Source organism: Heterodontus francisci, chromosome 41, assembly GCF_036365525.1.
Source record: "Heterodontus francisci isolate sHetFra1 chromosome 41, sHetFra1.hap1, whole genome shotgun sequence".
Classification (NCBI taxonomy): Eukaryota; Metazoa; Chordata; class Chondrichthyes; order Heterodontiformes; family Heterodontidae; genus Heterodontus; species Heterodontus francisci.
The window spans coordinates 33037195-33099856 of NC_090411.1; the positions used below are offsets into that span (position 1 = coordinate 33037195).

At 46.2% G+C, this 62662-nt stretch overlaps 2 protein-coding genes and 1 pseudogene across 2 annotated transcripts; all 3 read right to left on the minus strand.

The window, feature by feature from the left end:
- Positions 1-16616: 16616 nt before the first annotated feature.
- LOC137353696 (uncharacterized) lies at positions 16617-31931 on the minus strand. The gene is made up of 4 exons (XM_068020056.1): positions 31797-31931; positions 22768-22924; positions 18545-18708; positions 16617-18036 (listed from the first exon to the last, which is right to left on the minus strand). Exons 1-4 carry the CDS (start codon positions 31869-31871, stop codon positions 17779-17781), a joined length of 654 nt encoding a protein of 217 aa, XP_067876157.1. The 5' UTR covers positions 31872-31931; the 3' UTR covers positions 16617-17778.
- LOC137354831 (U2 spliceosomal RNA) lies at positions 29645-29753 on the minus strand (annotated as a pseudogene).
- Positions 31932-33602: 1671 nt separating the features above from the next.
- Positions 33603-56224, minus strand: LOC137353590 (insulin-2-like). The gene is made up of 7 exons (XM_068019950.1): positions 56189-56224; positions 55250-55315; positions 51395-51446; positions 51073-51152; positions 49918-49981; positions 35848-36057; positions 33603-33806 (listed from the first exon to the last, which is right to left on the minus strand). Exons 1-7 carry the CDS (start codon positions 56222-56224, stop codon positions 33655-33657), a joined length of 660 nt encoding a protein of 219 aa, XP_067876051.1. The 3' UTR covers positions 33603-33654.
- Positions 56225-62662: the final 6438 nt, after the last annotated feature.

Genomic DNA, 62662 nt, shown 5'->3' on the forward strand with positions numbered 1-62662 from the left:
GTCCGGAGCCTAGTAAAAGTCCGGCAGAAACCCAGTTTTAACCTTTCAGACTTTTGCAGCAAGTTAAAGAAGATGCAATTCAAATGTGGTTAAGTCAGGAAGATCAGAACTTGGAAGTTATTCTAAAGGACAGGGAAAATTTTCCAGGAGTCGGGGGTCATGTGATTGTTCAGGTCCTACTTGTAAAACCAGGCTTAGCATCTCATTGGCTAGTACCTTATGAAGTCTCGATGACCAGCAACACTTGTACGTGTGGATGTGGAAGGGAAAGGCCGGTGGAAACTCAGGACAAAGATCAAGGAGTATGGAAACAGAAAGAATAATAAGGATTAACAGGTGACGACCAGCGTCCACTGTGTTCCCTCTTTACAGGACCATGTAAATCGCAGTAATGCTGATATGTCTGGCAACCACGAGTGCGGAAGGAACCAAGTTGGTTGACTGGGGGAGCCAACAAGGCGTGTTCTATAAGAACTTGAGCAATGCCAATTGCAATTGGGCGAGTGGAATGTTAAATGTCACGGTTAACAAACTAGTCTGCCTAAGGAGTAGCTCGGGGCAGTTGGGAATGGGGAACAGCAGTGCCTGAAGTTGCAAAGCGGGGCAATGAAGGCTCCCTTTATACTTAAAGCAGTCATGCATAAATCTAGCGTCAGTATCATCCACTGTAGTTCTAACTTTATAACCCCTATTCTATCTGTATGCAGTTACATGTTGGAATAAGTTCTATTCAAGTTATTTGTTATTAAATTGTCTAACCAACATGAATGTTGACTGCAGGCTCCCATTTTGGGTAATCTGTTCATTATTTGTATCCTGAACGAGAGAGATTGTTCGACTCCATTAAATGTACATGAGCACATTGGCTCACTTTGTGGTTGAACTGCACAGCCAGATTCACTGCTTCAATTTAATTGAAAAAAATTGAATTGCTAGAATAATTGTGTAGAGCCAGTCGGTATTTATTAATGAATTACAGCTGTTAGCTATAATGAGCTTGCTGACTTCTAAATCATATTGAGCAAAGCAATGTTTAAATGGAATTTTACGTTAGATTTGAATTTAACCAACTTGCTAGCAAAACACTAAAGAACCAGGGGCATCCAAACCCTTCTCAGGGGCAGCGAATGCAGGGATCAGGGGAGATAGTAATTGGCCAAATCACTATCTCAAACCCAAATACGTGACCCAGAGAGATTCCCTCCTCATGGGATCTTGCTGGCTGGGTGTAGGGAACAATGTTGTCTGTCCACATCCCATAGGGATAGGCACGAGAGCCGCACATGGTTTTAATACCACCCTAAACTGTACCCTTGAAATTTCCAGCACCTGCCATGAACTGACGCAGGTGGCACATTGTGGAGAAGGGGAATACTGTGTGACCACCAGTGAACCTCAATACCAGTACGGTAACATCCACTGCCCAGTGATCAACTTGAGTTTCTGCTTCCACCCCCGGGCCCCAATGACAATTGGACATTTGGCGATAACTCACATCCAGCCTCCCCGTAGGGAATGGATGAGCATAACCGATGATCTAATGGAGGACTCACTGAGATACCTGCTTCCCAAGGGGAGGTGAATCCCTAAACTGCTGGAACATCTACTGAAGGTGAGGGAAGTGGCCCAGACAGCAATGGAGAAGTATCAGCAAATCCAACAGGAGGTCAAGGAACTGGGAGAGGATCCTAGGGTAATGGCTACCTTGGGCCAGTTGCTGGCCAATGGCCAAAAGGGGGTCTTTAGGGGACACTGGCATAGGGAACCGTGATCCCATGGTGTAAGTTACTTGCTAGACACATGAATTATATGAATACCTAATCAGAAGGTAACAAGCTCAGGAGAGAGACACCCGAATCCTATGAATAGCCTAAGACTCTTATGAATAGGGTAATCAAGAGGTTGACGAGGTGAATAATATAACCAAGGCCGGCTGAGATCCGGGAAGGGAACAGATGGGAGATGATGTAATTATGAAACAGTTTATCAAGTAAACCTGTAAAACTGGATAAAATGACTACTGGAACAATGTACTCGCAGAACCCCTACATTCATTCCAGAGACTAGGACTTCTCCTTGCATGCTCGCAAATAAAGATCGCTCGTTTGTACAAAACTCTCGAGGTGTTTTTGGGTACTGGGGCAAGCCCTCACCCTTACACCAATAAACATGTGGTTTTTGGGGAAGTTTTTCAGTTTGTAAAATTCCAGGACTGTGTCTTTGTTCCTGTTGAGGTCTGCAGGGGGGAGGGTTAGATTTAATTAGCCCTAAGTTGGAGTTCTGCTCATAGGTGTCAGCAGTGGGTGGTTCCACTCTGAACTCTCTTTCAGTGCTTTGATGAGTCATGCACGGGGTTTTCACCTTAAAGGCTGGTTGGTTCTCTTTTCTCCTGACGGTGGGGTAGGATTCTCTGTTAATCTTCCCTTTGTTCTCTGGGACACTCCTGCTTCCAGGTATTTGTCCAGATTCTACTGCACACCCCTGTGCCACTTTGACTAGATGAGGCATCACCCTCACGGTTTCTCTGCCCTCTTGAGGACTTCTTTGTCTCTGCAGGTTCCTGTAAATGCTTTTAGTAACTCTGGTGGAGTGCTTCTCATGTCTGCATTCACATAGGAGGATGTGGGGTTTAACTTTTCAAACATTTCGGGATTGGCAGACCGGACAGTAGGGGTTTCCATTTGGGATTCCTCCTGGACTTCCTTTAACCTGCCCTCTTGGTACCTTTATCCCCTTCTCTTTCTAACTTTTTGCTAGCCTTGTACTTGTATGTCCCCTTTTGTTCTTGGCAGGGGTCCCTTACAGTTTACCAGCCCTCTGCTGGAGGGCCCTCCAAACACTGATACAGGACTTAGGGGTACAGATTTCCCCTCAACCGGGCACATGTGGCAACTCCTACAGTACTCCACCATATCTTTGTGGAGTTTTGGCCAGTCAAACAGTTGTCTTATACAGGCTTTGGTTTCTCGTATAGCGACACCTACAGCAGCTGTAATCTCATGCGGCATTCTTAATATTTCTCTTCAGTACCTCTGCAGCACCACTAAGTTTAGTTTAGTTTAGTTTAGAGATACAGCACTGAAACAGGCCCTTCGGCCCACCGAGTCTGTGCTGACCATCAACCACCCATTTATACCAATCCTACACTAATTCCATATTCCTACCACATCCCCACCTGTCCCTATATTTCCCTACCACCTACCTATACTAGGGGCAATTGCTACTGGCCAATTTACCTATCAACCTGCAAGTCTTTGGCTACTAACTGGTGAACTACTGTCCACTCCTTGCTCTCAGGTCTGCAAGAAGAACTCCATTTCCTCATCAGTACCTCATTCTTTAAATAGTAGCAATTAGGGACTCCCTCTGCTTCACTTTCAGACTGGGCAGCCTGTGCTAACTCTCTCAATACTGGGTCAGCTCGCTGAGATTCGGCTAGGGAAGATTCATTTATCCATTTCCTGGGTCCTCTAACTTTCCAATGAAAGTCTCAGACAGACAGACCTCATGGTGCCTGCAGTGCCAATGCAGCCTTCTCTGAGGAAGCTGGTTTAATTGTGGCCTGATACACTACACATTCAGGGAAATTGCAGGGGACCATCCCTGTCTCTCTGACCTCCTGCGGTCTCTCTTTCACTACTGGGGAAGCTACCATCTTCACCCCCGCCAGATAATTACCTCGGAGCCGGTCAACCCCGTCCACAGGCAAACTAGGGACAATTTCTATGGTCACCGGTCCCAAAACTAGGTCACACTCCAAATGTACCCGGTGTAAAGGTACAGGCGTACACCGCCAATACCAGTTACCACCATTCTGGTATTTACTGCACTCTCTGGGGGAAAGGTGAGGCCTTTTCCCAGTAAAAGGGATCTAGTGGCCCCTGTGTCCCTGAGAATCACTATGGGCTTGCTTGCCCCACTCGAGGGGTATGGGGTTACTCTCCCTTCAGACACAAAATCCTGATAACTTTCAGGAATCCTATTAAATTTTCCTGCACTTGCAGCAGTACACTTCCTGGGTCTTACTATTACTGCAGTTAAAGCCACAGCTTGTTCTGCTATGCTTTCCATCGGGGTCTCTTCTCCTTCACTGAGCGTGTGTGCCCTGATTAACCCTACAGGGTTTCCCTTTAGTTTCCAGCAGTCAGATGCCCTGCTTTATTACAATGGAAGCACACAGGTCTCCGGGTTTCACTCCTACTTGTAGTACCTTCTTTTTTGGCTGGAGGAGGGCTCCTTGTGTCTCCTGCTTTTCTTTCCCTCCCAGGACTGCTTGGGCTCCTATTACCTTCCCACCCTTTGTCCTTTTCAAATTTGTAGGGGTGACTAGGAAAGGTTTTCGCCTGGGGAATCAACTTAAAGATTAAAGCAAACTCATCAGCCAGAACTTCTGCCTGTGAGCTCTATGAACTTTCTGTTCCTCAACATGTACCTTTATGGAGAGTGGGAGAGAGTTTTTAAATTCTTCGAGCAAAATTACCTCTCTGAGATTTTCATAGCTGGGCTGCACATTAAGAGCCCTCAGCCACTGGTTAGAAACCAGCTGCTTATTTCACTCAAACCCCAGGTACGTTTTATCAGCTTGCTTCTTGAGGGTTCGAAACTTTTGGCGATAGGCTTCCGGTACAAACTCATATGCCCCGAGGATAGCATTTTTTGTCAGTTCATAATTGGATGAACACTTGAAGTGATTTCTGACTTTAACCCCTCATAGGGACTAAACCAAATCAGGAGTACATCCCTATGAATCTCCTTTAATTCAGTTCAAACCAGACAAATTCTTATAGATACTTATTTGGGTCCAAAGAATTGAACTAGCTTTCCCTCAAAGAAAGAAAACTAAGAGAATATTACTATCTTTCAGATAGCCTATTTTGAACAGTTATGGCTAAGTCATAAATATCCCAGACATTATAAGGATCTGGGAAACTCTCTTCAATATGTATCTCTCCACCCAAAGAGACACAGAGAGGGGGTACCTGTAGTTGTATACAAAATACTACATGCGACAATTTATTAACTTTTATATATTTATTAAATAATTTAACATGCAATACACTTTTAAGTTGATAAATATATCACAATATCAAATATTACTGTGAGATGTAACACATAATCTTATTTCTAATATAGAATCCATTAACCTTGCTAATGTTACAGCAAAATATCTTAGAATATCCATCAAAATTTAAAGCAAACTTTTACCTTAAATCCCCCGAGGAAGCCATGGGGTGAGAAGTATTGTTTGAGGAATTCAATACTTCTAATTTTTTGCTTCAGAACCTCTCGTGTTCATACTGTTTCTGAGGTGTCATATGACCTCTTAGCATATAGGTGTTACCTTTCTGTGTGTGTTTTTCTTGCTTACAAGATCCATATTTGGTAGTATCATCAACTAACATCTCCACTTAATGTTTTACTGGAATGCCCCTGCTCTTGAAGTTGTGAGCATTTATCTGGTCAAAATATTTATAATTGTGTTTTATGGTAAGGTGAACAGTCTTTGTGGGTCACTCTGCCTACATTTACCAACACCATCAATTAATTAAATTTATGGCTACCTTTTACTGATGTCACATAGGATATTTCAATGTGTGTGTTTATCTTCCAAGTTCCTGGCAACAGAGACACTGAAATGGATTTCCCAACTTGTTTCTGGTTCATCACAGGGACCTTGAAAGAGCTTGAAGTTTCTAACTCTACCTTCTTAAAGGGGAATGTCAGTGAGTCTTGAAAACTGACCATTTATTCAATCTTTAATTCTAAAAGGTATAATATATTAATTATATCTAAATTCTACCTAATTAAGCCTATTATACCTATATTCCATCACACTCTCATCTGGCAACAGGGAATAAACCCCATGGGCTTTTCCTGTTATCTTGCTTTGTAGCAGCAGAGTCCAAGTCTCAGCTGGCCACTTTAACCGCCTTGCCAGTTTTTCAAAAGATACAAAAAATGCTTCCATGTCTCCCTCATTGAATTTTGGAATCAATTGGGAATGTTTTAACAATTCTGTACCCAGTCCTGAATTACAATCCTTCATATCAGCTATGCTTGCACTGGGGTTACTCTGTCGCCCCCTAGTCAACTCAAGTCGCTTCAGCTCTCTCTCTTCACATTCCTTCTGGAAGGCTCTTTCTTTCTCTCTCTCCTCTCTCTTTTTTTTCCTCCTGTCTTGCTTTCTCTCTTTCTCTTTCCTCACATTCCTTCTGGAAGGCTCTTTCTTTCTCTTTCTCCTGTCTCTCTCTTTCTCTTTCTTCAAATTCAAGTTTCCTCTGTTCCTATTGTATCTTTGCTAGCAATACCTTGTCGGAGACTATTTCTAACCCTGTTTCTGCTTCTTCAGATTCAAGGGGAAAATGGTTTGCCACTAGTCTTAGGATTTCAGACTTCCTAGCCTTGGAACAGACCATGATCCCACACTGCTCCACCATTTTCCTCAACTCCTCCATAGACAGTGCTTTTAACTTATCCCAAGTTACTTCACCCTGGCTTGGGGAGCTACTAGCTTCAGTCGCAGACTTGTTAGTATTCTAGCACACACCACAAGGAAAACCTGAATTGAAATCTTTTCTCTTTTTGATTGGGATCAATTTGACTTCCCACTTCCAATTTCCTAGATTGTCTGTGGGTCAAATCCAGTACAATAGCCCCAAAATTTCTGTTATGACCAGGTGAAGAAGGGGTCTAGGGGTTCCCTCTCAGCCTTTGCCTGGTTTAACCGTAACAGGGCTTAATTTTAAAACACAGTGTTTTTAGCTCCCCCTCAGTGAATCCTTGTTCACTGCTCCAACTGTAAGGCAAAGAAATCAACCAGGCAGGGTTTCTTAGATTTAAACAAGAAAGGTGGAAGTTTACGAACCTTAAACTCTAATTTGGTTAGCAGCTATGAATATACGACATGACCATGCTGGTATGTATAAGCGATAAACACACAGGCAAATAAAGACAGAAAAGTAGAAAGAATAAAGGGGAAAAGTTTGAGGCAATAGCTGGGATTTATTTAAAACCTTTAAAACTTGTTTCAACGTAGGAGCCTTTTCTCTCTTGAGGTTTAAGTGACTTCAGTGGATCCGGAGATTCATGAGAGGGAGAGGGAGCAAGCCAGGAGCGAGGCCCTCTTCTTCCAAGTTTAGCTGCAACCGCCCAAGCTGTCCTGTGAGCAATTCAAAACCAAAAACCTGGGCCAGCAGGTTAATCATGTGACTAGTTTGTTTTTTAACAAACTGCTGCATTTTTCTGGATTCTCCATCTTAGCAGACACCCTGGAATGCTGGCTTTCTTACACATTCAATGTCTGGTGATCAAAATCCATTTGGGTTAATTGGATCAGGGAGCCATTCTATTGTCTCCAGGCACAGTCTCTTAGTATGCAAATGTTTTCCAGCCACTGCTGATCTCTTTAAACAAGTCATTTCTTCATTCCAGCAACAGTTTAAAATTAATGTTCATATGATGAAATGAATATGCCTCATTCTTGGCAGGTGGGGTCTTCATGACGACACACACTCACTCTCACACTCACACACACTCACACTCACACAAAAACACATACGCCCCCACTCTCACACACACTCACTCACACACACAGTCACTCCCACATACACACACACTCACTCTCATACTCACACACAAGCACATACATCCTCACTCTCACACTCACGCGCACACACACACTCACATATACTCACTCATATGCACATTCACACACAGGGCTGAATTTTACAGACCCCCCCCCCCCCCCCGACATCGGGGGTCATGGTGGGAGGTGGCCAGAGAATGCCTCCGGGAGAGGGCCGCCACACACTCCGACGTTGGGAGGGCCCAGCCTGATATTGCCAGAAGCGGCGAGGCCTCGTGGTGGCCCACCCCCCAACTCAGTGACAGGGCCGCCATTTAAATAAATTTAAATTAATTATACTTACGTTCCTGCCGGCTGATCCGGTGAGATCTTCCTGCCACTGGCCGGCACTCCCGTGGATCCCTGTCCGGGGGAAAAGAGGCAGACCACTGGTGGGGAGGGGGAGGAGGTACGTTTCTCAATGCAGGAGTAGGGCGGGGGAAATGGGGTCAAAGTAACATCATTGGTGTAGGGGATGGTGGAAAGGGTTTTAGGTTAAAGTTTATGCACATGGTGGGGGGGAAGGTTAGGTGGACAAGGTAAGTGATTTGGAGGGGAGAGGGCAAGTAATTAATTTTATGGTTATGGGGGAGTGGGCGAGGGGCAAAATAAATGTATTTTTTTTTACTCACTGTTTCTTTAAATATTTAAATGTAACGGAAGGGCTCAAAGCCCTTTAGAAATGGCATTTCTAAATGATGCCATTGCCTGGGACAGCCAGCCCACCCACTCCACATGATCAGGGAGAGGGGGGTTGGGTGCAGGCTGCCCCAGCTATTTAAATGAGCCACCATGCTTAGCATTGTGTCGGCTCCGCGATGTTTTGGCAGCAGGGCTATAAATTTCAGCCCACAGGCACGAACACATAACACTCACAATCACTCACACACACATTCTCACACCTACATTCACACTATCACACACTCAACGCACACTCACACACTCACACTCTCACACACTCACACAGATATGCATGAATCCGTGCCTTGGTCGGTGGTCTCCAATAGTTGATGTGTCACATGAGGAGGGGGTGAACGCAACATGAGGATCAGGACGAGTTGGTTCTGTCTGGGTTATCTCAGAACGGTGAAGGAGATTAAACATTAACAGGTGGTATGTGTGCACAACGTGCAGACATATGGCCCCTCAAGATAAGGGAGAGCAGGTTAGCGCTGGGAACAAGCCGTTGCCAGTAAAATAACCTGAGGTGTCACTCAGTCACATTGGTAGAACCCTGTGAGCCAATGAAAAAAAATAATATCCCCATCAGTCTGTTGCTGGCAACTTATACCATATACCATGGAAGTGGGATGATTAAAATGAATAATTAGCCCTCTGCCTATATTCTAACTCACACCAGGTCCCGCCCACCATCCCACTGCGCTCGCTGTCCGATATTGGCTCCTGGTTCAGCCATACCTTGATTTTAAAAATCTCAGCCTTGTGTTCAAATTCCTCCATGGCTTTTCCCCCTCCCTATCTCTGTAACCTCCTCCAGCTCGACCTCCCTCCGAGATCTCAGCCCTCCTCCAATACTGGCCTCTTGAGCATCCCCAATTTTAATGATTCCACCATTGACACCCGTGCCTACAGCTGCCTGGGCCCTAAGATCAGTCTCCCCAGTGTCCCTCCACGACACCCTGATCCACTCCTCCATTACCCCCACCATCTCATCCCCGTCCCATGGCACCTTCCCCTGCAATCGCAGGAGGTGTAATACCTGCCCATTTACCTCCTCTCTCCTCACTATCCCAGGCCCCAAACACTCCTTTCAGGTGAAGCAGCAATTTACTTGTACTTCTTTCAATGTAGTATACTGTATTTGCTGCTCACAATGTGGTCTCCTCTCCATTGGGGAGACCAAACGCAGACTGGGTGACCGCTTTGCAGAACACCTACGCTCAGTCCGCAAGCAGGACCCTGAGCTTCTGGTTGCTTGCCATTTCAAGACTCCCCCCTGCTCTCATGCTCACATCTCTATCCTGGGATTGCTGCAGTGTTCCAGTGAATATCAACGCAAGCTCGAGGAACAGCATCTCATTTACCGATTAGGCACACTACAGTCTGCCGGACTGAACATTGAGTTCAATAATTTCAGAGCGTGACGGGCCCCCCATTTTACTTTCATTTTTAGTTATTTTTTTTATTTTTTATGTATATTTTTGTGTTTATTTTATTTTATCTTAGTTTGTGCAGTTTGCCTACCCATGGTTTTTTTTTCAGGTTTGTACTTGCTGCTGTTCAGTTTTCAGTCCGTTAACACCCTATCTGTACTAATGCTTTGTCTTTCAACACACCATTAACATATTGTTTGCCTTCGCTCCGTGACCTTCTGGTCAGTTATTCTCTGTGACCTTGTCCTATCTACACCTTCTCCTTTGTTATCTCTTGCCCCACCCCCGCTTTACTTGCTTAAAACCTTTCACATTTCTAATATCTGCTAGTTCTGAAGAAGGGTCACTGACCTGAAACGTTAACTCTGCTTCTCTCTCCACAGATGCTGCCAGACCTGCTGAGTATTTCCAACATTTCTTGTTTTTATCCCAAGAAGTAGTGTTTGAAAAGAACGTTAGAAGGAAGGGAAAGGAGTAAGGATTTGGAGGGAGCTCCAGAGAATATGGCCATGAGAGCTGAAGGCTGCGTTTGGTGGTGTAGGAGGGGCCACAATAGACTAAAGTCAGGAGAGTGGTAGTTGGGCGATAGCACTGGAGGAGATGGTATTAAGGCGGGTTTAGTGTGGGAGGACTTTGAAATCTATGTGTTGGGTTTGTTGGTGTAAGTAAGAGGAAAATGATTCCCAAACCTTTTGTTGTACAATTTTTATCTAATATAAACTAAAAGGTGGAGTTTGTTCCTCTGTGTTTATTTGGCCTAAAAGCCACTATTGCTGAGGAAAGCCAAGAGACAGCTAAAGGCCAAATCCAATCCATTTGAAACAAGTAAATAAATTGTTCTTCATTATCCTTTCTGTTGACCAGCACAGCCAGGAAGCTTCTGTCCCCAGTCTTGCTCAGAGTCTGCAGCCAGTCACCCTTGACCTTTAGCCTCCAGACACCTTTAGCAACCTGAGCAATCAAGTGACCTTTGTTGAGAGGACCATGAGTTTCCTCCCTCCGGAAACCCCTTGGTGTAGGGTCCAGGATCGTTCCAGAGCCACCAGGAATGAAAGCTTAATCTTCAGGACACTAATGTGAGCAATACCCAGGAGACAAAACATAGTAGGGAATGGGGGTAGAGTGGATTAAAATATATAGTGTATTTCATTCACTTTCTTTGAACACTTCTATTTATTTATTGCAAATATACTAGAAATGTACCCTATTGCCTTTTGGGCGTCTCGGGAGAAAATCCGGAGCGGAACCCCGTAGGCGGTCAGGTGTCCCCTTTGGCATGTTTCCGGCAGTTCCTGCAGCCATACCGGTGCCAAACGTCGTGCTCTGCACTCCTTTGGACCCCACCAGAAAGGCTGAGAGTGGGGTTTTGACACTTGGGCAACTCACAACCTCCATACATTCACCCAGGCATGCGCCATGGAGAGGTCACCCTCATCAGACCCCTTTCCTATCCTGAGTGGCGTGAAACAGGGCTGTGTTATCCCACCTACACTGTTTGGGATTTTCTTCTCCCTGTTGCTCTCACACGCGTTCAAGTCTTCAGAAGAAGGAATTTTCCACCACACAAGATCAGGTGGCAGGTTGTTCAACCTTGCCCGCCTAAGAGCGAAGACCAAAGTACGGAAAGTCCTCATCAGGGAACTCCTCTTTGCTGACAATGCTGCATTAACATCTCACACTGAAGAGTGTCTGCAGGGTCTCATCGACAGGTTTGCGGCTGCCTGCAATGAATTTGGCCTAACCATCAACCTCAAGAAAACGAACATCATGGGACAGGACGTCAGAAAGGAGTCAGTTGCCAGCGATCGCCAGAGCTGGCGGGCAGCCATAAAGGTGGGGCTAAAGTGTGGCGAGTCGAAGAGACTTAGCAGTTGGCAGGAAAAAAGACAGAAGCGCAAGGGGAGAACCAACTGTGTAACAGCTCCGACAACCAATATTTTCTGCAGCACCTGTGTAAGAGTCTGTCACTCTAGAATTGGCCTTTATAGCCACTCCAGGCGCTGCTCCACAAACCACTGACCACCTCCAGGTGCTTACCCATTGTCTCCCGAGACAAGGAGGCCAAAGACGAAGAAAAGAAGACCAGAAATGTGGGTGAGGTGGGGTGTGTGGCGAACAAAGCTGTCTGATTGGGTCGGGTGATTGGAGGCGGGAGGGCATATGACCAAATCTCCAGGAATATGTCCAGGCAGAGTTGGCAACCTTGCCTTGGCATCTTAGAGCAGTGACTACACAATAGGACAATGAGACTCCCACTTCCAAGGAAGGAATTAAAAAGGAGATTCTAATAACAACACACAGGTAAATAGTTTTTAACCATTTTATTAAACAGATAAAGCATTCCGTATAAAAAAAAACTTTAAAAAAAGAAGTAAGAAGTTTACAAAGTTGCAAAAGTTTGACCCAAATAGTTTAGAATATTTGCATCAATATCATTGGGAATCAATTTAAAAAGTGCTGCTTCCTATGATTGCACCAGGCTGGGAGATTATCCATACATAAGTAACATTTTGTTGAGGATTCCAGTGGTCAGAGATTGATGGAATAACACCACCCTCTCGGAGAAGGCAGCTAACACACTGGAGTAAAGCTGGAGTGAGACCGCGGACAGTCTCTTCTGACTGTTGTCATTAAAACAGGCTACTAACTCCGCACACGTTAAAATCAGCAAAGTGCTACACGATGTGGAACACAGGGTTGCCAACCCTCCAGGATTGGCCAGGAGATTAATCTTTGGGAAGCGATGGCAAACAACACCCAGGACAGAAAGCATTGGGGCGTTAAAAAGATTTTTTTTTTCATTTTCTATGAACACTTTTGCTTATTAGTTTTAAAAATACTGGAGATGGGAGTTGTGGGGAATGGAGTGAAATAGAGACCTGTTTGATTGAGAGTTAAAAATCATCCGATCGGGTAACGAAGAGTCTTCTTGCTGCCTGAATGGCTGCAGGAAGATGGCGGACGCTGGGAGGATGGACATATCGAGTGAGCAATGGTGGGAACATTGTGGGGTAGCGGTTGAAGGCGGGAGGTCATGTGATGGCAGGATTGTCTATGAGGAGAGATTGAGGAAACTGGGCCTGTATTATCTAGAGTTTCGAAGAATGAGAGGTGATCGCATTGAAACTTACAAAATTCTTACAGGGCGTGATAGGGTTGATGTAGATAGGATGTTTCCCCTAGCTGGTGAGTCTAGAACCAGGGGCACAATCTCAGAATAAGGTGCAGGTCATTTAGGACTGAGCTGAGGAGGAAGTTCTTCACTCAGACGGTGGTGAATCTGTAGAATTCTCTACCCCAGAGGGTTGTGGAAGCTCAATCATTGAGCATGTTCAAGACAGAAATAGTTAGATATCTGGATACTAATGACATCCAAGACATTTGGGGATAACGCGGGAAAGTGACATTGAGGTAGATGATCAGCCATGATCTAATTGAATGGTGGAGCAGACTCGATGGGCTGAATGGCCTACTCCTATGTTCCTATGATGAAACCTTCAGGCATGCATCCAATCAGAGGTGGCAATCCTATGGATTTGTTGAAATGTGGAATGTTGCCATCATTTTAGGCCTGTTGTCTTGTAGCCGTCAAAAATCAGGACGTTCTCAGGTTGCGAAACATGCAACAAAATGTAACTTTATATTGGCCCATTCCGAATTCTACTGATCAGACAAAGTGAAGGGTTTTTTTTTGTAATGGTTCAGGTCTCGAAGGAGCTGAAGCGAGCCAGTCATTTCACTTTGTGAACTCTCCCAATGGGAGCTCGGGATTCCCCTTGCTGACTCACTTTAGATCATGGCTTTCACCTGAAGTTATGAGGCGCTGAACTTCTTCTTTAGCCAGTCTCTGCTATGGCACTAGTCTGGGATGCTCTCATTAACCTCAGCATCTCTGCAATATCCTTGGATGAGAGTGGATGTGTTTGCACAGTTCCCAAGTCAGACTGAACTGGTATATTTCGCTATCAATCATTGGCCAATTGAAAACATGCCAAGTTTTGATAAAAGAAAACAAGTCAAAAGTTTAAACTAACAAGCTTGGTGAAAATGCAAAAGTAAAATTGGGAAATGCAGCATACTGGAGCTTAACTCATAGCTCTGCTGAAGACACACCTATGATCTTTATATAAAGTCCTTTTGTTAACTTTGCTTTCTAACTTGCACCAAGTCCTTTTCGCTGAGCCTCTCTACCCGTTGGTCTATATTGGCTCCTGGCCTGGCAATGACTGAAATTTAAAATTCTAATTCTTGTGTTCAAATCCCTCCATTTCCTCACCCCTCTCTATCTCTGTAAACTCCTCCTGCTGTATAACCCTCCGAGATCTTTGCTTTTCTCCCACACTGGCCTCTTGTGCATTCCCCCATTCCCTTCACCCCACCACTATCAGCTGACAAATCCCTAAGCTCTGGAATACCTTCCCTAAACCTCTCCGAGTCTCTTTCTTCGTTAAAATCTGCCTCTTTGACCAAGCTTTTCGTCACCTGTCCCAATAACTCCTTATGTGGTATCAAATTTTATTTGATAACGCTCCTGTGAAGCGCCTTGGGATGTGTTAGGTTAAAGACACTATATAAATCCAAGTTGTTGTTTTGTTGGGGGCGGGTGTTTCAATTTTCTCCCTTTATCTCTTGAAGGCACTGACTTCTGCTGGCATCCAAGTCCTTGTGCACTTGCCACCCTGAGGCACCTTGCCCTCATGGCCATTTTCATGTGAGACTAGACAGTGAGTGGTGGCTGGGTATTTGACCATAGGGGGAAATCGCAGCTTCACCCAATCCTGGATCCGGTATCCGCACATGCGCACTTCCCAACAGAGGTTACTGGACAGCGCTCAAGAATTCTTTGGTTACTCGTAGCTGGGAGGAACAGGTTACTTTGGACCAACGGTTCCCAAAGCTCTCTACTGGGGGGGTTTTTCCTCACCTCATGTCTGGCTCTGTTGTAGACTCATTGACAGAGATTGATCGCTGTGATTGGTCAACAAATCCTTTATCGTTGTATCATGTGACTACCAAGATGGCAGAGGGTGAACTAGACGGACCCTGGTCTTTTATTGGCAAGCTCTGCCCAAACTCCTTAACCCCATAAACTAATGATTGCTTGACAAGACCCAAAGGGTTGAAGTAGTGAAATTGTCTCCTCCTAATCCATGCAGTCCAAAGGAAGAACTCTTCACCAGAGCTCTCTGATACACCACTGCCTCCGTAAATTAAATAGAAAACAGCTGAGGCAGCCATCTTACTTTTTCTAAATTTCCTCCTTCTGTTTCCTGATAGAGAATTGTGTTATATACTGGGATATCTTTTCATTCATGGGATGTGAGTGTTGCTGGTAAGTCAATGTTTATTGCCCATCTCTATTTGCCCTTAAGAAGGCAGCGAAGGGCCGTCTTCTTGAGTACAACTGAGTTGCTTGCTTGGCCATTTCAGAGGGCAGTTAAGAGTCAACCGCATTGCTGTGGGTCTGCAGTCTCACGTTGGCCAGACCAGGTAAGGACGGCAGATTTCCTTCCCTAAAGCACATTCGTGAACCAGATGAGGGTTTTTACGACAATCCGATAATTTCATTACTGATACCAGTTTCTAAATTCCAGATTTTATTTAATTATGTGAACCTAAACTTCCCAGCTGCCATGGCGGGATTTGAATCATGTCTTCAAGATCATTAGTGCAAGCCTCTGGAATTTAAGACCGGTAACATAATCACTACGGGGCGTTGGTGAGATCACACCCAGAGTACAGAGTGCAGTTTTGGTCTCTTTGGGCTGAATTGTACATGTCCGCCGTTGAGGTTGGTGCTGGACGTAAACTCATTGTGGATCCACTGCAATATTGAACCTGGCGGTTCATTTACACGCCTGGGGCGGACCATTCTCCCGCCGATGACGTGGAGGGAGTGGGCGGTCCAGGCACCATTGTGCAGGCGCCGACGCCATTTTTAATGGGCATCCAGCCCTTCCATTTAGTTTAAATATTAAAAGATATAGGCATTTGAAATGTAATTAAAATAATTGAATAAATGTTCCTATCCCCTCTCCCAACCCCCCCCCCCCACAATAACCATAGTTAATTCCTTGCCCTCTCCCCACTCCCCCACAAAATACTTAACTTGTGTACCTGACCTTCCTCCCCGCAAAGTTTATAAACTTTTAACTTCAACCCCCTCCCACCATCCCCTACACGAATCAGATTAGTCTGCTTCCAACCCCCACCCCCCCCCCCCCCCCCCCCCCCCACCGCTTACCTGTTCCCCCCTCCCCACCAGTTTCCTGCATCGGATCTTTGGACAGAGATCTGAAGGCGGGGGAGTGCCCGCCACTGGCACCAGTATCGAGGCGTGACAGACGGCAGGAGCGGGAAGCAATTAATTAGTTACTTTGCATTTTTAAGAAGTGGCGGGGGGAGCCGCCACGAGGCCTCACCGCCACCGCCAATAACGGGCCAAGACTTCCCGGAGGCATTTCAAATGAGCCCCTTATTTAGGGAGGGATATACTTGCAATGGGGGCAGTTCAGAGAAGGTTACGAGGTTGACTCCTGGGATGAAGGGGTTGTCTTATGAGGAAAGGTTGAGCAGGTTTGGCCTATACTCATTGGAGTTTAGAAGAATGAGAGGTGATCTATTGAAACATTTTAGATTCTGAGGGGGCTTGACAGGGTAGATGCTGAGAGGATGTTTCCCCTTGTGGGGGAATCTAGAACTAGGGGGCACAGTTTCAAAATAAGTCTCCCATTTAAGACAGCGATGAGGAGGAATCTCTTCTCTCAGACGCTTGTTAACCTTTGGAATTCTCTACCCCAGCAAGCAATGGAGGCCGGGTCATTGAATATATTTAAGGCTGAGATGGACAGATTTTTGATAAACAAGGGAGTCGAGGGTTATGTGGAGGGTGGGGGAGGGGTTGCGGCAGACAGGAATGGCACAGCAGGTTTGAGGGGCCGAATGGCCTACTCCTGCCACTGTTTCTCATGTTCTTATGTTCACTATGCTGTTGTATCCATTCAGGGAGTTGTGTTTTGCAGAAGGGGGTGTGTTATGCAGTTAAACATTGGGTGTGATATATGGGCAGGCGTGTTACACCAGAAGGTAATTATACACATTATACACTCACTGGCACTTTACTGCCTATAATACTAATCTAATCTCTGTGGGGATTTCTCGGATGTACAGGTGAGCAGAGGGTTTTAAGGCCAAAGCAAAATCTTAGATCTCATCTGCCCCAGAAACCAAGAGTAACCTGGAAATGTATTAGTTACTACACCAGGTGTGCAACACCCTCATTTGGCACGGATACAACCGGCCTCCTTTTGTGCCATAACCATTCTCTGATTCTGTGATTCTGTTCATCTGAGCCTCAAAATAACTGTTTTGCTCATCCTTTGGTGAATGGAGGTGTCAGCTATTGCAGGACAATGGCTGGACTCATCGAAATATTTTGTGCTGCACTCTCATAGTTATTAGATGGCACTATCACACTATAGGAAAACAACTGGCGATTGACAAATTAAATTGCTGATGTCTACAAGCAGATCCTTGGTACTGCGTTCTGTGACGCTTCTGGGCCTCTCTCGTGTCTTCGCTCGGCTTTGGTTACTACCAGTTGGGCTGGATGTGGGCTTCATTTCTCCCCTGCCCTACCTTTAGACCTGCTCAACTCTACTGTCTAGGTGAGCACCTCCCCCCGTTAATAGACAAACAAGTGGCAGTTGTCTGAGAAATGGTGCTACAACTGGGGGAGGGTGGGTGAGAAGTGGGCCTCGCTCTCCTCCAAGCTCTTCTTCTACATGAGCTAAAACTTCCTGGAGCCCTGAGAGCTGAAAGATTTATTTGTCGAAGTGAGGGAGATGTTTACTAAGTTCTTGCAACAGCGGAAATCCCTGAGCGTTATGCTTCCCTTAATTCCGCACCGTCCCCTCATATTGTCTATCTGTTGCGCTTTATTGCCAGCGTGGCCTTATCGGCTAGTCGTGCGGTCGTGTCGTCCTTAAAGTTCAAAAGTCAACTTGAACAGTCAGACCCTCCTCGCGCATGAGGAATGGCTCAGCGCGTCGAAGGAGAGAGCAGGCTGGCCTGGGGAGAGTGCAGCTCCGCGCTCATCCACAACCGGTGCTGGGGAGGGTACCGCACACGCCATGTGATGTCATCAATGCGCGCTGAGGCTTCGCTCCGACCCGACCAGTCACGGATCTCAGCTTCAGGCGGGAGAGCAGGATTTGCGTTGTTCGGGTATTTCTCCAAGTGTTCTGTAGGCCAGGTGAGCTCACCCTGTTCACTTCCAAGTGACCGTTTCCCCACGATCTGTTTGAACACAGGAAGAAAACAGAAAAAAAAAGTTCCAAGTGTTTTTAACTCTTTTTGGAGATAAGAGTGCAGCTTTTGCGGAGTGCAGTACTGAGCCTTGCAGACTCAAAAAGCCCCAGGTTCCAGCCATGGTCTCTGCTGCCAGCTGACCCCAGCTAGATTGGGAGTAGGGACCTGAATTCCCCTAGAGTGAGGCAGGAAGTAGAAAAAATGAGCCAGGATCCCATCTAATCAATGAAGAAGAAAGGAAGTTCTCCCCAGTGTCCCAGCTAACATTTATCCTTGAACTGCCACCTAAAACATTATCTGGTCATTTACCTCATTGTTGTTTGTGCGGGAGCTTGCTTAGTTGTTGCGTTTCCTACATTACAACAGTGACTACACTTCAAAAGTTACAATAAAGTGACTTGGGACATCCTGAGGTTGCGAAGAGCATTACAGATATCCAAGTTCTTACTGTCAGGAGAAGGAATATTGTTGCTGGATTTTCCCATTTGAGCCTTACCCTGTGCAGCAATGTCCTCTGTGGTGCTGTGGAAGGTGTAGATCTAGCTGCCTCTGGTGGGACGGCACAGTACGTCTCCAGTTTCAGAAGGTCACAGCTACGGAAGCAGCATTGCTCCACGATTCCTCGGTTCTGCCTGCTCCGACGACCCACCACTCTGCTGACTGGGAACGAGGAGAGTGGAGGCATTAAACATACAGGAATCAAACAGCCAATTACGCAAAGGGCTCGTCTTCAATTTGCCTTCCTTGCATTTCACTCAAATGCTTGCTTTATCTTCTTATTCCAGTAATTTTCATTACTGGCAGAAAGAAATAATTTCAATACTTTCAGCAGTTTGAGTCCCCATCAAACACTCCCAGGGCAGGTACAGTCGCAGAGAATTGCAGCCAAGGTAGCAATTCAAAGGTCCAAGCAGCGGGCCGTCGGGGGCTACATCCGACCTGCTTGCCTACCCTTTTTCCAAGGTTACATTCGCGCCCGGGTGTCCCTGGAGAAGGAGGATGCGGTGTCTGCCGGTACGCTTGAGGCCTTCCGTGACCGGTGGGCACCGCAGGGGCTGCAGTGCATAATAGATACAAAGAATTGCATTTAAATTTGAGTTTTTGTTTTGTTTATATGATTTTAATAAAGTTATTTTATATAATGTATATAAAGGGGTCCTGAAGAATAAAGGCCCCCTCAACAAAAATATGTAAAAGGAGCCTGGGGTGTCAAGACCACCTAAAAAAAAACAGGTTATACAGAGTAAAGCTCCCTCTACACTATCCCCATCAAACACTCACAAAAAAAAACAGGGTTAGAGACAGAGTAAAGCTCCCTCTACACTGTCCCCATCAAACACTCCTGGGACAGGTACAGTACGGGGTTAGATACAGAGTAAAGCTCCTTCTACACTGTCCCCATTAAACACGCCCGGGACAGGTACAGTACGGGGTTAGATACAGAGTAAAGCTTCCTCTACACTGTCCCCATCAAACACAAAAAAAAAGAAAAAAGAAAAAAAAAAATGGGGGTTAGATACAGAGTAAAGCTCCCTCTACACTGTCCCCATCAAACACTCCCGGGACAGGTACAGGATGGGGTTAGATACAGAGTAAAGCTCCCTCTACACTGTCCCCATCAAACACTCCCGGGACAGGTACAGTACGGGGTTAGATACAGAGTAAAGCTCCCTCTACACTGTCCCCATCAAATACTCCCAGGACAGGTACAGCACTGGGTTAGATACAGAGTAAAGCTCCCTCTACACTGTCCCCATCAAACACTCCCGGGACAGGTACAGTACGGGATTACATATAGAGTAAAGCTCCCTCTACACTGTCCCCATCAAACACTCCCAGGACAGGTACAGGATGGGGTTAGATACAGAGTAAAGCTCCCTCTACACTGTCCCCATCAAACACTCCCAGGACAGGTACAGGATGGGGTTAGATACAGAGTAAAGCTCCCTCTACACTGTCCCCATCAAACACTCCCAGGGCAGATACAGCACGGGGTTAGATACAGAGTAAAGTTCCCTCTACACTGTCCCCATCAAACACTCCCAGGACAGGTACAGGATGGGGTTAGATACAGAGTAAAGCTCCCTCTCCACTGTCCCCATCAAACACTCCCGGGACAGGTACAGGATGGGGTTAGATACAGAGTAAAGCTCCCTCTACACTGTCCCCATCAAATACTCCCGGGACAGGTACAGGATGGGGTTAGATACAGAGTAAAGCTCCCTCTACACTGTCCCCATCAAACACTCCCAGGGAGTGCATTTTATACACTCAATGTAATGGGACAGATTTAGTTACAATAGATTTGATATTAAGAATGATAGAATAATATAGTGCATCGTGCCTGTGCTGGTTCTTTGAAAGAGCTATCCAATTAGTCCCTCTCCCCTACTCTTTCCCCATAGTTCTGCAAACTTCTATTCAAGTATTTATCCAATTCCTTTTGAAAGATATTATTGATCTGCTTCATCAGCCTTTCATCAGTACATTCCAGATTGTAACAACTCGCCATGTAATTTTTTTTCCTCAAGTCACTTCTGGCTCTTTAGCCCATTGTCTTAAATCTGTGTCCTCTAGTTACCGATCTTCCTGCCAGTGGAAACAGTTTTTCCTTATTTACTCTATCAAAAACCTCTAATGATTTTGAACACTTTTATTTAAATGAGCCCTTAACCTTCTCTGCTCTAAGCAGAACAACCCCAATTACTCCAGTATCACCACATGACTGAAGCCTTTCACCCCTAGCACTGTTCTGGTAAATCTCTTCCACACTCTCTCTAAGGCTTACGTGGTTCTCAGAATTGGTCACACAACATCAGCTGGGCTTAACCAGTGTTTTATAAAGGTTCAGCATAACTTCCTTGCTTTTGTACTCTGTGCTTGTATTTAAAAAGCCTGTTTATGTTTTTTTCTGGAATGAACAGAGATCCTATATGGGACTGTAATAGTGGAGAGTTCAATTCCTAGGGGAAACAAGCTACTAATGAAGACATTAGGAGTAACATATAAAGTCAGGGGAAAGTTTTTCACCGCAGGGCTCCCTTCCTAACAGCACTGTAGGTGTACCTACCCCACATGGACTGCAGCGGTTCAAGAATGGACAGGAAAGTGGAGTTGAGGCCAAGATGAGATCAGCCATGATTGTATTGAATGGCAGAGCAGGCTCGAGGGGCTGAATTACCTACTCTTGCTCCTAGTTCTTCTGTTCTTATGTTCTCAAGGGCAATTAGTGATGGGCAATAAATGCTGGCCTAGCCAGCGACGCCCAAATCCCATAAATGAATCCAAAAAAAAGAAACTAATTGAATTAGACAGTGTATAAATGGGTTGAAGAGAGAAGAGATCGAGTCAAAGGGTGAGTTGGTGAATGGTGATGTTAATCTTTGTTCCTCGAAGATTATTATTTTCCGATAGAGGAAGATCGGGCAAGGGGATCTGGATGATGAGATACAATGCAGAGTGTGGCCCATTGATGAGGCTTTGATTAATCTGTCAGTTAGCTTTCCATGAAATTCAGTAATCTGCCGAGCTATCGACAAAGCCATGTAAACATGCCCCATTGAACTCATAACAGGCTAAATACATCCAGTCAGCACTTCTAATCCCCATGCTAGTTACATGTCATGGACTGTAAATATAACTTAACAAGCGTAAATATAACTAAACTTAAGTGTAAATACAACTTAATGTAATGGAGAATTCTCCAATTTCCTGGCCAATATTTATCCCTCAAGCAGCATCAGCAAAACAGATGTTTTGGCTATGGTCACTTTGCTGTTTGTGGGATCTTGCTGGGCACTATTTGGCTTGAGTGTTTGCCTATATAACAACAGTGAGTGCTGTTTTTTTGGCTGCAAAGTGTTGATAATGTCGATAGAAATGCAAGCTCTTTCATTCTCTGGGAATAGTGGTCACCCGGGAAAAGTGCCGGAGAATGGGCAACACCAGTGGAACTGTACCCCAGGGAGGGAGCTAGCACTGTCTGCAATAATGGGGAAGGAAGAAATACTGAACGAAAATTAAGGTAATTCAACCTAAGACAGACTTGTTACAAGTTCAGGAGACAGTGGGGTCACCCAATCAATGGCAACTAATGGACAGAAGCTATTCAATCAATGGCAAGGAATGGATAGAAATCATCCAATCAATGGAAGTGAAAGGCTGGTGGCTTCTATTGCAGATGGCCAATCACAATACCAGGTTTATCACTGGGCAGCAAGTTGAAAATCTCCCGCTATGAGTTCTCATAATCAATATTTTTTTTGAAAATTGGGAGTGCACTGATACTGAGCATTGGAGTACTATGATTCAGAGTGCGGTAAGGGGGCAGGTGTAGTTTCAAATCTCAATCGATTGCTTCCAAAAGTGAACACCATTGAACAGGAGGTACCAAGGAGCGGCTGCAACATCTCCCAGCAAGCATGCATAGAGAAAATATAACAGGAAGGACCAAGCATTTGGGGGTTCCTGGTTACCTGGTGGTGGGTAAGATACAAAGAGCATGGACATGGCCCAGGAGTGGGCTGCACATTAACCCTCCTCACTGCAAGGCAGGCAGATCGGGGAATTGAAAAAAATATAGAACAAGTTGGGAAACGTACCAAAGGACACTCTCTATTCATTCTGAGTTGAATTGGTGCTTGCAGGAAAAGATTTCAGACCGTTATTTGTGTTGCGTCTACATTTTGTGATATTTAAGGATAGAAAATGCGTTCTCACCAAAATAAAACCCTCTCTCCGCACAGATGAACTGCAGTGCGTCCACGAGTTCCGCTCCACATAACGTCTCCTCTACTCGTGCCTCAGATGTCCCTATGTAAACAGTGAGAGCAAGCAAGACACAGAGTGGCTGCACAGGGCTCCTGGAAGCAACTACCTAGGAATGAAAAAGAGATTTGCCTCAATTTACTTTTTGTCAAACCTTATTATCCTGGGATAATCTCAGGATCCCTCAGCCCCGCTCCCCTCAATTTTCCCTTAGACTACAGGCTTTTGAAACCCAATTTGGCTCCACCCAGCCACTTGATTTATCACAACTTATCTTTTGGTCTTTCAAACCTTGAGCCTGTGGCAAAGGCCTTAATCCTTCATTTGGGCTGCCAACCCTCCAGGTTTGCCTTGGAGTCTCCAGGAATTGAAGATTAATCTCCTGGACACAGCTGTGAGCAACACCCGAGAGAAAAGTCATAGCAAAGTTAGAAATATTATGTTTTTTTAAAATTTTCTTTGAATTATTTTGTTAATTGATTTATAAAAATTTTGGCAATATGGAAGTAAAGGCTGTTTGACTAACACAGGGCTGTCGGGAGCAGGAGGCACGCTAAATGGCACCTCCAGGAATATGGCCAACCAGAGTTGGCAACCCAGCCCCTCATCTATGCTAAATTCTCAGAGAGTGAGAAAAAAATTGTCACCCATCCCCACCCTCACACATTCTGTCACTGGCACAGACATCAGACAAAAAGGAGCATGCTCAGGACAATTCAGAATTAGGGGTCATAAATATTAGATAGTCATGAATAAAAGAAAGAATAAGAAAAATTGCCATTTATTTGGCAATTTTCACAATCTCAGCATGCCCTAAAGCGCTTGACAGTCAATGAAGTACTTTTTGAAGTGTAGTCACTGTTGTAATGTAGGGAAAGGTGGCAGCCAATGTGCGCACAGCAAGATCCCACAAACAGCAATTTGATAATGACCAGGTCATCTGTTTTTTTTGTGATGTTGATTTGAGAATAAATATTGGCCCAGGACACCAATTTATTGATAAATCTCCTGCAAGGGGTTCTCAAAATCAATTTTTAAAGATATTTGTTAATAAATTTAAATCCAATAGCGAATTCAGGAGAACCTTCTTTACACAGAGTGGTGAGAATGTGGAACTCGCTACCACATGAAATAGTTGAGGTAAATAGCATAGATGCATTTAAGGGGAAACCAGATAAACACATGAGGGAGAAAGGAATAAAAAGATATGGTGATAGAGGGAGAGGAATTAGGGTGGGAGGAGGCTCATGTGGAGCATAAACACTGATAAAAGCAGTTGGGCCAAATGACCTCTTCCTGTGCTGTAAATTCAATGTAATTCTATGTAGTCAGCATACACTCGGTATTAAGGGAATAATAAGGGTACTCCACAATAGTGTGATGCAGGTTGAAGGGTACTCAGTTCCTGTATGACAAAAACTTGCAGGGACCCGGTAGCTTTTAGAGCCTAACCTCTTGAGACAGTCCTCACTGTCTACAGCACAACAATGGACCGCGCTGATACACCATTAGAACCTGTGCCAACAACACAGGGCTGTGGAATTAACCCACTGAGCACTGAGTGTCCTTAGAGGGATAGGAAGGTGTCTAAGCTCTCCACTGCCCAACCAAACAAACAGTTTTTTTTTCCAAAATATACTTTATTCATAAAAATCTGTAAAAATTACATTCCCAAACAGTTTCAAACAGCATCAAGTCAAAAAATACAAACAGTGCAAAGATGATCAGTTTCCTTCAATACAATCATGAGTTGCCTCACAACCCTTCCATTTCATTGTCATGCCATATACATTTTTACATTTACAGCACACAAAATTTTCCCGATACAGTTCGAGGGGTTTCCCATGGGTCCAGCCCCTCAGTTCAGCTTGGTGGGGGGACCTTACACTGTGGTCTTTCCCCATTGAGCCTTTGCTGCGGCTGCCCCAAGCTTTAGTGCGTCCCTCAGCACGTAGTCCTGGACCTTGGAATGTGCCAGTCTGCAACACTCGGTGGTGGACAACTCTTTGCGCTGAAAGACCAGCAAGTTTCGGGCAGACCAAAGGGCGTCTTTCACCGAATTGATAGTCCTCCAGCAGCAGTTGATGTTTGTCTCGGTGTGCGTCCCTGGGAACAGCCCGTAGAGCACTGACTCCTGTGTTACAGAGCTGCTTGGGATGAACCTCGACAAAACCCACTGCATCTCTTTCCACACCTGCTTTGCAAAGACACACTCCAGAAGGAGGTGGGCAACCGTCTCTTCCCCACCACAGCCACCGCGGGGGCATTGTGCGGAGGGGGCGAGACTTCGGGCAGGAAGGATCTGACGGGGAGGGCCCTTCTCACCACCAGCCAAGCTACATCTTGGTGCTTGTTTGAAAGTTCTGGTGATGAGGCATTCCGCCAAATGACTTTGACGGTCTGCTCGGGGAACCATCCGACAGGATCCACCGTCTCCTTTCCCCGTAGGCCCTTGAGGACATTCCGTGCAGACTACTGCCTGATGGACCGGTGGTCAAAGGTGTTTTCCCGCAGAAACTGCTCCACGAAGGATAGGTGGTACGGCACAGTCTAACTGCGTGGAGTGTTCCGCGGCAATGTGACCAGGCCCGGCCTTCGCAACACCGGGGACAGATAGAACCTCAGCACGTAGTGACACTTGGAGTTTGCGTACTGGGGATCTACACACAGCTTGATGCAGCCGCACACGAAGGTGGTCATCAGGATGAGGGCCACGTTGGGTACATTTTTCCCGCCCTTATCCAGAGATTTGAACATCGTGTCCCTCCGGACCCGGTCCATTTTACATTCCCAGATGAAGCGGAAAATGGCTCGGGTGACCGCCACAGCGCAGGAGTGGGGTATGGACCAGACATGAGCCACGTAGAGCAACAACGTGAGCGCCTCGCACCTGATGACCAGGTTCTTACCCACAATGGAGAGAGATCGCTGCCCCCACATGCCCAACTTTTGTCGTACCTTGGCTACTCGCTCCTCCCAGGTTTTGGTGCATGCCCCGGCCCTTCCGAACCATATCCCCAGCACCTTCAGGTAATCTGACCTGACGGTGAAGGGGACACAGGATTGGTGAGCTCAGTTCCCAAAGAACATGGCCTCGCTCTTGCCGTGGTTAACTTTGGCTCCCGAGGCCAGTTCGAACTGGTCGCAGATGCTCATCAGTCTGCGCACGGACAGCGGATCCGAGCAGAAGACGGCGACGTCATCCATGTACAGGGAGGTTTTAACCTGAGTGCCTCCACTGCCTGGGATTGTCACCCCTCTTATGCTCGCATCCTTCCTAATAGACTCAGCAAAGGGTTCAATACAGCAAACAAACAAGACCGGGGAGAGAGGACAGCCCTGTCTGACTCCAGATTTGATCGGGAAACTTTCCAATTCCCACCCATTGATTGAGACTGTGCTTCTAATGTTTGTGTAGAGCAGTTGGATCCAATTGCAGATTCCCTCCCCAAACCCCATTTCGGAAAGCACGTCCATCATGTAGGTGTGCGATATCCTGTCAAAAGCCTTCTCCTGGTCCAGGCTGATGAGGCAGGTGTCCACCCTCCTGTCCCGCACGTAGGCGATCGTATCCCTGAGTAGCGCGAGACGATCAGACATCTTCCTGCCGGGTACAGTACAGGTCTGATCCGGGTGGATCACCAACTCCAGAGCAGACTTGACTCGACTGGCTATGACTTTGGACAGAATTTTGGAGTCAACATTAAGCAGTGAGATGGGCCGCAAATTTCTGATTTCTGCCCTCTCCCCCTTCCGCTTGTAAATGGGGGTGGTGATGCCTTTCCTCATGGATTCTGACATGCTGCCGGCCAGGAGCATACTCTCGTATACTTCCAGCAGGTCCGGGCCGACCCAGTCCCACAGGGCCGAGTACAACTCGACCGGTAAGCCGTTACTTCCAGGAGTTTTACTCGGCTCGAAGGACTCGACGGCCTTTGTCAGCTCATCCAGAGTTAGCGGCTTGTCCAGTCTCTCCCTCCTGCTGTCGTCTAAGACCTCTGTGATAGATGACAGGAAGGACTGGGAGGCTCTGCTGTCTGTGAGCTTCGCGTCATACAGCCCAGCATAAAAGGATTTGCTGATCCTTAGTACGTCGGACTGCGAAGACGTTACCGAGCCATCTTCTTCCTTCAGGCTGCTGATAACAGAGCTCTCTCTGTGTACCTTTTGGAAGAAGTAACGCGAGCACGTCTCATCCTGCTCGATGGAGCGGACTCTGGACCGGAAGATGATCTTGGAGGCCTCCTTGGCAAAGAGCGAGGCCTGCTGGCTCTTCACCTCTTGGACATCCTCCTTGACCTCGACCCCCATTGACTGCAACCGGAGTAAATTTTGCATAATTTTCTGGAGTCGGGACATTTCCCTCTGTCTCTCTCTCGCCTTCTGAACACCTTTGTGGATGAAGAACCTCCTGATGTTCTCCTTGATCGCTTCCCACCAGTGAACTGGAGACTCAAAGAGGGGTTTCACGGTCCTCCAACCTTTGTAATCCCTTTTGAGTTCCTCAACGTTCTCTGGGGTCAGCAGTGTAGCATTGAGCTTCCACGTCCCTCTGCCAACCCGCTGGTCGTCCTGTAAGTGACATTCGGCCAGTAAGAGGCAGTGGTCGGAGAAGAACATCGGCTTGATGTCGGTGGATCCGACCGTGACAGCACGGGACACAAACAGGAAGTCAATCCTGGAACGGGCAGACACGTCCGATCTTGACCATGTGTATCTGCGCTGCGCTCCGTCTGCAGGTTTGCTGAAGACGTCGTGCAGTTTGGCATCTTTAACTGTTTCTATTAGGAATCTGGACGTAGCGTCCAGTTTGCTGTCATCACTGCCGGATCGTCCAGCCGCATCGATGATGCAGTTGAAGTCACTGCCTAGGATGACCGGCCTGGACGTCGCCAGCAGCAGTGGGAGCTGCTGGAAGACGGTCAGCCGCTCGCTGCGTTGTACCGGGGCGTACAAGTTGATCAACCGGAGCGGAGCGTTGTTGTACATCACGTCTGCTACGAGGAGGCGGCCGCCCACCACCTCCTTAACTTCGGAGATGGTGAAATTACCTCCCCGCAGCAGAATACCCAGGCCGGAGAAACGGCAATCATTACCCCCTGACCAGATCGATGGCCCGTGGGACCACCATCGCAACCACTGCCTGTAGGTGCTGAGGTGTGGTATTCCACACTCCTGTAGAAACAGTAGGTCAGCTTTGACCTTGGCAAGGTAATCCAAGGTTGAAACGCATCGCGTAGCTGACTTAATGCTACGCACATTAATGGAAGCAATCCTTACACCCATTTTTTAAAGTTAGTTGTTGCTTCCCATACCATTTGTCCTTGCTAGTCCCAGTCCTTCGGGATGTTCCTGCATACCCATCGTGTGCGCGAGCAGTTTCACGTTGGTTGGGCTCAGAAACCCCTCTTGGTTTTTCATGCAGTGTTTGTTCTGCTCGGGTGACATCAGGGGGGTGGTCTTGTAGGCAGAGAGGATTGGGTTGTCCTCAGTTGCTTCCATCTGTTCCTCCCCGAAAACATCACTGCTCCCGGCCTCCGGGAGCTGGGGTGCGCCAGATGTGTCTTTGCTCCCGGTGTCCCGGAGCTGAGACGCGTTGGCCACATCGTTACGTGTGGCGCTTTGGGGTTGGGGCACGCCGGGCCCATCACAGCTTCCAGTGCCCGGGGGCTGGGATGCTTTATCATCCATCTCGGAGTTCTGCCGCCTCTTTTGAAGGGGCTGTCGTTCCAGCATTCCCCCGTCCAGTGAAGAGGAGTTGTTGCAGTCTGATTCAGAAGATAGCCTCCTCTTGCCACTGGTTTGGGTGGTGGCCTGTTCCACTTTGGGGTGTTTTTTCTTTGTGGTTTCCCTCTGGACCACTTGCCACTGATCTGCTGCCTCCTCCTTCATTGATTCTGTCTGTGGAGGAGGGGTTTCCGGGCACTGGGTAGGTGCTGGGTCGCTGGTTTCAGCTGCCTCCCCTTCCTTCTCCTTCTCAGGTTGAAGTTCCTCACTGCGGAGAAGGTTGTTGGTCTCCTTTCGAACACCGGACGCCTTCGTCGAACCTTCTCCCAGCCTTTCCTTGGACCTTGCCGCCTGAGCATAACTGAGGCAGCGTTTGGGGCAGGTCTTGTAGAGATGGCCTGCCGCACCGCACAACTTGCAACACTTAGTCTGTTTACAGTCCTTGGTCTGATGGCCTTCCTCCTTGCAGTTCTTGCAAACAACCGTGCTGCAGTCGGCCGCCACGTGACCAGATTTGCCGCAGGTGTCGCAAACTCTGGGCTGCCCAGCGAAGACCAAGAAGCCTCGACTTCCCCCGATAGCGAAGCTGGAGGGAGGGTGGATGATGGCTCCACTGGGATCTACCTTCAAGGTCACCTTGACCTGCCGCTTGCTGGTCCAAATCCCAAAGGGGTCCTTGACATCAGTGCTGCTGCCGGCCACCTCGACGTACCTGGCGAGAAAGGTGAGTACATCCACCACCGGAACATGGGGGTTGTAGAGGTGAATCGTCACCACCCGGTCCCGTTGTGACGGAAGCGTGAAGAGCGGCTCCGCTGCGAGGATCGACAGTGGCGCCCGGTCCCCTTTCTCCTTGAACGCCTTCAGGAACTTGATGCATCCCGCCACGTTCTGGAACGTCACGTCGAAGTAGCCACTGCTGGGGAAATCCTGCAGGCAGAAGACGTCCGTCGCTTGAAATCCGCAGCAATCGAAGAGAATTTTCTTGATGAAGAAGATGCGATCGACCGGTGCATCTCCTTCCTTGTCCTTCACGACCACCCGAACGGTGTTGCGCACTCCCTGGCCTGAAGCTCAAAGATTGGTTATAGCCATTTTACTCAAAGCTTCCCCAGGATCAAAAGGCAATGATCATGGTCTCTTCTCAATCAAATAAGCACTGATAAGAACAGATACTACACTTGATCTTAGCCAAAAGGCCGAGTAGCCAACCAAACAAACATTGGGAGATCTAGTTGGTCAGTAAGTTTGATAGACACCTTAAGGATTTTGTGACACAAACCATGAACATTCAGGAGAATAATCCTTTTGATAAAACTTACTCCCCTGCCCCTATCTCTCGTCTCTCCTATTCTGAATACATGGACCCTTTCTTGGGTAGGGTTCCATGGTACCTCTAGTCAAATATATCTTGAGGGTGAATTCTCAGAATTGTCATAAAGAAGAGCTGTCAAGTGGATAATGAGATGATGAGACACTTATCGGGTAAATGGTGAGGAAAGGGTTAGTCAGACAGATAGTAAAGGGATTTCTTACATAATAACAATAACTACACTTCATTGCCTGTGCAGTGCTTTGGGATGTCCTGGGGATGTGAAAGATGCTATATAAATGCAAGTTCTTTCTTTATTTTCTATTTTTTCTCCGATTTCCAACATTTGTATTTGTTTTAATCTATCTGACACACACTGGATGCCATTATTATTCTAGTCCTGTCTTATTGAGATGTCGTATGCTGGAAATGTGCAAAAACTCAGCTTCTAAGGGGTTAATGTGACAAAGCAAATAAACAGTAAACAATCTTTTTGGCCCAAGGTGCTCTCTGTGCTTATTAACTTGATCTTTAACCTTTAAACTGGTTTGATAACTGGTTCTATTTTGAGGAGCAATTGAAAGGACTTCTGTCATTTGACAAATACAAATACCCCACACACTCCAATTTCAAAATACTGTAACCCCAATATATCTCAACCCCAAAATATCTCCAACAAGAGAGAACATAATCACCTTCCCTTGACATTCAACGGCATTACCATCACCGAATCCCCCACTATGAACACCTTGAGGACACCCAGAAACTTAACTGGACCAGCCACATAAATGTGACTACTAGAGCAGGTCAGAGGCTGGGAATTCTGCAGTGAGTGACATAGCTCCTGACTCCAGAAAGCCTGCCCAGCATCTACAAGGCACAAGTCAGGAGTGTGATGGAATACTCTTCAATTGTCTGGATGGGTGCAGCTCCAACAACACTCAAGAGGCTCGACACCATCCAGGACAAAGCAGTCCGGTTGATTGACACCCCATCCACCACCTTAAATATTCACCCCCTCCACCACCGACGCACAGTGGCTGCAGTATGTACCATCTATAAGATGTAAAGCAGAAAATCGCCAAGGATTCTTCAACAGCACCTGCAAGTCCATGACCTCTACCTCCTAGAAGGACAAGGGTAGAAGGTGCATGGAAACAGCACCATCTCAAGTTCTCCTCCAAGTCACACACCATCCTGATTTGGAAATATATCGCCGTTTCTTCACTGTCACTGGGGGGAAATCCTAGAACTCTTTCCCTAACAACACAGTTGGAGCACCTTTACCAAATGGACTGTGACAGTCCACCAGTACCTTGTCAAGGGAAGTTAGGGATGGGCAATAAATTCTAGTCTTGTCAGCGATGCCCACATCCCATGAATGAATAAAAAAAAAGGTAGGCATTAAAAAACGGTTTGCTGTATTGACTGGAGAGGAGGAATCCTCCCTGGCATCCTGTCCAATAAGCCTCTGTCAACCAACACCATCAAATTAACTGGTCAGTCCATTTCATCACTGTTTATGGGATTCTCCTGTGCACAAGGAGCTTCTGCAGTTGCCATTTTGGCAAAAGACCCAGAGGGGAGATGAGTTTATTTTTAAATGCATTGAGTTGATCTGGAACGCGCTGCCTGAAAGGGCAGTGGAAGCAGATTCAATAGTAACTTTCAAAAGGGATTATACACTTGACTTGAAAATAAAATAGCAGTGCTATGGGGAAAGAGCTGGGTGAGTGGGACTAATTGGATAGCTCTTTCAAAGGGCCAGCACAGGAATGATGGGCCAAAATGGCCTTCTTCTGTGCTGTATGGTTCAATGAATACTTCATGCAAAACACTGTGAGATGTGGTACTTAAAGTTAACCTTTCCTTTGTAAAGGTTTGAAGAAGGAGAAATCTTTGCAATGAAATCCTGGAAGAAACTGCCAAATTTCTAAGTTACCTTAAAGGGGGACGTCCCCATGAAAGGGGGCACCTGGTGAATCCCAGTCAAGCTGAGGGCATGATGCCTTCCCATTATCGAGCAGCTTGCTCTTCCAGGCACTGACCAAGGAAAACTTCACAGCAGAGCTGAGTCCCAAAGTGACACGAGGCTAATAGCTGCAGCAAATGTTATCAAGCTCTATCAGAAGGACTTTGCTCTGCTGAGGTTGCTAGCCAGCTGTGTATGTCTGAGGGAGGGAGGAGCTGGGCGAGAGCAGAGGTTTCCAACAGAAAATTAGTGCATCGAATTTACAGCACAGAAACAGGCCATTCAGCCCACGAGCCTCCTCCCAACCCCTCTTCATCTAACCCCTTCAACATATCCTTCTTTTCCTTTCTTCATCATGTGTTTATCTAACTTTGCCTTAAATGCATTGATGCTATTCGCCTCAACTACTCCCTGTGATAGTGAGTTCCATATGCTAACCATTCCCTGGGTCAGGAGGTTTCTCCTGAATTCGCTATTAGATTTATTAGTGACTATTATATATTTGTTCAGGGTGGAAGTAGTAAAACATCCTGAAGTGCTTCACAGGAGCGTTATCAGACAAAATTTGATTACTGAGCCACATAAGGAGATATTAGGGCCGATGACCAAAAGCTTGGTCAAAGAGGTAGGTTTCCTGAAGAATCTTAAAGGAGGAAAGAGGTGGAGAGGTTTAGGGAGTGAATGCCACAGCTTAGGGCTCAGGCAGCTGAAGGGATGGCTGCCAATGTTGGAACGATGAAAATCGGGATGCGCAAGAGGCCAGAATTGGAGGAGCGCAGAGATCTCAGAGGGTTGGGGCTTATTCAATCAGAGAAGTCACTGCATAGCTTTCAGGGTTGGGGACACTGTCTGATTTTCTTTTCTCTGTCCAATGCCAATGACACTCAGGCTAATAGTAACCCCATGTTTGTAATCAACAAAGTCAACCATGGTTTGAACCTGGAATGCTGCAGTTTTGTGGTTTGGGCAGTTTTATGTACCCTGCACGTTGACTCAGTGAGCTGTGCATTGATCTGGAGTGACAGACCTTATTCAGTGACTTTGTTCCACAAATTAACATTTAACTTTCTAATTTGTTTAATTTCTGGAATTCTGATCACTTTAAAAATACATTCTTTAGTTAATCCCAAAGATAAAGACAGTATCACAGTATGGGATACATAACACAGGGCATTACAATGTACGGTGTGTTATAGAGCGGGTTGGGTTATAGGCACATATGGTATGGGGTGTGTTATGGGAATCAACAGCAACTTTCACAAATGCAGGATGTCCCAAAGGGCTTCACAGCCAATGAAGTACTTCTGTTCTGTCACTGTTGTAATGTTGGAAACATGGCAGCCAATTTGAGCACAGCAAGCTGCCACGAATGGCCATGTGATAATGACGAGATAATCTAGCTTTAGCGATGTTGTTTGAGTAATAAATATTGACCAGAATGCCAGGGAGAACTCCCCTGCTCGTCTTCAATGTAAGGCCATGAGATCTTTTACACCCACCTGAAAGGGCAGACGGGGCTCATCCGAAAGACCTCTTATCTCTCAGTACAACACAGAAAGACCCTTTTGTGCTTAAGTCCATGGAGCGGGACTTGAACCTAAGACATTGTGACTCAAAGACGTGACAGTGACCCACTAAACTGCGGCTGACACAGAAAGGGCATGCTATAGGTTTAAAGCACTTATTGTGGGTATGGAAGCAGGGTAAATGCGAGTCAGAAATTGTCAGTTTGTTATTAATCATTGATAGGCCAGGCACAGTTGTGTAGGATGCATTATATGGTTTTATTTTCTAATAGGTGTGCAAGGTCTACAGAGGAACACAGGAATCAGTTGCAGTAGCGCTCCAGGTAACCGAGGGAGCATTTGCGGTCACAGCACTGGTCAACAATTCCTCTCTTAAACTTCACCTCCTTCACAATCCGAGTGAATGGGGTTTGCAAGCCATCGATGAACTCGACTGGTTCATTGCTGAAGAAGCCTGCAAAACAGAGACAGATCTTAGAGTGGGGGTAGGGGTGGCTCGGTAGGGGGGTGGTATGGATCTTTGACAACAACAGCTCACATTTACATTGCACCTTTAATGTAGCGGTATCACAACGGCGTTAGAACATAGAACAAAATACAGCACAGAAGAGGCCATTCAGCCCATTGTGTCCGCGCCAGCCGAATAAGCTATCCACCCAAACTAATCCCACCTTCCAGCACTTGGTCCATTGCCCCGCAGGTTACAGTACCTCAGGTGCATGTCCAGGTACCTTTTGAATGAGTTGAGGGTTTCTGCTTCCACCACCATTTTATTTTTATCTTTTTTATTTAGAGATACAGCACTGAAACAGGCCCTTCGGCCCACCGAGTCTGTGCTGACCAACAACCACCCATTTATACTAACCCTACAGTAATCCCTACCTACACTAGGGGCAATTTACAATGGCCAATTTACCTATCACCTGCAAGTCTTTGGCTGTGGGAGGAAACCGGAGCACCCGGCGAAAACCCACGCGGTCACAGGGATAACTTGCAAACTCCGCACAGGCAGTACTCAGAATCGAACCCGGGTCCCTGGAGCTGTGAGGCTGCGGTGCTAACCAGTGAATTCCAGACAGCCATGTTTCTCCTCATGCCCCCTCTAATCCTTCTACCAATCACTTTAAATCTGTGTGCCCTGGTAACTGACCTCCCTGTCAGGGGAAACAGGTTCCTTCTGTCTACTCTATCTAGGTACACCTCAATTAAGTCACCCCTCAGCCTTCTCAATTCCAGGGGAAACAACCCCAACCTATCCAATCTTTCCTCATAGCTGTAACCCTCAAGTCCTGGCAACATTCTTGTAAATCTCCTCTGTACTCTGTCCAGAGCAATTATGTCTTTTCTGTAATGTGGTGACAGAACAGTACGCAATACTCCAGTTTATCCTGTCCCTCAGAATAGATTCTAACAATTTACCCCCCACAGAGGTCAGACTGCCTGGCCTATAACTACCTGGCATATCCCTCGCACCCTTTTTAAACAATGGTACAATATTAGCAGACCTCCAATCATCTGGTACCTCGCCCGCATCTAGTGAGGATTTGACGATGATCCTCAGCGCATCCGCTAATTCCTCCATAGCTTCCTTTAACAGCCTGGGATGCAAAACATCCGGTCCTGGCGATTTATCCACTTTCAGGGATGTCAGACCCTCAAGCACTTATCTTATCTAATATTTCAGACTCCTCCTTTTTAACTGCAATGCCTGCATCAATCCTCTCCTTTGTGAAGACAGAGACAAAAAACTCGTTAAGAACCCTGCCCACATCTTCTGCATTCATGCATAAGTTCCCCTGTACATCTCTGATAGGCCCCACCCTTTCCTTAGTTACCCTCTTACTCTTAATGTACTGATAAAACATCTTCGGGTTTTCCTTGATTTTACCTGCCAATAATTTTTCATGTCCACTCTTTGCTTTTCTAATTTCCTTTTTTACTTCACCCCTGCACTTTCAATACTCCTCTAGGCTTTCTGAAGTATTAAGATTTTTGTGATCATCATAAGCTTTCTTTTTTTGCTTTAACTTACCCTATAAGCTTCTAGATAACCAGAGAGCTCTAGATTAGGTGTTGTCAAGCAAAGTTTGCTAACCGAGCCACATCAGGAGATATTAGGACAGGTACTTGGTTAAAGAGACTGGTTTTAAGGAGGATTTAAAGGAGGAAAGAGAGGGAGAGATGGAGAGGTTTAAGGGAGGGAATTTTAGACCTTAGGGCCGATGTAGCCAATGGTGAAATTATTAAAATCAGGGATGCACGAGAGGCCAGAATTAGCAGCGCGCAGAGATCTCGAGTGTCGTAGAGGCTGGAGAAGGGTACAGAGAGAGGGAGGGGGGCAATGGAAGGATTTGAAAACAAGAAGGGAGAATTTTAAAATTGAGGTGTTGCCAGACTGTGAGCCAATGTCAGTGAGCTCGGGGATGACAGGTGAACAGAGCATTGGAACAGTCAAGCCTGGAGATAACAGAGGCATGGATGAAGTTGGGACTTACGGATTGCCTGATGGAGATTTTCCCCTCTTTTGCCCAGCTGAAAGTAGAATCCTCTGTCCCCGCACACAAAGTGGAGTGTCCTTAACAAATCAGTTCCACACAGGTGCCATGTGATATCCCTTTCGGTCCCCATCATCTGAACCCATACAGGGAGAAGCAGAAGAGGCAAAACTTTTGTCCAGGCAGCCATTGCCAGGAGAAACTGAATGTCTGTTTAACAGGAAAACAAACAGATAATATTCTTTGTCAGTTGAAAACTAACCCTTAGCGAGCATTTAAGCTGCTGCAAAAATACAGTCAATAAGCCCTTCACCATAAAATATTCAAGCGCCAAATGTCATTACTGTTTTACGAACTCATCTCAATAACATTGATTGGTACACTCTTGATCTTTTACCTTTGAACCTGGGGTCAAATCCAGTCTAAAATGAGGGTGCATGACCTCCTCTTTCTGGCGGAGGTTAGATAGCAAGGGAGTTAAACTCTACTCATTCTCCTCAAGGGGACAACTGCAGAGAGTCAGGGATAAGTTAGGACATCCCTCTGAGGCAGTTATACATTGCTAGGGATTACTGAAGTTGACCTGGATTCCAGTTCAGCCCACACTGATGAGACGAAGTCTCCTCTCTCTGACCATAGTTGGTGGGTCTCATATGAAATGAGTTGAGATGTTCCCTGTGCAGATGCCAGTGGACACAAACGGATAGCAACAAATAAACATTAAATAGATTTAGCACAAGCCACACGAGAGAAGGAAACCTTACTTTACCTGGCTGACAGAGGCAACAAATGTACCCTAGTACAGTCTGAGCTCCAGTAGGACTGGCTGTGTATGCAATTGCAGAGAGATGAAGGTACTTAGTGGAGTATGAATGCTTTTATAGAAAGGACGAGAAGCATTGCCACTTGTCTAGCGGGAGGGAAAGCACAGACATGACCCTTATCAATCGAACAAGAGGTATTAACCATTTCATGGGTTGAATGTCATGATTTGAGCAGAAAGACACAAAGCTGGATAATGGATTGACTTGTTAAGCACCACAATGGTTGAATTTTGCTGTAGAAATAGCAGCAACACTAACTGTACTCACAGTTATTAGTGCGGAAATTGGACAGCAAATTCCAGTGCAGTTAAATGTGAAAATCAGGAAGTTGCTGTCCAAGATGCCCTGGTCCTCCAAAAACAGCGTGATAATGGCATCTCATTGAGAGACTCACCATTAAAACACATTGAGTGGTGAGAATTTGCTGCACTTACCGTATAGATACGGGCTAAATGCACCACAGAAAGTTAGAGCTTGTCCATTCTTGTGTACCATTTAAACAGCATGATACATTTTCATTATTGTCATACGAGCTCTTTCGCACTGAAAATTAGCTTTTACAAATGTGGAATCTCATTCCCTCAGATCATTGTTATTGTTCGAGATTTTAAAAAGTGTAATTAAAATTTTTCCAATTTTTTCTTCTTCTCTCTCTTAATCCCATCTTTCTCTCACTTAATTAATTTTACCTTCTATACTTGATTTGACATTGAATTTAATATTCTAACTGACTCTGCTTAGTTCAGACTGCATTGCTCATTGACATCACATGATGTCAAATGCCATTATTAAGTATGGTAGAACTTCCATTCCCTCTGCCTTTCAACTTGTGCCTTATTCATTGGAGCTTTACCTAGAACTGTGAAAAGACTTGCATTTATATAGCTCCTTTCACAACCACCAGATGTCTTAAAGTAGCCAATGAAGTACTTTTTGAAGTGTAGTTACTGCTGTAATGTAGGGAATGCAACAGCCAATTTGTGCACAGCAAGCTCCCACAAACAACAATGTGATAGTGACCAGATAATCTGTTTCTTTTGTGATGTTGATTGAGGGCTAAATATTGTTCAGGACGTGTAGACTGTTATGAACAAAGGATCAAGAGGAGGCCCTTTAGCCTCGCAAGCCTGTTCCATTTAATTAGATCATGGTTGATCTGCATTTCAACTCTACTTGCCTTCATTACATAACCTTTAATACCTTGTCCATCTGGAACTACTTTGTGACTGGTCTCAACTGATTTCATTTCGGATCCATCAACAGTTATCAGAGAGGAAAGACCATCAGTCAAACAATCAGGTGTCTCACTCTGATTGTTACCCAGAAATTGGTGGTGGGAAAAATGATTCAGATATTCCTCTGTTTTTGAACTCATTTCCCAGGTGCAAAAGTAGCAGGGATAGGGGCAGGAAAACTCATGAATGAGTCGTCATCCACTCTGAGATAGATAAAACGAGATTTAGGACTGACACCAGGGGGAACCTTTTTACACAGAGGATTGTGAGGCTGTGGAATTCATTACTGGAGATAATGATTGTAGCAGAGACCATGTCTACATTTAAGAATAGATTTGGGTTGGGGGTTGAAGGAACTGGAAAATAAAAGGTTAGGGGAACAGGACTGGCACATGGAGTTAGGATTACTGCTCATGTGAAGGGTAAACACTAACTCTAATTGGTTGAGCAAGAAAGCCTATTTCCATGTTGTAGTTTCTGTGCAGTTCTGTGGGATCTTTAGATGTAGCGAGTAGGTCTCTTGTTGAATTATGTAGGAGACACGCCAGGCAGGATTCAAACCCTCCAATCGGGAGGGGACTAAGATGTGTTTCTGAGAAGATTCTTAGCAATTTCCCATCATTCAATCATCATAGAACATAGAACATAGAACAGTATAGCACAGTACAGGCCCTTCGGCCCACGATGTTGTGCCGACCCTTTAACCTACTCTAAGATCAAACTACCTACATACCCTTCATTCTACTATCATCCACATACCTATCCAAGAGTCGCTTAAATGTCCCTAATGTATCTGCTTCTACTACCACCGCTGGCAGCGCATTCCACGCACCCACCACTCTCTGTGTAAAGAACCTACCTCTGACAATTCCCCTAAACCTTCCTCCAATCACCTTAAAATTATGCCCCCTGGTGATAGACCTTTCCGCCCTGGGGAAGAGTCTCTGGCTATCCACTCTATCTATGCCTCTCATCATCTTGTACACCTCTATCAAGTCACCTCTCATCCTTCTTCGCTCCAATGAGAAAAGCCCTAGCTCCCTCAACCTTTCTTCATAAGACATGCCCTCCAGTCCAGGCAGCATCCTGGTAAATCTCCTCTGCACCCTCTCTAAAGCTTCCACATCCTTCCTATAATGAGGCGACCAGAACTGAACACAATATTCCAAGTGTGGTCTAACCAGGGCTTTATAGAGCTGCAGCATAACCTTGTGGCTCTCAAACTCAATCCCCCTGTTAATGAAAGCCAACAACCCATACGCCTTCTTAACAACCCTATCAACTTGGGTGGCAACTTTGAGGGATCTATGGACGTGGACCCCAAGATCCCCCTGTTCCTCCACACTGCCAAGAATCCTGTCTTTAAGCCTGTATTCTGCATTCAAATTCGACCTTCCAAAATGAATCACTTCACACTTTTCCAGGTTGAACTCCATCTGCCACTTCTCAGCCCAGCTCTGCATCCTGTCAATGTCCCGTTGCAACCTACAACAACCCTCCACACTATCCACAACTCCAGCAACCTTCGTGTCATCGGCAAACTTGCTAACCCAGCCTTCCACTTCCTCATCCAAGTCATTTATAAAAATCACAAAGAGCAGAGGTCCCAGAACAGATCCCTGCGGAACACCACTGGTCACCGAGCTCCAGGCTGAATACTTTCCATCTACTACCACCCTCTGTCTTCTATGGGCCAGCCAATTCTGTATCCAGACAGCCAAATTTCCCTGTATCCCATGCCTCCTTACCTTCTGAATGAGCCTACCATGGGGAACCTTATCAAACGCCTTGCTAAAATCCATATACACCACATCCACTGCTCTTCCTTCATCAATGTGTTTTGTCACATCCTCAAAGAATTCAATAAGGCTTGTGAGGCATGACCTGCCCCTCACAAAGCCATGCTGACTGTCTCTAATCAAACTATGCTTTTCCAAATAATCATAAATCCTGTCTCTCAGAATCCTCTCCAACAATTTGCCCACCACCGACGTAAGACTGACTGGTCTATAATTCCCAGTGTTATCCCTATTCCCATTCTTGAACAAGGGAATAACATTTGCCACCATCCAATCATTGGTACTACTCCAGTGGACAGTGAGGACGCAAAGATCATCGCCAAAGGCGCGGCAATCTCTTCCCTCGCTTCCCGTAATAACCTTGGGTATATCCCGTCTGGCCCCGGGGACTTATCTATCCTCATGTCTTTCAAAATTTCCAGCACATCCTCCTTCTTAACATCAACCTGTTCGAGCATATCAGCCTGTTTCACGCTGTCCTCACAAACGACCAGGTCCCTCTCACTAGTGAATACTGAAGCAAAATATTCATTAAGGACCTCCCCTACCTCCTCCGATTCCAGGCACAAGTTCCCTCCACTATCCCTGATCGGCCCTACCCTCACTCTGGCCATCCTCTTGTTCCTCACATAAGTGTAGAACGCCTTAGTATTTTCCTTAATCCTACCCGCCAAGACTTTTTCATGTCCCCTTCTAGCTCTCCTAAGTCCATTCTTCAGTTCCTTCCTGGCTACCTTGTAACCCTCTAGAGCCCTGTCTGATCCTTGCTTCCTCAACCCTAAGTAAGCTTCCTTCTTCCTCTTGACTAGCTGTTCCACATCTCTTGTCATCCAAGGTTCCTTCACCCTACCATCCCTTCCTTGCCTCATCGGGACAAACCTATCCAGCAGTCGCAGCAAGTGCTCCCTAAACAACCTCCACATTTCTGTCGTGCATTTCCCTGAGAGCATCTGTTCCCAATTTATGCTCCCCAGTTCCTGCCTAATAGCATTGTAATTCCCCCTCCCCCAATTAAATATTTTCCCATCCCATCTGCTCCTGTCCCTCTCCATGACCACTCAAATGAACCACTTTGAACTTCAGGTCAGCAAACATTGCCGCTTCTTTGATTTTAACAAGTAACCAAGTAATTTGAAGGTTGGAGACGTGTCCCAACACTGTGAGCTAACCACAACCTCAGCAGAATTCCTTTCATACATTAACACACCTCTTTAACCTCCCACAATAGTAATCCTCTGTTTGATTTGACAAATTCATTATAATTGGAGCACAATTATGGGCAGTTCTTGGAATCAGGTTCAGAGTCATCTACGTTAGGATCTTGATGAAGACTATCAGAGACAGACCTTGATCCTTGTATCTGATCCTATTCGAAGTCCATACCCCACAGCAGAAGAAATAAATTTCATTAAAGCGTGAGGAGCATTACTCCCTTCATCTGGAGTGTACATGAAGCCAAATTACTGGTGTAAAACAGAGCAAGACTATGACTCAGTAAAAGCATTTCCACCCTGGTGTCTGCAAATCCTAAGTTCATACCCTGCTTCTGAAAGTCCTCAGTCTGAATCCTGGCTTGATATCCAGTGGGATATTTGTGTTTGGCGGTTGTGGGTGACTCTCCCCTTCATCATCTGGGGGTTCAGGAGCCCATAAAATCCTCCCAGTGTGAAGGATTACCTTGCCCCACCCCCATCAGCTGTTATAAAAATGATCGTGACCCATGGAATCAGTGATCTTGTCAGACTGTTAATCAGCCGTTGAAATGTCTTCATGCCTTCACATTGTTTTCCAATGCAGAAAGAGTCTGCATAAATAAGTATGTTCCAATGATACATCAACCATAAAAGAGATGCTTGCACTTAGATAGTGTAATCTCAAGAGTATTAGCAGAGTGCTTTCCAGCTAATGTAGTGCACAGCAAGCTCCCAAAAACAACACTGATCTAATGCTTTTGTGATGTTGGTTGAGGGATGAATAGTGGCTGGGAGGCTCGGGAGAACACCCCTGCTCTTCTGCAAAGTAGTGGCCGTGGGATCTACATCTGCCTCAGAGGGGACCTCAGTTTAACGTCTCATCTGAAAGACAGTACAGCGTCCGTTTGGAAGTCCGTCTGAATTTTGTGCTCAAGTCTCTGGAGTGGGACTTGAGCCAGCAATCTTCTGAGTCACAGTGTTACCCACTGAGCCGCGGCTAACACTGATAGTGATAAACAAAGACAGTGTAGGCACGGTGAGAGTTAACAGCAAGCTAGTGGCTGGAGGGCGGACGTTCCTGTTGAAGTGCGTTGTGACTGACAGCTTTTGGAGAGCGAGAACGAGTGAAGGCTGAATGGGCCGGGCATGCTAGGACTGGCTGAGGGGAGGGTGCAGATCCAGTTGACAAACCGGCTCTCTCATTCCAGGAAGAGCTGGGCTGCGTGGCAGAGCGTACGGCGAGGATCCCGCTGCCAGCAGAGTAGCAATTCTGAGGTGCCACGGGCAATGGAGATCCCGCACACACAGCGTGCCACCCTGGCACTGGACATAGGCGCCCCAAGAGATTGGAAGGGGAGGGTGAGCCCGCCCACTCGGCCTCAACTGCGACGGCGCTGCCAGGCTCCTAACGGGCTCTCCAACACCAGCTCGCGGCGCAATGAGCGGGAGAGGAACCGGGTCCGGCTTGTCAACCTGGGCTTTGCCAACCTGCAGCAGCATGTCCCCCAGCTCGGGCCGGGCAAGAGGATGAGTAAAGTGGACACCTTGCGTTCAGCGGTTGAATACATCCGGGGCCTGGAGGTCCTGCTGCGCGATCAGGGCTCTGGGGACTCCCAACTATCTCCCAGCTCTGTGGCAGACAGAAGCTCCCTCTCTGACTCCCCCCTCTCCTCTTACTCCTCCGAAGATGTCTCTCACGACTCCCTGTGCTCTGAGCGGGAATTAACGGTCTACAAGGACTGGCTGGGGATTGAATGACCAGGTGAGTTACCACTCGACAACACCCTCCGGCCGCGGCTATTTTCACAAAGAGATGCAGGGCTGAGACCCACTGCTCTAGACATTCCCCCACAACAGCTGGATAGTCTAGGAGGGAAGTTGTGATTAAACAGGAAATTGTGCTTAGGTGATGCCAAGCTCACATTGTAAAAGAAAGAATTTGGATTTATATAGCCACTTTCACAGAATGTCCCAAAGCACTTTACAGCCAATTAACTACTTTTTGAAGTGTAGTCACTGTAGGAAACGTGGCAGCCAATTTGAGCACAGCAAGATCCCACAAACAGCAAGGTGAGAATGAATGGATAATCTGTTTCACTGACGTTGATTGAGGGATAAATATTGGCCAGGACCCTGGGGAGGACTCCCCTGCTATTCTTTGAAATAGCACTGTGTGATCTTTCACATCAACATAAGAGAGCAGACGGGGCTACTGTTTAAAGTCTCATCTGAAAGACGATACTTCTGAAAGTGAAGAACTCCCTCAGTATTGCACTGGGAGTGTCAGCCTGGATTCTGATCTCAAGTGTCTGGAGTGGGACCTTGAACCTTCTGCCTCAAAGGCTACCTATTGAGACATATATCTTTGGCCTCCTTATCTCGAGAGACAATGGGTAAGCACCTGGAGGTGGTCAGTGGTGTGTGGAGCAGCGCCTGGAGTTGCTATAAACCCCAATTCCAGAGTGACAGGCTCTTCCACAGGTGCTGCAGAAAAATTTGTTTGTCGGGGCTGTTACACAGTTGGCTCTCCCCTTGCGCCTCTGTCTTTTTTCCTGCCAACTACTAAGTCTCTTCGACTCGCCACATTTTAGCCCCGTCTTTATGGCTGCCCGCCAGCTCTGGCGAACGCTGGCAACTGACTCCCACGACTTGTGATCAATGTCACAGGATTTCATGTCGCGTTTGCAGACGTCTTTAAAGCGGAGACATGGACGGCCGGTGGGTCTGATACCAGTGGCGAGCTCGCTGTACAATGTGTCTTTGGGGATCCTGCCATCTTCCATGCGGCTCACATGGCCAAGCCATCTCAAGCGCCAGCTGACACCAAAAATGATCTATAAGGGAAGACTGACAGAGGTGAGGAGTTCCACAGTTTGGAGTCCTGTGAAAGAGTGAGTTAGAATAGGAGACACTAGATATGAATAGTTTTAATTTGGACACAGATTGTTCCCAAATGTGGCGTATCAGATTTAATAGTAAGAGTCTGACTCCAGCATCGAGCAAGGAACAGATCTCACAGGGGTAGTAGGCCGGAGAAGCAGGGGTATGGGTTTGTGTCTCTTACCCTGACCTGCACTCCCTGATTGCGATTTCCCTTTTGGGAACAAACTATTGCAAGTCATGTCCAAGGATAAAAGGCTGAATAAAATGCAGAGAGAAATTATTTCCTCTGGTGGGAGCGAGTCCAGAACAAGGAGGCACCACCTTAAAATTAGAGCCAGGCCGTTTGTGGGTTGCGGGGGAGGGGTGGTGGTGGTGGGATGATGTCAGGAAGCACTTCTTCACACAAAGAATAGTGGAACATTTTCCCTCCCTAACAGCATTGTGGGTGTAGCTACACCGCACAGACTTCAACAGTTCAGGAAGGTGGCTCACCACCACTTTCTCAAGGGCAATTAGGGATGGACAATAAATGCTGGCCTTGCCCGCGATGCCCACATCCCATAAATGTATAAAAAAAGTCTGGCGCTCACTCTCCCCCCAAAAAATTGTTGAGGTTGGGGAGAGGGCGGAGGTTTCAATTGAAAATTTCAAAACTGTGATTGAAAGATTGTTGTTAGACAAAGGGGGTTACGGGTTAAGATGGGTAAATGGAGTCAAAATACAGATCATCCGTGATCTGATTGAATGGCGGAACAGCCTGGAGGGGCTAATTCTGTCTCCACAGTATTACAGGACACACTGTCAGCAGCTTACATAGCCTAGGAATTAGTGCTCAATGTGCTCACCTCAAACTCCTCTCTCCGATTTGAATGGAGGCAATGGGCTGGTTATCCAAGATTCTGTACCATGCCATCACTCACAGTAACTCCCAGGCTCACATCTGGGGTTCAGACAAAGCGTTGGTGCATTTCACAGCATCGTTACAGCGCAGAAGGAGGCCATTCGGCCCGTCGTGTCCGCCCTGGCTCTCTGAAAGAGCAATTCATTCAGTTCCATTCCCCTGCCTTCTCCCCGTAACCCTGCACATTCTTCCTTTTCATATAACAGCCTAATTCCCTTTTGAATGCTTCAATTGAACCTGCCTCCACCACGTTCTCAGGCAGCGCATTCCAGACCTTAACCACTCGCTGTGCGAAAACGTTTTTCCTCATGTCACTTTTGCTTCTCTTACCAAATACTTTAAATCTGTGCCCTCTCGTTCTCCATCCTTTCACGAGTGGGAACAGTTTCTCTCTATCTACTCTGTCCAGACCTTTCATGATTTTGAATACCTCGATCAAATCACCTCTCAGCCTTCTCTTCTCCAAGGAAAACAGTCCTAACTTCTCCAATCTATCTTCATAACTGAAATTCCTCATCCCTGGAACCATTCTCATGAATCTTTTCTGTACTCTCTCCAATGCCTTCATGTCTTTCCTAAAGTGCGGTGCCCAGAATTGGACGCAGTGCCCCCCTAACTGAGGCCGAACTAGTGTCTTATACAAGTTCAACATAACTTCCTTGCTCTTGTACTCTCTGCCCCTATTAATAAAGCCCAGGATACTGTATGCTTTATTAACCACTCTCTCAGCCTGTCCTGCCACCTTTAGTGACTCATGCACATATACACACAGGTCCCTCTGTTCCCGCACCCCCTTTACAATTGTACCCTTTATTTTATATTGTTTCTCCATGTTCTTCCTAACAAAATGCATCACTTTACATTTCTCTGCATTGAACTTCATCTGCCATTTCCCAACACCTTCTGTTTAAAGTGAGCCCAATATATTTCAAAGCAACCTGGTGTAGGCACAATTCGCTTTTATTTATTTGATTGGTACTGTTCCTGTCTGAAAAGCTAACCCTCATGTAGTCAGTTCCCTTGGCTTAGCGACAGTGTTACAAATAGCACAGAGGAACTTTTAATCATAGAAAGTTGCCCAGGAACAGCACTGATCAGTACCTGAAATAAAAGCAAAATACTGCGGATGCTGGAAATCTGATATAAAAACAAGAAATGCTGGAACCACTCAGCAGGTCTGGCAGCATCTGTGGAAAGAGAAGCAGAGTTAACTTTTCGGGTCAGTGACCCTTCTTCGGAATTCAGTTCTGAAGAAGTGTCACTGACCCGAAACGTTAACTCTGCTTCTCTTTCCACAGATGCTGCCAGACCTGCTGAGTGGTTCCAGCATTTCTTGTTTTTATATCTGATCAGTACCTGTATTGATATAAGTGTGCTGTAGCTGTCAGAGAGTGCAGGGAGATGAGTTAAAAGCACCGCATGTAATTGGATAGAACGAAGAAGGGAATGAAGGGATATGCAACCAGGGTGAGGAAATATGATTGGGAGATCACATTTAACTCAGGCAGGAATTGGGAGTCAAGGAGGGCAGTAGAGTGGGAGGACTCCAGCACGGGGGATTTTCCTCACCTCATGTCTGGGTCTGTTGTACACTCATTGATAGAGATTGATCGCTGTGATTAATCAATAACTCCATTATCATTGTATCATGTGACCACAAGTTGGTAGAAGGCAAGCTAGAAGAACACTGACCGTGCAGCAATTCCTCTGTCCCCTACACTGTGTGGCTGGATTCAGTAGACAGAAACAGCACTGACTTAGTCCTTGGGATATTAGGAGTGTTTCTCAATCCAGCGCTCATGTCACCAACAGAGAGCAACTTGGAAAATTGCAGACAGAATCTGCTGATTTGCTCTCAGTTTAACAGACTGATTATCATGGGCTCTGTGCTCAGACTCTCCACAGTCACCTCCTAATATATTTGACTCTCTGCCTCCCACTTCCTGACCCCACCTCTTGAGAGACTTGTATCCCAGAGGTGAAGAGCCAGGGTGCTGAGTGAGCACATGTCCCGCATTCGGTTCCCAATGAGTGGTTTTAGACGAGAAAAGATATTGGCGAAATAAGCAGACTGTTCAGCGAAGCAATGAAAATTGAACTGGAGGTTGCACAAGCGCAATTCATAAACATCATAACCTCCATGTGGTTGGGGAAACATTTGGAGGAGACTCTGAAAAAAGGATTACGGTGAATCAGCACATTTAAAAAGGAGCAGGATCCAATCAGTTAAGAAGGAGATTGTGGGCTAGAGAGATGTCAAAGAGCTTGCATTTATATAACCAAATTTATGACCTTAGCATGTCGCAAAGCTCTTTGCTGCCAATGTATTACTTTTTGTTTTGAACTGTAGTCACTGTTGTAATGTAGGAATACTTATATTTCTGGGGGGTGGTGGGGGGGGGGGGGGGGTGGTGGTTTGACGTAAGGAAGGAACTGGTAGAGGGAATTAACAGTTACAGTGTTCCAAAGTCCAAGATACAGTAAGCTTACATATAGACTATGGTTGGATGGGCTGAATGGTCTTTTCTTGCTCCAGAACTTACATTATGTCCTGTGGCTCTGTCTGACTTTCACATCTGTAGGGTAATACTCTTGCTTAACAAAAATCTATCAATTTCAGTTTTGACATTTTCAATTGACCCCCAGATTTCTACTCCCCTTAGTGTGAAGAAGTGATTCCTGATATCACCCCTGAATGGCCTGGCTCTAATTTTAAGACTCACCCGCACCCACCACCCCACCACCCCCCCACCCCCCTGCACCAAGTCGCCCATGTTTCACAGCTATACAGTGAGTTGTTGAGAACACCGGCCTTATAAACCATCGGCTTGGTCCTAAAGGTCGACGCAAGTCGGCCAAAGATGGTAGATGCTTTCCCTATGCGTGTATCAAGCTCTGCATCAAGGGACAGATTGTCTGTCACCGTAGACCCAATGTAGCAGGTTTGCTAACCACTTTCAGAAGGGTGTTATTTAGTGTGATCAGGGGGTCCAGCCCTAGATGCAGCCTAACTGCAGCTTTATACAACTGAAGCATAACGTCCACTATTTGTACCCCGGTCAGGACAAGATGGGGCCGGTAATTGCCTAAATATCTGTTGACACTGCCTACCCTCTCACACCCTTGCGGGTGAAGTACCAGGATTAATCACCCAAGGAGAAAACTGAACAAAGGGACACGGGGACTTTACAAGCATAGGAGCTTACAGCACAGAGGACAGTTGGTTCTTTGAAAGAGCTATCCAATTATTCTCACTCCCCTGCTTTTCTCATGTAGCCCTGGCTCTCCTTTTCAAATATATATCCAATTCACTTTTCAAAGGAACTCAAATGGCCAACAGGTTAGTGCAGGGATGTGTCCAGGATATGGATTTACCTTGAAAGGTTGGCTCATGAGCCATACGGAACTATCATCAGGCTTGTGATGGAATATTAATATAGGGACGTCACTATTCTGGAACCCACTCAAATCCATTAGTTTTGGATTCCAAGAGCTGGTCTATGGGTTTGGATTGGTGTCAATAAATTAGACAGCAAATCCATTCTGTGATTTCAAGGAACCTCCTGCATGCTTCTGGAAACCAAGTGTAAATATTCTAGTTTTTACACTTGCACAACTATTTTGGTGGGTGGTAGGTGCGTGTAGTTGTCATAGTAACACAAGAAGTTCTTGAGAGCAAGATTAAGCAACCACAGCTTGCATTCGTATAGCGCCTTTAGTCCCCAGGCACTTATTAGGAGCGTTAACAGACAAAAATCTGTTAACGAGCTAAAGAAGGAGACATTAGGACAGGCGGCCAAAAGCTTGGCCAAAGAGGTAGGTTTTAAGGAGCGTCTCAAAGGAAGAGAGAGTGGTCAAGAGGCAGAGAGGTTTAGAGATGGAATCCCAGAGCTTCGGACCCAGGCAGCTTAAGGCACAGATACTAATGGTCAACTGGTCAGCAACTGAGTGAACTGATGCTTCAAGGTATAAGTTTGTTTTCATCGGCTGAGAATCAAAGTCCATTGTTCCCAACACCGTCAAAGTTGAAGGATGAAGAGGACAAATCAGGCCCCATGTGTTGGAGGAGGAACAGAAGGGGAGAAATAGAAAAATAGAGAGAAGGAAAGATAAAAAGAGTGCCTTAATGACCATAGGATGTCCCGAAATTCTTCACAGCCAATGAAGTGAAGGCGGTCAGCAAGCTGCACATAACCGGTGAGTGGCTGCATTCTGACACCACAGGCCCCTCATCTCCCGGTGACCCAAACCTACCCCACCCCACAATCCCTCTACCAAACTCTGAACTGTCCACGTCAGGTGATCCCACACATCCAGGGTCCCTGCAACGCAAAACGGCTGGAATCACGACAGAGACCCAGCAGAGAAGTTTCCTGCCTCTGCCCTCCTAGACATGCCAAACAATTGGTGCGGAGGGCGGAGTGGGGGCCGAGGCCATACTTTATTGATGCAAATATGAGGAATAGAAGGTCTGGGAGCCCTTTGAGCTTCACCCGACTCGAAACGGCATCTATGAGATAAGAGGGAGAGAAGATTTAGACATGGGTGAAGAGGTGGTGGAGAGGGAGAGAGAAAACAAACTAATTTATGCTTTTGTTTATTTGCAGGCGTTTGAGTTATTTGGTCCAAAGATTTCTTAAAGGGAAGTGGCTGCACTGTTATTTTTTCCCATTTTTCTGTACGCTGATAAAAAAACTCCTCTGCACAGGGACTGCGGTCAAAAAGGATGGGGCTTTACTATCTCAAACTGTTTCTATCTTGGAACTATGAATGCCATCATCAGCCTGCACCTCTCCAAGGTTTCCAGGTTCAAATGGATGTTATTTATGTTGTACATATTGTAAATGTAGAGGTTTTGTTAAGATATATTGGGAGCTCGAGTAACTGGTCTGCCTCCTCGCAAGCAGGAAGTGGGAAAAGTCTGGGTATTGAGGCATGCCAAGTGCTACCCAGAGACTCGACGGCCAATGTGCTTTTCCGGGATATTCCTGGTTCATCTGCCAAGGTTGCAAGAGGGATAACCGCTGGGAAATGCCTCCCCACTTCCTGTTGTAGATAACTGTCCACACAAACAGTCTGCCACGCCCCTAGGCAGTATCACATTTCCTACTTATCGCTTCCCCAAACCGTCAAGGATGTTCATCAGTCAATGCGTGGCAGGAAGCTGCACGTGTCTGGAAGACCACCTGCTCAAGAGACCGCTTGTCGAGAGTGGCTCCGTCATCTTATTCGCACCTGTACAGCAAGCTGAAGCCGACTGGATACACCTGTGCATACAGACCACTTGTATAAGAGGCAACTGTTCACAAAAAAAAGGAATTTGCGATTAGTTAGCACCTTACTGAGCTCCAAAACAATCCACGTTCACTGATTGCAATGGATTAACACAGCAGCATTTCTGTACGGAGTTAGACTTCACAAAGGGCAATGACCAATGTTTTGGGTGGTGCAGATTGAGGCAAGCTCTCTGCTCTTCTTCAAACTGCTCCATTGGATCTTTATTATCACTCCAATTAATACCCCAACTGAGCATTCTGTCCCCTTGTACTACTTTATAACCAGTTGCCAGAGGCAGCTTTCACTGTCAGCCATGGCTCAATAGGTTGTGAGTTCAAATCTGACTCCAGAGACATGCACACAAAATCGAGTTCAGTGCAGAGGGAGTGCTGCACTGTCAGAGGTGTCATCTATCAGATGAGCCATTAAGCCAAGGTTCCGTCTGCCCCCTCGATGAACATAAAAGATCGAAGAAGCGTTCTCCCTATTTTCTTGTCCAATATTTATCCCTCAAGCAACATAATTAAAACAGATTATCTGATCAATATCACATTGCTGTTTGTGGGATCTTGCTGTGTGCAAAATGGCTGCTGCCTTTTCTACATTACAACAGTGACCACACTTCAAAAAACGACTTCATTGGCTGTAAAGCGCTTTGGGACGTCCTGGAGTTATGAAAGGCGCTATATAAATGCAAGGTCTTTCTTTCTATCTCAGGTGATTACTAACTGAGGCTGCGTGAGACGGAAAATGAACGGTTGCACTTTGAATAACTTATTTACCTCACAATTAGACAAGGTCTCTGAATGATTGGAAGCATCCAAAGTGAGTTTGGAGATGGGCCTGTCAGGCTTTGGATTTACTGTTGCAGCATGTCCTGTGGAAATAAAGGAAGGGATAGTCACTCACTCTCTTTCTGTTGAAGGGCTGCAGTCCAGAGTCAAGAGTTGCTCAAAGCCACTCTGAAGAGTGTTCCAAGATGCGGATTTGGGACAGGGCGCTGGGATGTAGCTGCCACACAGTGAGCTCTGTGCGTCTCCATGGGCAGTGGAGACCAACACACAGGAAGCAAGATGGGGCTAGGGGAGGCTGCAGTCAAACCAAAGGCCCTACTTGTTGGAAACAACACTGAATCCCAACGCCATTCACAACAAGTGTAGTGGTTGTGTTACTGGACTCATTAATCCAGAGGCCTGGACAAACAAGCCACAGAACGTGAGTTCAAATCTCATTGTGGCACTTTGAGTACTTGAATGCTCTTTAAAAAATCTGGATATAAGGAGGAGAAACCATCAACCTTATTATGAAAAGCCAACTGGTTCAGTAATGTCCCTTTAGGGAAGGGAAGCTACCATCCCGGACTGGCCCTGTATGTGACTCCAGTTCCACACCAATGTGGCTCACTCTGAAATGGCTTAGTGAGCCATCCAGTTACCACCACCTTCTCGGGGCAGCTCAGGGATGGCCTTGCCTGTGACGTCCACATCCTGAGAATGAAGCACAAAAAAAATACATATCCTTCCAGGGCATTAAGGGAGTTGGAGCTCAAACCTGCTAAGGAACATGGGTGAAGGATCACATTGCCAGGTGCTCCTGGAATCTGGGACAAAGAGGGGTTTGAAAATGGGTGTGGGGTTCTATGTGGTTCTATGTGCTTTTGAAACCTGCGGTATTGTAGTACTTTTGATTGTTCTCTGTTTCCTGTTCAGTGTACAAATGTAAAATGAAACAGTAAAATCATTTTTATACGAAAGAAATGAGACCTCACATCTTGCATGTTAGTCTCAGTATGTGTGTAGAGTGTATGTGTGAATGTGTGAGAGTATGTGTGTGTGTGTGTGTGTGTGTGTATGTGAGTGAATGTGTGAGTGAGGATGTATGTGTGTGTGTGAAAGAGAGTGCATGTGTGTGTGAGTGAGTGTGTGATTGTGTGTGAGTGAGTGAGTGTGTGATTGTGTGTGAGTGAGTGAGTGAGTGATTGTGTGTGTGTGTGAGTGAGTGAGTGATTGGAGTGTGTGATTGTGTGTGTGAGTGAGTGAGTGAGTGAGTGTGTGATTGTGTGTGTGAGTGAGTGTGTGAGTGAGTGAGTGTGTGAGTGAGTGTGTGAGTGTGTGATTGTGTGTGTGTGTGAGTGAGTGAGTGAGTGATTGTGTGTGTGTGTGAGTGAGTGAGTGATTGGAGTGTGTGATTGTGTGTGTGAGTGAGTGAGTGAGTGAGTGTGTGATTGTGTGTGTGTGTGTGAGTGAGTGAGTGTGTGATTGTGTGTGAGTGAGTGTGTGAGTGTGTGATTGTGTGTGTGTGTGAGTGAGTGAGTGTGTGATTGTGTGTGTGAGTGAGTGTGTGAGTGTGTGATTGTGTGTGTGAGTGTGTGAGTGTGTGATTGTGTGTGAGTGAGTGAGTGTGTGATTGTGTGTGTGAGCGAGTGTGTGAGTGTGTGATTGTGTGTGTGTGTGAGTGAGTGAGTGAGTGAGTGATTGTGTGTGTGTGTGAGTGAGTGAGTGATTGGAGTGTGTGATTGTGTGTGTGAGTGAGTGAGTGAGTGAGTGAGTGAGTGTGTGATTGTGTGTGTGTGAGTGAGTGAGTGAGTGAGTGAGTGAGTGTGTGTGTGAATGAGTGATTGTGTGTGTGAGTGAGTGTGTGAGTGTGTGATTGTGTGTGTGTGAGTGAGTGAGTGAGTGATTGTGTGTGTGAGTGAGTGAGTGTGTGATTGTGTGTGTGAGTGAGTGTGTGAGTGTGTGATTGTGTGTGAGTGAGTGTGTGATTGTGTGTGTGTGTGAGTGAGTGAGTGAGTGATTGTGTGTATGTGTGAGTGAGTGAGTGATTGGAGTGTGTGATTGTGTGTGTGAGTGAGTGAGTGAGTGAGTGTGTGATTGTGTGTGTGTGTGCGAGTGTGTATGTGTGTGGGTGAGTTTGTGAGTGAGTGCATGTTTCTGTAGTGGATTATAATCCTATCTTTTTGCGGGACTATTCCAGATCGGATGTGCTTCTCAGATGATCACTCTCAACTTAAGGTTGAGAAAGACAGATCCTAAAGACACTTGAATGGGTCTGAAGGACTGATCTAACTCTCCCGAAAGGAAAGGAACCAGCTGAGAATATTACCATCCTCCAGATAACCTTTTTAACAAGTTTCAGTCAGATTATAATAACCTGGATATTATCAGGGTCTGGGAATCTCTCCTCAGTAATGTACCTCTCCATCAAAGAGTGTACAGAGATGGGTTCACAAGTTAGCGATTCAGAAGACTATGTGAGACAATATAAATTCTAAATATATTAAAGTTTATTAAAGAACCGAACATGAAATTCACAGTTGGTGAGGCAGTCAATCACAATGTTAATATTTCGAGTAAAAGATAGGAAGTACAATCTTGTTTCTGGTAGAGAATCTAATAGAGTGTGTGATTCCTAAAAACAGTATTTTTACTTTATTATTAATGAATTCAGAACTTATCGGCAGGAATGTCAGAGCTAAAGAAGAGACACTGGCTGGAAATGTCCTCTCAATGTGTAACATTCGCAGCTCTGAATCCGAAGGTTTGGTTCAAGTTCCACTCCAGAGACTTGAATACGTAATCTGGATTGATTCTCACAGTGCAGTACTGAGGGAGTGCTGCACTATCGGAGGTACTGTCTTTAAGATGGGATGTTAACCCGAGGCCTCGGCTGCCTTCTCAGTGAATGTAAAAGATCCCACGGCCATTATTTTGAAGAAGAGGGGGGGAGTTCTCCCTGGTGTCCTGGCAAATATTTACCTCTCATTCTACATCTCGAAAAACAGTGATGGTTATTAGTGTTTGTGGGATCTTGCTGTGCACAAATTGGCTGTGCGCGTTTCCTACATTACAGCAGTGATGACACTTCAGAAGTATGTTAATAGCTGTAAAGCGCTCTGTGGTGTCCTAAGGTCGTGAAAGGCACTACTTAAATGCAAGTCTTCTATTTTTTTTGTTCTGCTCCTTGAAAGATTCAAACTGACAATAGGAGGGACGATATTTACTTAGGGCATTCGCTTTCTGATTTACTTACTAATGGAGCGTGGGAACACGACAATGTACTCAATAAACAGGACATGCTGGATCCTCCCATGTGATAATAGGACTTCTACTCCTTGCTAACATCCTGAATGAAGTAACTATAGTTTCAATAAGTGACTTAGATGAAGGAATAGAGAATTGTTTCCAACGTCTACGAACACACAAACTCAGCCCCTCAAGCCTGCTCCGCCATTTGATAAGATCGTGGCTGAACTGATTATGGCCTCAACTCCACTTTCCTGTCTACCTGCTCTAACCTCTTGTCAATCAAGAATCTATCTAACTCAGCCTTAAAAATATTCAACACTTGTCATTTACTAAGTGGCTCAGTAAGTAGTGTTGACGGGAACAGAAAGTTGCAAAGGGACATTCGACCAAGAATGATAAATCAGAGTGTTTTCTAAATGGTGAGAAGCTAGTAACTGCAGAGGAGCAGAGAGAGTTAGGGGTCCCAATACAGCAATTACTAAAAACTAGTGGGCAGGTACAAAAACAAATTAAAACAGCTAATAGACTCTTAGTCTTCATCTCAAGGGGGAGAAGTCCCTGCAGAAGTTCACTCCCACTATCGAGGCTGACACTTCAGTGCAGTACTCACGGAGTCCTGCACTGCCGGAGATGGCAGCTTTCAGATGAGATGTTAAACCATGGCCCCATCTACCCTCTCAGCTGGGTGTAAAATATCCTGTGGCCACTATTGCAGGAAGAGTACGGAGTTCCCTCCAGTGTCCTGGTCAACATTTACCCCTCAACCAAGTTCACCAAAACGGACCATCCAATCATTTATCTCATTGCTGTGGGATCTGGCTGTGTTCTGTGTAAAGTTCTATATAAATACAAGTTCTTTATCGTTCCATTTTGAGTCTTGTACGATTTGATAATGAGTCAGTTGAAAGATTTAACAGACCTGGCAATGGGAACTACCTTCAGGGCAGTTGAAGCACTCTATAGAGATATTTCTGCAAATAGATCACTCCTTGCTGAACAGGTGAATGTCTCACCCAGTTAACACCCACATGCCTGTCGGGTATGTTAAATAATGTGGATAAACATTTTGAAGTGCGTCAGGGACAACAGTCTTTCAGTGCAACCCAAGTGGATCCTGATAACCAGTTGAGTACAATTCCTTTCTCAATTTTTAAGAGTTCACTTTGTGGCAGTAGTTTGTAAGCCATTAGCTGTGGGTTTTTTGGGTGATGATGCCCCTGCTCAGCACTGTCAGCACAATGCTACCGTGTCAATATATGACCCACCATCGCGTCTCGATGTGACCTCATAGGAAATGCCATCACACTCAGAGGTCCTTCAGCAGACCAGTACTGTAATGACAATAGGACATGAGAACCTGGCAGAAATCAGATGGCAAGATGGGGGCATGGGGAGGAGCGGGGTTTAAAATGCTGCCGGAAAGTCTTCCCCCCAGCTCCCCTCAACAGATGAAGAAAATGTAAGACTTGCATTTCTATAGCACCTTTCACAACCTCAGGACGTCCCAAAGCGTTTTACAGCCAATGAAGTACTTTTGAAGTGTAGTCACTGTTGGAATGTAGGAAACAGGGCAGCCAATTTTCACACAGCAAGATCCCACAAACAACAGAGTGATAGTGACCAGATAATCTGTTTTTGTGATGTTGACTGAGGGATAAATATTGGCTGGAACACCGGGGAGAACTCGCCTGCACTTCTTCAAAATAGTGCCATGGGATTTTTCACGCTCACCTGAGAGGCCAGATGAGACCTGAGTTTGATGTCTCAACTGAAAGCTGGCACCGCTGACAGTGCAGCACTCCCTCAGTACTGACCCCCCAACAGTGCAGTGCTCCCTCAGTACAGACAGTTCAATAGTACAGCACTCCCTCAGTACCGACCCTCCGACAATGCAGCACTCCCTCAGTACTGACCCTCTGACAATGCAGCACTCCCTCAGTACTGACCCTCCGGCAGTGGAGCACTCCCTGAATACTGACTCCGACAGGGCAGCACTCCCTCAGTACTGACCCTCCAACAGTGCAGTGCTCCCTCAGTACTAACCCATCAATAGTACAGCACTCCCTCAGTACTGCCCCTCTGACAGTGCAGCACTCCCTCAGTACTGACTCTCCAAAAGTGCAGCACTCCTTCAGTACTGACTCTCCAACAGTGCAGCACTCCCTCAGTACTGACTCTCCAACAGTGCAGCACTCCCTCAGTACTTCACTGGGAGTATCAGCCTGGACTTTTGTGCTCATGATGGGCCAGGGACCATTCCCCAGGTCCGCGGGCTGCAGCCTCCTGCAGTCGAATTCCCGCGCCCTCCCATGAATGGGACCACAGGAAAATTAATTTCAATGAAGCTTGGCTGTGAAGAGGAGTCCTGGGACTCCTCGGGTTTACCAGCCACTCTGGGGATCCCACACTCTGTTCCCGCCACCTGCACTGTTGAATTGGCACCTGAGTTCCCCGAGCCAGCAGTGAATACAGGGTCAACCCTCTGCATAGGCCAGTGCCGCAGACTGGATTGTTATTTTGAGTTGCTTGTCTTGGAATTTGCCTTTACATATTCTGAACACTCTTGCTTGGGATATGTGTGTTGCTAGTGAGGTCAGTATTTGTTGTCCTTTAGGAGTTTCTTTTGAGAAGGTGGCCAAGAGCTAGTTTATGAACCGCTGCAGTCCTTGTGGTGTAGGTACACCCACAGTGCTGTTGGAAAGGGAGTTCCAGGATTTTGACCCAGCGACAGTGAAGGAACGGTGATATAGTTCCAAGTCAGGATGGTGGGTGACTTGGAGGAGAACTTGCAGGTAGTGGTGTTCCTATGCATCTGCTGCCCTTGTCCTTCTAGGTGGTAGAGGTCGCGGGTTTGGAAGGTGCTGGTGCGTTGTTGCAGTGCATCTTGTAGATGGTACACACTGCTGCCACTGTGCGTCGGTGGTGGAGGGAGTGAATGTTTAAGGTGATGGATGAGGTGCCGATAAAACAGACCAATTTTTCCTGGATGGTGTCGAGCTTCTTGAGTGTTGTTGGAGCTGCACTCATCCAGGCAAGTGGAGAGTATTCCATCACACTCCTGACTTGGGTCTTGTAGATGGTGGACAGGCTTTAATCCTCCTGCTCTAATTCTTTGATCTCATATTCACAATCCAGCGTTGCTTCATGGAAATTTCCTCACGTTCATCCTATTTTGTAGGAGATTTCTGTCAACCATCCTAACATCCGTACTTCCTAAAATTGTCCAAAAGTTTCTATTTAGCTTCCCAAATTATCCGTCACTTTGAAACCAGTGACATAATCCATGTTTAAGACATGTTGTCATAGAATATGAACCTTATAACAGAAAGGGGGTAACTCAGACCTTGTGCAATTGTGTAAAAAAGCGAGTTGACCGTCCACCTCACATCTCGCGCAGTTTTTTTATTTCCATTGACTTCATTACCACTGATTGTGTAGTGCTTTGGGGAAGCCTCCTTTGTGCCATTTTTACGGAGGTTTCAGCTGATCAGCTAGAGATTGGGGTACTCTCCGCACCCACACCCCCAAAATAATTGTGCCCCACAAAATCTATGGGCGTCAGGTCAGATTGATTGACTGCTGAAATCAGTGAGGATTCAGGGGCTTTGTTCCAGGAACTAACTGGGGCTGTAGAATCAGGACCAGTGGGAGAGCGAGGGCAGGAAACTGGATTAGAAAACCCTAGACCAACTCACTCATTCAGAATATGTAATGTTGTAGGTGTTCCAGGGTGTGAATTGCTTCTGTATAAATTGAGGGGAAGCCAATTCCTTGGGACATTGTGAAACTAAACTGGCAAGACCCAACCTGCCACGTTGCAACAGAATATTCCAGTGTGATCAGTAAATCTGACTCTCTTCCCACATCACAGGAGTGACTTAAATCATTAGCAGGAATTAACTCCACTGCTTCCTCAAACTTCAAGTATTAAACATTTGAATATTTTTTTTTCAATGTTTCCCTTTGTAAAGATTTTTAAAAATTGTTTTCTTCAAACCAATTTGCAGCTGGGTAAACTAGTTTAGGCTTCTCGCCCCAGGCCAGTTTCGAGCTTCTCTGTCAATGATGGGGAACAGTGTCCAGAGACACTTCTCATCAACTTTTTCTATTAAATATTCCGATGTCAACATTTATAATGGCAATTGCCTATGTAAACCCGTCACACTATAATTACACCTTCCTGCCAGTGGTAGCCCCTCAGTTTTGCATCTTCTAACTGCTCAGCCTTTACAACAGAAACAACCCCTTACACTCCAACTAACTCTACTCTGCATCCCAAATTGCCATGCTTCTGCAAGTTAATTACAAATAATAACAAAATCAATGTCATTATGTAAACATACAACAATAACTTCAACAACAACTTATAGTTATATAGCGCCTTTAAAGTCAAAACATCCAAAGGTGCTCACGGGAGCATTATAAAATGAAATACGATGCCAAGCCACATAAGTAGATATTAGGTCAGAAAGAGGTAGGCTTTAAGTAGGGCATTAAAGGAGGAAGGAGAGGCAGAGAGGTTTCAGGTGGATATTCCCCAGAGCTTAGGGCCTCAGCAACTGAAGGCACGGTCATCAATGGTGGAGTGATTAAAATCAGGGATGCTCAAGAGGCCAGAACGGGAGGAACGCCGAGATCCAAGAGAGTTGTGGGGCTGGAGATTACAGAGATAGGGAAGAGTTAGACCATGGAGGGATTTGAAAAGAAGGATGCAAATTTTGAAATCAAGATGTTGCTCAACTGGGAGCCAATGTAGGTCAGCGATCGTTCAGAATATATGACTTCAAAATTGGAACTGAATTATGTCTGTACACGATGGTGCAATTATCCCCAAAACCCTGCTTTACCTGAGAGCTACACAGTGCCACAGAAGGTTAACTCATATTGGTTTTCACAAGTTCTTCTCATCCTGCTCTCCTGTAAGTGCTGACTTCACCATTTCCATCTGTGACCAATCCCACCGCCCTTCCTTGATAATAAATATAAAGACAGGAAGTTTCATTCTGTCCTGTGAGAGAGACATCAGGACCTGTCCTATTTTAACTCTACAGCGAGTGACTAACAGGTCAGTCTGATTGACAGGCTTGGCTGCAATTAGGCGGGGAGCAGATTGGAGAAGGCTGCAGGACCTGGTAGGTCCAATTCTCAATCCCAGGGATTGGGGGGTTGGGGGGGGGTGGGTGGTGGTGGTGTACATGGGATGTGTGACGCTAGGGATGTCTGATCATTGGGGGGGCTTCGGAGGCTGTGAGAAAGCCCGTCTTGACCCATAAGCAGTGCTGTAAAGGCCCTTGCCTTCTCCCTGAGGCTGCTCCTGCCTTGCTGCAGCTGCTGGGTTTCCAAAGCAGGTTAAATCCCAGGCTTTCAGCCTCTTTAAAAATTTAAAATGCCAATCCACCTCCTGGGAGTGTCTTGACCGCCTGCCGCTTGTCCCATTTCAGCAAAAGCCGGAAGTTGGCAGGTTGGAGACGGCTTCTTGAGACACCTGGAATTTTTGTCCATTAAACCCCCTCCCCCAACCTGCACGCAATCCCACCCATTCACACATGTAATAATTACCCCCATAGTGTCAGCCATGGTTCAATGGGTAACACTCTTACCTCAGTCTTCCCTGATGGTTGCATGTTCTCAATTCTGGTAAGATCATCGAAATTGTTTTTTGTGTTATAAAAATAATGAGCAGGCCCAAGTGTGTAATCCGTAGCCGGGGGGTGGGGAATGGAGGGTCAAAAATAGATGAATATAACCACACGTTTGCTTAAATACCGCATTACTTGAGGGCCGGTGTGGTACTCTGCTAATAGACTGGTTAATTGTCATCAAGGGACTGGGTTCAGAAACCAGAAACCCAAGTGTAGCCTGAGCTCCAGTGTGTGCTTCTTGTGGGTGAGGTCTCTACCGCTTCCCCCAGGATCAGACCTCCCTAGGGTCACAGACCCCAAGTACACATCCCCCCAATTCCTGGGATTGAGAATTGGACCTACAATGTCCTGCGGCCTCCTCCAATCTGCTCCCCACCTAATTGCAGCCAAAGCACATTAAATCATCCCTTCTGCTTCCCAAATGATGAATCGCCAGCACCTCAGTTGGTCAGTGTACTGGCCCACAGTTGTACCCAGCCACCTACAGCAGTAAAGTGACCAGTTCAATTCTCAGTCAGTGAGGTCTTGGTTGATGCTTTCCTGGTGGAAGTTAGATTTAGCATCCCTTGGCTACGGAGGGGAAAAATTGTTGGGAATGAGTCTGAGAAAGGTTCAAATGAAAGTACACTCTGCTGATCTGCTTGAAAATACTTGCAAAGTTTCATTAGCCACTCCCGAGTTAATGTTGACATGGCATAATTGATTCAGTCAAATATTACAGACTACAGTAAACACTGTTTAACAATGAATATAGTATCAGACAGTGGATGATACTATTGGACAGTGTAGAACACTACTGGGCAGTGTGGGACACTACTGGGCAGTGTAGGTCACTACTGGGCAGTGTGGGACACTATTGGGCAGTGCAGGTCACTATTGGACAGTGTAGGACACTACTGGACAGTGTAGGTCACTATTGGACAGTGTAGGACACTACTGGGCAGTGTGGGTCGCTATTGGACAGTGTAGGTCACTATTGGACAGTGTACGACACTACTGGGCAGTGTGGGTCGCTATTGGACAATGTAGGTCACTATTGGACAGTGTAGGACACTATTGGGCAGTGTACGACACTACTGGGCAGTGTGGGTCACTATTGGACAGTGTAGGTCACTAATTGGACAGTGTAGGACACTATTGGGCAGTGTACGACACTACTGGGCAGTGTGGGTCGCTATTGGACAGTGTAGGTCACTATTGGACAGTGTAGGACACTATTGGGCAGTGTACGACACTACTGGGCAGTGTGGGTCACTATTGGACAGTGTAGGTCACTAATTGGCAGTGTAGGACACTATTGGGCAGTGCAGGTCACTATTGGACAATGTAGGACACTACTGGACAGTGTAGGTCACTATTGGACAGTGTACGACACTACTGGGCAGTGTGGGTCGCTATTGGACAGTGTAGGTCACTATTGGACAGTGTAGGACACTATTGGGCAGTGTAGGACACTACTGGGCAGTGTGGGTCACTATTGGACAGTGTAGGTCACTATTGGACAGTGTAGGACACTACTGGGCAGTGTGGATCACTATTATGCAGTGTAGGACACTATTGGGCAGTGTAGGACACTATTGAAGAGGGTAGGTCACTATTGGATAATATAATGCAATGTTGATTAGCACAGGGCAATACAACACACAGCTGAACAGTGCAGATGATTTTATTCTATTTTTTCTGCATCAATAAAAATGAACTTTCGTCAGAAAAACAACGTGTTGAAGAGGCAGTTTCATGTCCAGCGGAAAACAGGGAGAGCGAGATTTGCTGGTTCTCCCTTGGCAGAGTGTGGAAACCTCTAGTGCTGTGTAAATAGTGCAAGCTTTTATTTTCATTGCATGAAATGTCAGAGCTAAAGCCTGGCTCAGGTATAAAATTAAAACTCGACCCGACCACAGCCAACCCGAACCCGAACCCGAACCCGAACCCAACCCAGACCCAGACCCAGACCTGAATATCCTTCATCTGTTCCGGCAGCAGGGTATTCCTGCAGCTGGAGCTGTGGGGAATCTTGGGTAAGCCTGATCCCGTGACTTCCCCGGAAGCAGCATCCGGCCCGACCCGACCCGAATGCTGGACTCGGAATTTCGACCCGACCTGAACCTGACACATGTAGTCAGGTCTAGTCGGGTTCGGGTCGGGTAGCCAGGCTTTAGTCAGATGGAAATTCTACTGTACAGTAAAACCAGCACATAGACTGAGCATGTGTTCATCCCCAAGTGTTAACCTGTTCATACACCTACCTGTACACGTTGGTCCATGGTAACATTTTGGAAGGGTTGAGATATTGGGGCACGACTCCATCCCATCCCCCGCTCCCCGCTAATCTGTGCCCTCTCTTTAAGCAGTGGGTAGCACTCTCACCTCTCAGTCAGAAGGTCCTGGGTTCAAGTACAGTAGTATAATGGTTACGTTACTGAACTAGTAATCTAGAGGTGTGGACCAATAAGTCAGAGACATGAGTTCAAATCACACAATGGCAGCTGATTTTTTCATTCAGTTTAGTTTAGTTTAGTTTAGAGATACAGCACTGAAACAGGCCCTTCGGCCCACCGAGTCTGTGCCGACCATCAACCACCCATTTATACTAATCCTATACTAATTCCATATTCCTACCACATCCCCACCTGTCCCTATATTTCCCTACCACCTACCTATACTAGGGGCAATTGCTACCGGCCAATTTACCTATCAACCTGCAAGTCTTTGGCATGTGGGAGGAAACCGGAGCACCCAGAGGAAACCCACGCAGACACAGGGAGAACTTGCAAACTCCACACAGGCAGTACCCAGAATTGAACCCGGGTCGCTGAAGCTGTGAGGCTGCGGTGCTAACCACTGCGCCACTGTGTCCTTAAACAAATCTGGAATAAAAAGCTAGTATCAGCAATGATGACGGCGAAACTATCAGACTGCAGTAAAATCCCATCTGGTTCATTAATATCCTGTAGAGAAGGAAATCTGCGGTCCTTACCTGGTCTGGCCTATATATGACTCCAGACCCACAGCAATGTGGCTGGCACTTAGCTGCTC

Coding starts and splice junctions, on each gene's coding strand:
- LOC137353590 (XM_068019950.1), bottom strand. CDS start 56,224: ATGAGCACAAAAGTCCAGGCTGATACTCCCAGTGAA. Junction 49,982..51,072: donor TTCAGTGTTGTTTCCAACAA/GTAGGGCCTTTG, acceptor TTTTGTGAACAG/TTGCCTCTTATACAAGTGGT. Junction 36,058..49,917: donor GGCTTCAGCTTGCTGTACAG/GTGCGAATAAGA, acceptor CCTGTTAAACAG/ACATTCAGTTTCTCCTGGCA.
- LOC137353696 (XM_068020056.1), bottom strand. CDS start 31,871: ATGGGAAGGCATCATGCCCTCAGCTTGACTGGGATTCACCAGGTGCCC. Junction 18,709..22,767: donor GGAGAGAGGGTTTTATTTTG/GTGAGAACGCAT, acceptor CCTCGTTCCCAG/TCAGCAGAGTGGTGGGTCGT. Junction 18,037..18,544: donor AGAGGACATTGCTGCACAGG/GTAAGGCTCAAA, acceptor GTGTTCAAACAG/ATCGTGGGGAAACGGTCACT.